The sequence below is a fragment of the Phascolarctos cinereus genome, unplaced genomic scaffold, assembly GCF_003287225.1.
Source record: "Phascolarctos cinereus isolate Bilbo 61053 unplaced genomic scaffold, phaCin_HiC Scaffold_2;HRSCAF=192, whole genome shotgun sequence".
In the NCBI taxonomy this organism is placed as follows: Eukaryota; Metazoa; Chordata; class Mammalia; order Diprotodontia; family Phascolarctidae; genus Phascolarctos; species Phascolarctos cinereus.
In genome coordinates, this window is record NW_027555625.1 from 245007915 (window position 1) to 245080003 (window position 72089).

General features: G+C 37.2%; 1 pseudogene; it reads left to right on the forward strand.

Moving 5' to 3' along the window:
* The first annotated feature begins 7990 nt into the window (after positions 1-7990).
* Positions 7991-50084, forward strand: LOC110205098 (polycomb group RING finger protein 2-like; annotated as a pseudogene).
* Positions 50085-72089: the final 22005 nt, after the last annotated feature.

Below are 72089 nucleotides of genomic sequence, written 5' to 3' on the forward strand. Positions count from 1 at the left end.
ATACAACTTCACCAATAGGGCATCAGTGTTTTAACTCTCCCACATTCCTTCCAACATTTGTCATTTATCACTTTCCTTTTCTGTCATATTAGCCAATCTAACAGATGTGAGGTAGTAGCTCAGAGTTGTTTTGATTTTCATTTTGCTCAACCATGGTGATTCAAAGTATTTTTATATGACTATAGATAGCTTGGATTACTTTGTCTGAAAACTGCCTGTTCATATCCTTTGATCATTTATCAATTGAGGAATGGCTCTTATTTCTATAAGTTTGACTCAGTTTCTATGTGTTTGAGAAACAAAGTCTTTACCAAAGAAACTCACTGTATTTTTTTTCACAGTAATGATTACCAATTAAGTTTTTTCCTCCATACAATTTTCTCCATTTATCCTCTCTCTCTCTCTCTCTTTCTCTCTCTCTCTCTCTCCTTTTATCCTGTCCATTCTCAAAAATGTTTTGCTTCTGCTTTTCACCTTCCCCAAACTGTCCTCCCTTCTATCAGCTTCCCCACCCTTCTTTTATTTTCTCCCCTTCCTACTTTCCTGTATATCCAATTCTAACTTTTAAGGAATTATTTTCTTCAGTGAGCTTTTGCATGTCCTTTTCCATTTGGCCAATTCAACTTTATTCAACTTTTTAAAGAGTTCTTCTCTTCAGTGAATTTTTATATGTCTTTTTTTTTTTCCATTTGGCCAATTGTTCTTTTCAAGGCATTCTCCTCTTCATTGGATTTTTGTACCTCTTTTACCATTTGGCCTATTCTGTTATTTAAGGTATTATTTTCTTCAGTATTTTTTGTTCCTCCTTTACCAAGATGTTGACCTTTTTTTCATGATTTTCTCACATCACTCTCATTTCTCTTTCCAATTTTCCCTCTACCTCTCTTACTTGATTTTCAAAATTCTTTTTGAGCTCCTCCATGGCCTGAGACCAATACATGTTTTTCTCTGAGGCTTTGGATGCAATAATTTTGACTTTGATATCTTCTTCTAAGTATATGGTTTGATCTTCCTGGTCACCATAGTAACTTCCTGTGGTTGGATTTTTTTTCTGTTTATTTGCTCATTTTCCATCCTATTTCTTGACTTTTAACTCTATGCTAAAGTGGGGTTCTGCTTCTCAAGTTGAGGGGGAATAATTCCAAACTTCAGGGTTTTTTTTGCAGTTGTTTTTAGAGGTAATTATGGGGACATGTAAGTTTTTGGCTCTCCCAAGGTAGTATGATCTAGGGAGATGTGTGTTTACTACTCTTCTGTTACTGGTTTGTGAGCCACCACATGCTCTCTTTGCAGCCCTGAAATTGTGACCAGGGTCCCCTGCAGATGCAAGCTCTAGTGTGCTAGTGTTCTTCCTTGCACTGGGACTATGACCCAGGACTATAACCCAGATCCAAATATAGGCAATGCAACAGAGTCCTGCCCCTGGTCAAGGGACCCCTGTAAATCTCCTTCTGACCCATTGTATAATCCCCTTACCATCTATGGACTGAGATATCTGGAAACTGCCACTGCTTCCACTGAATCAGTTGCCCCAGGCCTATTCCTCGTTGGCTGAGGCTTAATTTGAGCTAACATGGTCTGTACTCAACCGTGTTCCTGTATCACCCTGGTACAACAGACCTTTCCTGCTGACCTTCCAAGTTGTCTTGGGCTGGAAATTTTTTTTACTCCATCTTTTACTCTATCTGCTGCTCTAGAATTTGTCTAGAGTAATTTTAAAGGTATTTAGAGAAGCTTGGGGGAGAGCTCAGATGAGTTTTTTTTACTCTGAGCCTTTATTCAGACATCTTTCTTCCACCTCCCATAGAATTCTATTGATCATGAAGGGAAGGGAATAAGCATGAATATAATGCCTACTATGTATCAGGCGCTGTGCTAAGAGCTTTACAGATATTATTTCATTTAATCCTTACAACAACCTTACTTAGTAAAGTAGGCGCTGTTATTACCCTCTATTTAACAGTTGAGGAAATTGAGACAGGTAGATATATTAAGTGACTTGCCCATGGTCACACAGCCTGTGAATATCTGAGACTGGTTTTAAATTCAGGTCCTCCTGAATCCAAGTTTATATACTGTATGCCACCAGTTGTCTTTGATCAATTAGGTTAGAGCCCTATCAGAAAAGGAAATAAGGTTACTCTGGCATAACTAATTCTTCATTCAATGCAATAACCTTTAATTTTTAGGAAGGGCTGTGTGAAGAAACTGCATGTTAAAAAATACATGCAAGTTCATAATGACCACTTTTTTCCATTTCTAAGAGTCATGCACTGTCCCCTTAATAATCCATACAACATTTTGCCAGGAATTGCCATCTAACTGACAAGTTTATCATGCTATATATTCCCCCTTTTGTCTCTTTAGGAAATTTAATACATATTTGTTTTTCCCAGTGCTGTGACACATCTCCCCATCTTGCCCCATTTCCTCAAAAATTACTAAATAACCACTAGTTCTTTTAACCCTGGGTGCACTGAACTCATTGAAGCAGATTGGTGCTGTCTTTCACACCGTTCATTTATCATGCCATTAAATTCCCTAATAAATATTTCTAATGGAAATATTGACTTGCAATTACATAAAGAAAAGATGCACAAAGCACTTACATATATCATCTCATTTGGAGGGCATAAGAACTTTGTGAAATCAGTGTAGTACAGATGACAAATTGAGAATGGAAGAGGGTAGGTGATTGGTCCATAGGCACATAAGATATAAATGTCTAAGGTATGATTTGAACCCAGATCTCCTCAAGTCCAACATTCTATCCATTATGCCATGCTGCTATCTCTCCCAACATGAAGACAGAATTACAAATTCTCAGATTTGGAAGGCACTTCAAAATTCTTGAAGTCCAACAACTACCTCATCCTCAATTTTATCTACAATAACTCCAACAAATAATCATCCTAAGTCATTTAAATATCTTTAACAGATAAACTCCTACTTCCAAGAGTAGGTTATTCTACTTTGGAATAACTCCAATTTCTTATGAAGCATTTATTTTAAGTTATTTGAAGCTAAAATAAGCTGACATTATGGAACTGCTACCCACTGAACCTAATTTTTTCCCCTGGGGCCGAACAAAAGAAGTGTAATTTCTCTTTTACCAAGCAGCCTTTCAAATATTTGAAGACAGAGATTATGGGTCCTCTCAGTTCTTTTTTTCTTTTTTAGGCTAAATAGCACTTGAACCTTAACTGATCATGGTGTCTACTCTCTCACCATTAAGGTCTCAGACAGCAAGGATTGTTTCATTTTTGTCTTTGTATCTTTAGTGTTTGACATGGCACGTGGAAACTCTTAGGCATTCAATAATGATTGTTTATTGATGGATTGATGAACCATCCTGGTCGCTTCTTCTGGACCTGTTCCACTTTGTCAACGTCCTCCCTAAATTGTGGTATTCAAAATGGAGCGCAACACTTCAAATGTGGAAAAATACTGATATCAATGGTGTATCAGTTGTCATTCTGAAAATATGTAGCCCCAAACAATCAGGCATCTATTCTATTGTCTGCTAAGATGAAGCCTTTTTCGAGTCTTAATGCCACAAATTAATCTGTCTGTTTAGGTTCTCACTTTCTGTAGCATTCCCCTTGATAAAAGATGAATGACATTCGTAATAGAGCAACAGGCCTCTAGGCAGAAGAGAAAAGCTGACTTTGATATTCCCTTTGTCTTCCTGTACACAATTGCTTCTAGCACTGTGTTTTCAGTGATTATTTCACCTGAAACAGAAATTTCTGAGGAAGTGTGTGCAAGTATTTGTTTGCCCTCCTTTGTACCCAAGTAGAAAAATCAATACCAAGGAGCTTGCTTCCTTGTTAGTGTTGCCACTCCTAAAGATGAGGATCTCAATGTTGCAGAGAAAGTGACCTAGTAGTGTTGACACCTACAATAGTAGATCTTGGCTATTTTTTTTAAATGTTTAAAGCCAGTTGAACTCAAACCACTTTTTAATTCATTTACATAAATATATTTAATTCCATGGAGAATCTGCCCCTTTATATTCCCAACTACATACTTTGGAGATCATTGAATGATATGTAAGACATCCACTTTTGCCTAATGATACCTACAATCCATGTGCCAATTACCCATTTAATAAAGTAGAAGTAAAGCTGGAAGAATAAAGCAAACAACTGGCAAATACTAATTATGCTTATGTGTCAGGCATTGTGCTGGGAATACAAAGTATGAAACAATTCCTAGTTGCAACAAGCTTACATTGTAATGTGGAAGACAAGAAATACATGCCTAAGTACATGCAGCTGAAGTATAAAAAATAAATAAATAGATAGATAGATAATGAAATAGGAGACAAGACATTAAAGTTTTTGGGTAGAGGGGAATCAGGAAAGAAGGTGGTGCTTTAGCTGCATCATGTAGGAAGAGAGGGACTCTAAGAGGCAAAGGTAAGGAAAGAGTATCTTGTAGGCATGGGGAATGGTCAATGTAAAGGCAATGCAAATGGATCACATATTGAGGAAAAAGGGAGAGTAATGTCCACTGAGGCTAGAAAGATAGATTGAGACTAGATTGTGAAGGGCTTTAAAAGTATGATAGAAAAGTTTATTTTTGTCCTAGACTAAAAGATCCTAAAACTTTAGACTATTTAAAACAGAAGCTGGCAACCTAATGCAAGTGCGTCATATACTGTTCACCACTTGTATTTATACATCCCAAAGCTAAGAATGAGTTTTACATTTTAAAATTTGTCCCGTGGGCCATAGTTTATGGACCCAAGATCTAGAGCAATAGTGTAGTTTGACCAAAGAGGAGATGGAGGCATTGAATTCACATCTATCTTCCTTTTGACTGTACTACATCATCTCACTTTTATTGCTCATTCTTCCAATCTGCTTCTGGAATTCATACTTTATATTAGGGCTAAGTTCTGCACACTTCTGGAGGAACGGTTTGGTCTAGTACTGCAGTTGCTGGGGGTGGGGGAGGGGTGTTACTGATTCTTTAGTTTTTCCAAATTTTCTAGGTTCTTAGGGTGAGCTGAGGCTAGGTATATACAAGCTTTCAGTGCTCCCAAAGTGGTCAGAGTCTGATTGTTGTCCATCTTGTCTGAGCTCTGAAAATTCCTGACTTCTGTTTAAGGAACAGTTGACTGCCATTAGGCTCAGCCACTGTTAGCTAGCTGGGAAACTCTGCTGGATCAGGGTGAGAGATGTAGGTTTCCCTTTGGTCTGTAATTCCTACCTGATTATTCCTTTGTAAGCTGCAGACTGACCTAGAAATGAACTGGGACCAGACTCTGCTGCTGGGATCTGTTCCACCATGTCTGATCTGCTTCTTCTCAACTTGCTCCTTTCTCAGTACACAGCCCAGGGTCTATTGTACTTTTGAGCCTGGATTGTTACCCTCAGGCACAGTGACCATTAAGCCCTGGATCTGTGACCTGGATCTGGGAAGTAGGCAACAAATCTGCCAGTTTTTTCCTGTTCCTGTCCCACTATCCATATTTGGGTCTGTGAGAGCCCAAGTCTGGGAAAAAGGTCTGGGACCTCCTCTTGCCTAAGAGCACAGCCTTTCCCTCAATGCTGGAGCAAGACTAATTCAATATAGTCCCCAGTGTCTTCATACTTAATGGCCTCCAATAAAAAACCTGGGCCAGAGAAATGACCCTTAATTCATTTTTCCCCTTGGTTTTCCCCACTAGAATTTGTTCTGGTGCATTGCCTAGATCTGTTTGTCAAGGTTGGGGGACAAATTGGGCTTTATTGCTTTCTTCTAATTCTACACCATGGCTCTGCCTCCAGACTGCCTTGCATTTAAATTGTTTCCTCCCTCTGCTTCATGCTCCCACTTTTTTTCCTGTCTATTTGTTTTAAATCACACAGATCAAGACTGGTAAATACATACACAAAAATTTACTAAGGCAAAGAATGAACTCCTTTTGGACTCTTGTTTTCTTTTATCCAGCCCACTTAAATTTCATATGACTGTCAGAAGTCTTTTTTTTGTTCATATCCATCACTCCTGAGGGCCTGCTACAATACCTTGGGCATAGTAGGAGTTTAATAAATGTGCATGGAATTTAAAGGAGTAAATATTTGAGAAGTCAGGAGGAATACTTGAGAAAATGCAAGAAATTAATGAAGATGTCTCACTAATGTGTCACTGAGCTAATCAATCAAGCAGGTTCATCTATGCAGAGATCCACAGAAATGTATGTTTCTATTTACAGATATCAATACAACGATATATATCAACAAGTACTTATTATGTGCCAGGCACAGTGCTAAGTATTGGGATTACCAAAATCAAAACAAGCAAAACAGTCTCTGTATTCAAGGAGCTGCAATTCTAACAGAGGTAATGGCATGAGCATAAATGAAAAGCATAGTAGAGTGGAGAGAACCCTAGATTTGGGGGTCTCCAGAAATGGTTTTAAATCCTGTCTACTTCCAGGATAGGTGACAATGAACAGTGAGGAAACTGAGGCCCAGGGAGATCATATGTCTTGTCCAAGGTTATACAGCTGGTGAGTGTCATGATGCTATATTTAGTAATCAATCTTCAAGTATGCTACATAGTTGAAATTGCCTGGGTCTCATGAAGTTTCTTCATCTATGAAATCAGGTGGCTGAATTAAATGATCAATCAGCAACTAAATGACACATATTATTGGTCCAGGAGTCAAGAAGAGAAGACCTGAGTTCAAATCTGGCCTCATTCTCCCAAGTATAGAATGAACATCAAGATAGTACTTACTTCACAGAATTCTTGGGTGGGTGAGATAATTACTACAAAGTGCTCAGCATAGTGTCTGGTACAGAGTAGACACTTCATAAATACCTGTTCATTTCTTTTTGCAATTCTAAATTCTGTGATTCAGTGATCCTTTGATTTGCCCCAGGTGATATAACTTCTAAGTTGCTGTACAGAAACCTGAATCCAGCTATTCTCTGTGAACCTAGTGTCAAATGCCTTGATTATTGTTATATTGCAAAGTGCTAATGTGTATAAGTATGCTTTCTTATTTCATTTCATAATTACTATTTCGTATAGTCTTTTTCTGATCTTTTAGCTACAATAAATCTGGAATGGAAAAAGGGAAGAAAGCCTGCACCCAGGGGAAGACTGAAGCTGAAGTGGGTCTACTGAGGTGTGAGTAAAGAAGAGATATGGAGGATAACTGATGCAGCAATTTGAACAACATTGCAATTTTCTCTTTGCAAGGCAAAGGGGAAACTAAGGATGAAGAGTTGGAGTTGGGCTAGTTCAAGAGGGAATGACAAAAGGTATAGATTGTTCTGATTGATGATTGCATGTTGAAGTATTCCTATTTACCATCCCTCCAGCCAGATGAGAGTGGTACCTATTTGTAAGCAGGTTCCTTTATTCCATGATGAATTGTGTTTCAAAAAATTAATTTTATTCTTCATAAAGTCCAGTGACCAAGTAATGTATCTATGTTTCTTTGTGTCTATTAATTTGAATTATGAATGTGCAGAGTATCTATGGGTGTGTCTTTCTGTCTCTGTCTCTCAGTCTCTCTGTCTCTCTGTCTCTCTCTCTCTCTCTCTCTCTCTCTCTCTCTCTCTCTCTCTCTTTTCCACCCTCACTAGGGTCACAATCATGAGTCATTCATGTATTTCAAAACTAAAATCACAAAGGCAGAATTAATATGAATCTGGCCCTTTCACTTTCAGCCTGGTCCATCAGATTATGGGGACAACCTGTTATTTTGTCACGTAACTCAGTTACCTGACTAAAGAGCAAGGAGACCCTGATGCTCCATAGTAATGCCTAAAGTTACACAATTATGTTATAGATGGCCCTGGAGCCCCCTCCTAACTGTGAAATTCTATTATTCTAAGATTTTATGTATATGAGTGAAGTAGTGGAAATGACAAGCTCCACCCTTTAATTTGTCCAGTTTCTCATGCCCAGGATGTACTTATTAGCCCAACTCCTGACAATACTAGGGGTGGAGATTCTTTGATTTCAATCTTGGGAGAAAGAAAGCATGAAGTGTGCCCAAGAGAATGATGAAGTAGCCTCTGTGGTGATCTTGGTACCCAGAGATAAAGAATCATCAACATTCAAGTTACTGTGGCTTTTGAATAATTTGTACTTTACTGGCAGTGTGACAGTAAATGAGAGACTCAACAGGCCTGAAGACTGTTTATCTTATGCTTATACAAGTGATATAATCATTATTATTCTTCAAAGGATATGTGTTGAAATTGTATCTTATTGTGGTTGATATCCCCAATAACTCACCAGTTAGTATTCTAAGTAGGTATTCAAGTAGCCAGTGTAAGGTAACAATAAATAGGAATTAGGTGTGTAGGAGAACACAGAAGCCACTTGTGAAAAACAAAAACAAACAAACAAAAAAAACCACTGCCTAATAAATTAATTAAGGCCACATCCAAAGACTACATGTTAAATTAGCAGAAGGAAGCTAGGCCCCAATATAACAGCCTCTTGGTGCCAATAATGACCCCTCAGTCTACCAATAAGTTTCAAATGTGTGGTAAAGCCAGAGAAATGTTGTACAAATTAAGGAACCCTATACGAGTGCTGATATTTATATGTTGTTAACGAGTGACCCCCAAGATGGTACGGATAAGAGTTAGTTCCCCTCTCATCAGAAGCCTATGAGAAGGGGAACCCAAAACCCTATCCCTCAAGCACTCCTCCACCTCCAGGGAGGTACCCAAGTGTTCTCAGCTCCAATTCATAGTGACATAAGTGACTCTGTTTCCCTTTACCCCTCACCCCATCTCTTCCCCATGCCGTCTACTTCCCCTTCCCACCTCATTCCCCTCACTGTCCTTGTGCCACCTGCTTCTGTATTCCCTGTACCTTATTAAAATGTTATAGGTGCATAACTCCCTGATTGCTGCCAATGTGATATTTCCTGGGGAGTATCCAAAGAACTGGGCTTGTTTGTTCTGACCCAACTGGGTCCTTTTATGTAGGGCCTTTGTGTGGTGTGGTGTGTGTGTGTGTGTGTGTGTGTTTTATTTAGGCATAAAACACCACCCAGACTGGACAATTCATTCACAGAAACACCTCCAGTTAGAGAGAAGAGTGCTGTGAGCCCATGGAGAAAAAGCAAGGTTGGACAAAGCAATGCTGTGGCCCTCAGGGACCTTCCCTCACAGTTTGTAATACCTTAAAAACTGTCCAAGTATTTAGTTCTTTTTTATTTGCATAAACATAAACATATTTTGTATAGGCAAAAGCACATAAATAAATTTATATTTTGAATAAACATAAGCATACAAGGATAGAGACATTTTGTGTTTGTTTTTTGTTTGTTTGTGTTATGGATTTGTTTTGATTTTTCCTTTATTTTCTCTTCAGGGTCTGGGGGACAAAAAAAAAGAATCTTTTGAGCTCCAAAATTAATATTTGCCACCAACTATTTAGGGTACTTGAAGATTGATTACTGAAATGTAGCATCATGGCACCCACTAGCTGTATAACCTTGGACAAGCCACACAATTTCCCTAGGCCTCAGTTTCCTCATCTGTAAAATGTAGTGGTTAGACTAGATTCCCTGCGATCCCTTCTACCTCTACAGCTATGACTCTATAGTGTAATGTTGCAGAATGTTGAAAACTCTATACTGCTAAAAATCTGTGGCAATATTCTTGTGTGTATTGCCCCGAACAGGATGTTTATTCCATGAAAGCATGTCCTAATATGCATATATGGATGCATCTTTGAAAACACACATCTATCACTTTTCTCTTAAGTATCATTTTTATTGTCGTATTATTGTAAGAGATTTCAATGCCTTCCTCTGCCAGCGGCACTTTTTTACAATGCCTCCATTTTGAAATCAGCCTGAGTGGGTAATAAAGAATTATATGTAGGGTGCTTCCACTGGCATCATCCTCCAATATCTCCTTGTGGTATGAAGTTGACCTTGGATTTTCAAAAGCACAAGTTGTATCTAGAAGGTCCTGTTAAGCTAGAGAGTCTTTGGAAACAAGGCCAGTGATGTACTGAGTCTGTGTTATTGAATTCCTCTAGGCTCTTTTCCTGATATTGTCTTCTGGTAGTGGTTTCTCTCCCACTGCCTCCCAGTGTCAGAAACTCATTAAGAACATCTATGAAGGTGGGAAGGGATTGGACTCTGCATCATCAAAAAGAGCATCCACCCTGATAGATTCATAAATCCTTGGAAAATGTGAGTTGACTTCCCATTATGCCAAGTGAAATTCAATATCTTAGATGAATTTTCAATAAATACCTTCCAGGTGCCAATCATTATTCTTGGTTTGCTGGGGGACAATTTTTTTTAAAAAAGTACATGGCATGGTACTTGCTGTCTAGATTCACTAAGGAGACAAACCTGTATGTAATATGAATCGATAAGCGGCACTGTAGAAGGTATTTCATTAGGGTCTGCCACAATCAGCTTGCACTGGCTCTTTAGAGTAGATTGTTCAATTTACATGAGCATTTACACCTCAGGAAATGAACAAATATTTTTAAGTGAGGGCTTGCTTTATTGTTCTGTGGATTGTGTAGTCTTAAGAAAGTGATAGAGAAGATGTTACTAATAAAAAATAAACTTGAAGTTATATTATGCATGCATTTTTGAAAAGTTTTTGGAAAGCCAATGTTTAAACATTTACCAGCATACTTCTATACTTGATGCTTTCTGCTGTCTTCCCTCCTGAAAGGGGGACAATTAAATCTCATCTAGGCTTTATCTATCTCACTTAGGCCCCTATTGCTTCCACTTTTGTCCTTTTCTTTTCTGATATCAGAGGCTCTCCATTTAATTAGCCAAACTCCTGTTACTACAGATAGTTTACCTTTAGGCCAAGGGCAACATGATGTCCTTCAGGGACATTAGGTCATTTTCACTGCTATTCTAGTGAGTTTATATAAGATGGCTAGTTATGAGTCCCACCACAATAACTTAAAAACCCTACTTAGGAAATCCTTATTATTCAGACAGAGGTTTGGCTCTCTGTACTAATTTGAAGTTCATCTATCTCTAGAAAACCTGTTCTGTATATGTCTATGTCAAAATCAGGAAACAGGAAACATCTAGATAAAAGAAGTGATGAGAGCATATTAATGGACAATAATAATGAGAGGAAAATGGAGAAAAATTAGATCTTTTGAGGGAAACTTACCTCAGTCTTTGAATAAGTGAATATAAACAATAGTGTCAGCCTGCATCTTCTCTTTTAAAGGCTTGGAGAGCTCACTTTGATCTTCCCCTTCTCTGCTATAGCTCAATTCTTTTTATTTCCAGTTTCTACTTTTAATGGTTCCCCTTATACTTTTAACTCTTTTGGAAAAATCTTGTTTATTCCAGATTAGGGTTGGAGACAGTATCCTCATCACTGCTGCAGCTGCTCCTGTACAACTTTGGTAATTTCTGCTCTTCCTTCTAGCTTGTCTTCCACAGGAAATGTCCCTTTAAGAATTTCTGGATGTGACTTTTCTGTTTTCTGAATCAAAGATCTTCATCATTCCAAAGAACTCTCAGGGCTAAGAGAAATGAAGTAGTCTGTCTAAACAACAAATCACAGGATGTCATTTTTAAAGCTCATATTACAAAAAGAACAACAAAAAAATTTATCTGGAAACCTGACCTCTCCCTTCCATTTGCTAGGTAATGCCTTTATGTGCATTCCATTTTATGAGATCTCCAGATTTTTGCAAAGTGTAGGTATCAAGGGGGAATTTAGGTGTTAAGACAGGCAGCATGGAAAGAACAGCTGGGCTAGGGGTCCAAGAATCTGGTATTCAGATTTTATCTTGGTACTTACTGGTTATCTGATGTTAAGCAATTCATTTCACTAAGTCAAGGCTGAGTTTCTTCAACTTTTAAATAAACGTGATGATACATGAGAAACAGCCATATCATGCCTAATTAAAAGATGAAGAAATGAAGGAATCATCCACTCAAGTCAGACAAAGCTTTCACTACCCACTGAACATATCAGTCTTTTTTACGGACACTACACTTTTAGTCACAGTGGTCTCATCCCTACCCTACTCCTCCCTGGAATGATTTTTCTCCTTTCTTCTGCTTATCCAAACTGTCATCCAATGTAAGCTTCTTGAGGGAAGGGACTACTTTTCATAAAGTTTTTTTTCAATTCAGACTAGTTAAGTATCATCTGAGAATTTATTAGAAGACATTAATTGGCTTCTTAAACCTTCATAAGATAGCTTTGGCCTTTGGTGTTAATTTCTTCCATATTTACGCACAACCAATTGTTCTTTCTTAGCACATTTTTTTTTAATTGGAAGAGTAGACTATATAAATAACTTGGGGAAAAGAGAAAGTTTGTGAAGATGTGAGTGAAATACACAAATGTTTACTAGAAGAGGCAAATTGTCTGGGTTGGCTTCCGATTAGCCACACTGCTGAATTTGTCATAGCTTGATGCAAGGCCCATAAGCCAAAGCCTGGCTCCTTTTGGCCAAGGAACAAAGGGATACAAACTTAAAAGTAAGGTAAGGACCAGAAAGAATCCAAATGTAAACAGCAGATAAAGGGACTCAGAGAAAAATGAGAGGTGACATTTAAGATGTATAATTTATTTTTGCGATGGTTTGCTTTGAGTTCTAATCTGTAAAGTTTTCTTCAGTTCCCTAGTAAGAATGTCAGCTCTATGAGAACAAAAAGCATGTCTCATTTACCTTGAGTTCCCTCAAAGAATCTAGCATGGAGCCTTGTTCCAGATAGATGCTCATCAAATATTGAATGAATAAATTATTGCAAAGTGGATTAACAATAAAAATCACATATTCTAACTCAAATTCTAATTCCTAGCATGATGTAGTATTAATCTATTACTGACAGCATTGAGGTTGCCTAAGTATGCTAACTGAAATTAGGATGATTTGGCATTTTGATTATTGTTGGTATTTGTATTTTATTTTTGAAGAGGACTAATGACATCACAGGTGATATCTCGACTTGGTTGTGAATTGGATTTGAGTAAGACAGAGTTGGGCAGAGTCATCAGCCTCATTTTATCTTCCAGAGTCATTGAAGTCTAGGGGCAAGACAAAAGTAAAGATGACTGGTGGTGGTCCAGCATGCAGGGTATGACCTTGGTGTCTTCCATGTCTGAACAAGCTCTGAGCTCTCCACAACACCTGCTTCAGCTGCCTACTTGGCCATTGAAGCAAATTGTTCTCATCAGCCCATTCTGCTGGGGAAGTCTTCACATACTTGGAGTGGACATACCCCTAAGTCACTAATAGGTGTGAAGCCTGTTCGGTTACCCTCAACCTGGTTTATCAGAGTATGGCCACTGCACATGCTACAGCTTCTTAGGGCCACAGGTCAGAGTTGAGTGATGGGTAGACACCAAAGGTGGATGAGCATCCCTGAAAAGGGCTCAACAAACCCTCCTACCAGAAGTTCTAGTCCTCCCTGAGCAGCTCATAAACCCTTCCTACTATTTTCTCAAAATGAAAGAGCAATAAGAGACCAATTCACACAGGATAAGAGTAATATGGACTAGCTACATAAAGTAGTTCTAATGACAACTTATTATAATACTAATTTCCGAGATAGTCTCTACAATAAGGGTGTTGACCTCAATAACCTCTGAAATTACTTTCACCTCTACATCTACGATCTTAGGATATTGTAATCTCAGTGTTAATTCCTAAAAATGTCACTATCTTAAGTATAAGGTCAAATTGTCTTCCTGTAAAGGTAGCATCAGTCCTTTCCACTGTAAGATACTAGAGATTTATTAAAAATGGGATTTAAAGCAAAGTAGAAATAACGAACTTTACAGCAAAAGAATTGAGTGTAACTTGTTCTTAACCATAGTTGACAATAGCTTTTACTTCTTTTAATATTAGACTAATAGGTAACTTCCTATTTTATGGTTTTCAAAGCTCTTCATATTCATTTCTTTTGCTCCTCACAACTCTGCGAGGTTAATAATATAGGTATTATTATATTTTCATTTTACAGAAAAGGAAACTGAGGTCAGTGATTGCATGACTTCCTCTTGGTTACACAGCTAGTAAGTATAAGAGACTGTATTTGAATGCAGATCTTTCCTGATTTCAAATACAACATTTTTTATGGTACATCACATTGCCTCCACCTTTCTCCTAGAGCTAAACATGGTATAATGGCAAGAATACTGGATCTAGAGTCAGGAGGAACTGGGTTCAAATATTGCCTTTCAAACTTATGAGTAATTTATCTTTAGCTAAGATTTCTATGACTCTTGGTTTCCTCATCTGTAAAATGGAGATGACAATAGCACTTTTCTCATAGGGATGTTCTAAGATAACATGTAAAGAAATTTACAAATCTTAAAGCTCTATAAAAATGTGAGCAATTATTAATCCTTCAAATTAGTTTTGACTATGAGAAGAAGAATGAGAAAGAAAGACATTATTCATGCTGAAAATCCAGTACTGTTAAAGAGAATTAGGATGATGGAATTCACTCTATGGAATGGCTAAGAAAGCCTGTATGCTTCAAGGGAAAAAAAAGTTTCCTTAGAAAAGGAGATGGATGATAAGGAAGGTTGTAAAGTCTGCCCTTAGGCTAAGTACTAGTGTTAAAAAGATGAAGAGGACATAAAGTTTCCTCCATGGAGTAATTTGAAAATATCTGTTTCATTTCTGGGAGGAAGATTGTTTACAGTATTCCCAAACCATCTTCACAATGTTTCTCTGCCTCTCCCTTTCAATAAATCTTGAATCTGGTCCCAGTCCCTCTCAATATTCAGCTAAGGAATCAGGGAGACAGACACCACAATTAGGAACAATCTTTGAAAAGGTGTTAATACAAACTCATGAAGTTATAAATGAGGACCACAGCTTATTAATGTAAGGGAAAAAAAATATCTACTGGAAAAGCGGTGCTCCTCTCACTTGTTTTGTGTCTAACCAGAAGCCTTCTTTTTGTATTAGCACACCAAAAAGCACTTGCATCTATTCCATTAGGGATGCTTTTAAATGCATATACTGTCATCATGTTTTTCTTTGCAAACAAATTTAGCTTTTATTTTCAATATATTCTCATTTGAGAAGAGTATGAAACTTCATACCCAAAGACTGAAAATCAGGAGCTAACCATATTCAATAACAGAAGGAGAGGATGGGGGGAGCCCACCAAGTCTTATATTCCATATTGAGGATTGAGAAGACACAGGTCACTGTGAAGGTACAAGTTCTCGAATTGAGAAAATGCATTATCATTCATGTGCTGTATCCTTTGACTTCTAAAATGATGACCTTCTAAACCTTCAGAATCAGAAAGCAACACTGTGAATATACAACTAAATATACAAACTGGCCACCACTTTGGAGCATCTTTTTGGTACAGCCATGAACAAACTTTCCTTCCCAAAAAACTGTCGAATCCTTGCCTTGTTTTGAAAGATAGCACTCCATGAATAAAGTGGCCTGCAGCATTTAGAAGAGAGAAGGCAAAGCTAAGCAAATGAAGGAAGCATTACTATAGAAAAGTTACTTGGATGAAGTTAGACTGAGCTGTACCTTTTTAGATGAAATGTGGGGGAAAAAATAGACTATCATCATGGGGGATGGGTGGGAGGATCGGTTTATATATTTTAGAACCTTTGGATGAATACACATACACCCACAGGGTATGTGTGTATATGTGTCTGTATATTTGTGTATTCTTTATTGACATAGCTGTTGTCGTATCTTGGGATGTGGGATGTTACCATATTTCGTGCCTGGAATGGTCTCCCATCTCATCTCTGCCTGTTGGCTTCTCCAGCTTTCTTTAAGTCCCAACTAAAACTTCATCTTCTAGAGGGTAAAACATATGACCAGGAATACTCCTGAGGGCATTCTAATAAGATTAAAATGTAATTGGGAAATATGTAATAGCATAAAATACAGTAAAACATAGATATTATTATTTTAAAACTAACATGCAGCCTGCAGGGATCCTTATGTACTTGGCAGAGGCCCTCTCTCATTTCTGTTTGAGTTTGACATCATTGCTCTACAGCAGACCTGCACAACTTGATAGTAGGTAGGGGCCAAAATTAAAACAGGCCACAGATAGGTTAGACTAGAGACAGACTGACGATTGTTAGTTGCTACTGGTTATGTGACAAATAGAACAGTGCATGGTGGCAGCCCTACATTTTTATCAGGCTGCCTGAAATCCTCTGGCGGGCAGCAAGTGGTTGAGGGCCATATGTTGTGCAGGCCTGCTCTACAGGAAGCCTTTCCCAACCCCTCTTAATTCTAGTGCCTTCTCTCTCATATCTTGTATGTAGTTCACTTGTATATAGTTCACTTGTATATATGTATTTATTTGTTGCCTCCTCCTCCATTAGATTGTGATTTCCATGAGTACAGGGACTCTTTTGCCTCTTGGTATCTCCATCATTTTTTTATGGTACCCAGCAAATAGTAGGTACTTAAAAATCATTTATCGATTAGCTGAATGACTGTTGTTACCACATAGTGTCTAAGTAAATGCAGTGCCATTTACTGGGTTAAAGGGAAGATTTATGAACTAACCAGATCTTTTATTATCTGATTTTGGATGTACAAAACCCTTTAGGATTCCCAAAGCTAGGAATACTTTTTTTTTGGGGGGGGGGTTATTAGGTCTATGATTAACATAGGCAGTTCCTACTGAATCAGCTTCCTCTTAGAAACTTATAGTCTTAGAGAGTTATCTCGAGACTCCAAAAAGACAAATGACCCAGGAAGTACGTGTCTAAGGAAGAACTTGAATTCAGGTCTTCCTGATTCCAAAACCAGCTTATTACCTACTATAACATAGTTATGTATTAGATATCATTTATGGAATTTAGAATGTCTAACTTTTTTAAAACTGGCAATGAAATTAATTTTCTTAAGTTTTCAGTCCAAGAAAAAGTTGAGAGCCAGGAAGAGAAATTTGGGTAGAACTAATACTGTCACTTAATTTGGAAGGAACTATATTTTACATACCTAGACATGTAATCAGAAATCAGTTATTCTCAAGGAAGAACTGCGAAACTTGACAATTCTCTGGATCTGAGATAGTTAGGTGATATTTTTATAGACAAAGTATCTAAAGGCAAGAAGTAGTTTGAATAGTGAACTATTCATCTCAGAAGATCAAGTTTATTTCTTCTGACTTTTCACCAAGGTGTCACCGAAATATGATTTACCAGACTGTCAGTTTTGTTATTTCTGGAAGGCATTTCAAAACATCCTATAAGGGTCTGAATTAATTTTGTAATAATGAGATCACATCACAATACAGATCTGAAAATTTAGACAACACTGCCTGATGGTTTTGGTTATGTAGTCAATTTTCACTGGATATTAGCATGCATTAGTGAGATCATAATGTCAGTATGTTTTCACAGACACGTAGATTCATGGTACCAATCTTCCAGCTTGGAATAATTTTCATCTCAGTGGGATATTGGCCATGATTTTGATTCTAAAACAAGTAGTAAAATTGAAGGCTATTTCTCTCCGTTTTCCCCTTCCTTTCTTTTTTGCCTGGTGGAAAGCCTGCTTAAATCTTTTCTCGAACCATTTTTTCCCCATGAGATCTCATTTACTACTAAGAAAATTTAACTTCACATCAGAACTGAGGAAAATGTCGACACAAGCAAGATTTTAATGATTACCTGGTTACATTGTGCAACCACAAAAATTCTCTTGTTTGGGCAACTCATAATAATTGAAAATATAGGGTTTTTAAATTATGTATGGACTGTTGATGTGGCACACAATGAGGCTAAAATAACATTCACTGAAAAGGCTTTTGTTTTGAAAATAAGACTCAGAGATTCTTGTATTTTATGGAAAATCATAGAATACTTAGGTAGTTTATATTTTACATGCAGTGTAAGATGCCTACTCCAGCTTATAATGTTGTATACTGTGTGCTACGTGTAGGTTTTTTTTTCTTTTCCTTCTTTTAGCAGGAAACGAAGATCAGATCTGTAATTTAAATTGTATACTAGAGTTCTTTCAGTGAAGAACTTCTTCTATCAATGCAGTTTACCACTACTCCCTGAAGTTTATAGCCTGAAAGAATTGCCTAGGGCTTTTAAAGGCTCAGTGACTTAGCTAAGGTCAAAGTCAAATAGACTGCACATGGTAGAGGTCAAACTTGAACCCAAGTCTTCCAGATTCCAAGGTCAGGTCTCTGTCCAGTGTGCCACACTGACTCTCTACGTGTAGTTAGGATATTAATTATATGTGCAAATGACAAGATCACTTCTAAAGCTTAATTTTCTATATCTTCAAGAGAATGCACATCCTCAAAAAAAATTACTCATCTTCATTAACAGTTGAATAACATACTCTGCCTGAGAGGTAGCCTGTCATAGTAGATAGAGTAATGGCCTTGGAATCACAAAGTCCTGTCTCTAAAACGTATGTGTTGAGCTATCCTGGGCAAGTATTTATGTTGCCAACTCTCTAAAAGTATGTTACAGATAAGTTGTCTATCTACATTGATAGAGGGAGCTTCTCACCCAGGAATTCTCTGAAAAAAAAAAAAAAGAAAAGAAAGAAATATTCATTCTCCAATTCCATCCACCCACCACCACAAAAGAAAAATACTGTAATGAGGGAATGAGGGATGGACAGAAAGTCAAGACTTTTTGTCAACTTGTAAAAATTGCTTAAACTATTTGAGTTTCAGTTTGCTTATCTGCAAAATGAGAGTAAATATAATTGCACCACCTACCTCACTGGGTTTTCCCAGGAGAGCAAACCCTAAAGCACTGAAATGTGAGTTGTTATTACTAAAGTAATTCTCATAAGATCACTTAAAATTCAAAAGAAATGGAATCTAGCACATGTAAGGGTACTATGCAAATGGCCATTTGAGGCCATCTCTACATGTGACAGAACTGCTCCAATGATAACTTTCAGGCAGACAAACTTTCAGCCCTGTTTTGTAACTTCTAGTCAGTCTGATCAGTGTGATCTGTGGAGGTAGAAAGAATTATTCTCTGAATCATTTTGCCCTCAAGTGGGTAGAAACAAACATGGTTTAGTTAAGAAAAGCTTAATGTAGGAGAATTTTTAAAAAATAGGAAGATCAATGTGAAATCAGAATTGAAGAATGCTTTTAAAAATGCTTAGTTTTGGGTTACCATTATGGCTCATAAGAGGAATGTTGCATTGGATGTTATCAAAGAAATGTATAAATACACACACAAGGGCATGCACACACACATACACATACACAAACAAGCTGTTCATTTAGCTTGAGTAAGAGGTAACCCATGTATACTGATTTTAAGAGAATAGGAAGACCCTCAGCATATTGAATGCCCAGCCGATGGTGAACTAATTGGAGGACATTGATTGGATTCAGAGAGGATAGGCAGGAATGAGTCACCTGTAATCTGTATCATTGGATGGAATACCCACATTAATGGGATCAGAGACCCATTATAGCATTGGAGTATGCAATTATCTAAGTTTCGAGTACATACATAAAAAAATGTTACCAAAAAGCTTCAAATAAAGGATGTGGTGTTTTTGGACTGCTGTAAAGAATGGACTGATTTGTAAAGCACAACAATCTATATGACAGCCAACGTGCTGAAGCCAGCTGTAAGTAGATCATGAAAAACAATTATTAAATTTTGTGTGAATGTTTACATCTCAGCAATCAGCAAATATTACAAATCAGGACTTGATTTATTATTTTGTTGATTGTCTTGACTTAAGAAAGTGATGGATGAAATGTTAATAATACAGATTAATCTTAAAAGCATGTCATGCCTTCATTTCCCCCCAGAGAGCCAGTTGTTAAATATTTACCAGAACATCACTGATTTTTAATAACCATTTGCAACACAGAACTTATATAATAACAATTATAGCTCTTTAAGTATGTTTTTTACCTCTCAGACAGGTTACATGTCTCCCGTCACTGCAATCCAAAACTTTGATTTTCTTCACACAAGAACTATTTTTATAAATTGTGATAATTTAGACGGGATGAAACTGAAATGTCCACTTCTTCCAAATGGGTGAAATTTCCCCCAAAAGTGGACATAGTATTTTAGGAAAAGCCTTGGCATCATGATGAAGTGGCTAGATGGCCAACCTCAGAATAAGGAACAGCTGGTTTCAAGCTCTTTCTCTTATACATACTAGCTCTGTGACTATGTATAAGTCACTTAAACTCTCAGTGTGCTAGAAAGATAAATCTCTAAAACCATAAATTGTGGAAAAATTGTGTTGGCAGATGGTAGAAGGAGTTTCTTCACCAGCAAAAAGACAAATAGGAGAAATTTAAATGCTTCCCGGGGAGGACTAACGGGATGATGAAGTGATTGGAGACTATGACGTATGAAGAATGTATGAAGGAACTAGGAATGTTTAGCACAGAGAAGAGAAGTCTTAGGGAGCATCAGAAAAATTTATTTTGAGTCTTTGAAAAGTAGGTGTATTGAAGTGAGATTAGACTTGTTGTATTTACCCCCAAAGTACAGAAACTAGGCAATTGCTACAAGTTTCAAGGTCCAATTTTGACTGAATATAGAAGAAAATCTAATGATGAGAACTGTTTAAAAATGTGATGGTCTGCCTCTGGAGGCTTTTCTAGTCTGCCCCCTCTGGAGGTCTTCAAGAAAAGACTGAATGGCCAATTTTCAGGGATGCTACTGAGAGGATTCCTGTTCAGGTTCAGGTTGGACCTCTAAACTCCCTTAAAAATCTCAGCTTCCATGATTCTATAAATTAATTAGGCTTCACTCTATTTTATTCATTTATGGTTATTTTATTCTTTAGCTCTCCCTTTCCTTCTCACAAAAATTCCTGGAGACTCTTCTTTCAATTTGCTAATATATATTTTAATGCCCTGGAGATCTTCAGTCACTCTCAGAAAAGAATGAACTTAATCTCAACTCTAACTATTTTTGTGACATACCTCTTTAATGTATCATGATAAGATCCACCATTAAACCTGATATACTGCCATCAAACCTTCATGTTCAAATACTTCCTGTACAGAATATTACACCTGTTCTGGGACAAGTAAGGATAAGATTATAAGGTGAATACCATCAAGGAATAAACACAACATTTTACCCCTAGGTAATACACTTTTTTGTTGTACAAAATAATTTCCCTTGTTTGGGCTCCTGGCATTTCTTGTAGCATATCACCTTTGTTATATAGACTCCACCTCTTCCTACTCTCTTTCACCCCACCCTGACTTTTTTTTTCATAAATTATTTGAAATATCCATCCTAAAATCATCCTTGATCTGGGTAGGAGGGGTTGGTGTACAGGTAGGGGGAAGGGGTCACTACTCAATTGTGGAATTGACCTTCCTGGTACAAGAGAGAGGCCAAACCAGTCAAGCAGAATGAGACCTCTCCTCTCCCTTTAAAATTCCTGGGTGTTGTCTATTTTGTTGTTACCCAAAGTGTTGGGGTAAGCTGTCAAAGTGTGTAGAAAGTCTGGGTATAGAAAAAGCATGAGTACACTACCCCAATTTTAGCAGTATTAGCTCCCAGTGCTGCCCTGGAGACAACACAGTAGCTGCCTCCCAAACAAATGAAGAGTGACCAGAGACCTGAAGATGACAGCTCAAAGAGCCTGAGGAATTTGATCTCTTTAAACCCTTTTACTCCCTTTGAACTCTTTTGCTCTCATCACAGCCCAAGGAACATCATGCCTGAGGGCCAGTGACTGTTCTGTTTCTGTCTTCTGCTATTTTCCTCTTCACACTTTGTGCTCTCACCCTTATGGGTCTCCTGAAGTTTCAAGCCTTCCCTTGAGTGAGTTAAAAGGTCTGTACAGTTAAAACCCCTTAGATTTAGCATCTCCGGCTAGTCTGACTCTTTTGTAAAAACTTTTATATCCTAAAATAACTGTAGGGATTGGGACAGTCTCAGAAAGTCTAAATTCTTCAGACTGTATTTTAAGAGTTCTCCATTTTGTTATCAACCTACATTTCCAATCTTAGCTTCCATGATTTCCCTACATAAACATTCTGTCCCAACTAGAATACTGAATGTATGAAAGAATGAATGAAGGAGAAATCTTTGGGAATACTGATTAGACCAAATAGTTATTGAGTATCTGTTATGAGTAAGGTACTATGAAGAACACAAAGACTGCTTCTAACCCTTAAGGCAATTCCAATCCAGTAGGATAAATAAGACACACACACACACACACACACACACACACACACACACACACACATATATGATTCATGGCAATGGGTACTAAAGTACTACTAGCACCCAGAAGAAATCATTTCTGGTTGGGAGGGAATGAGAAAACGTGATGAAGATCTTAGCCTCTGAGGTGAGTTTTGAAGTTTGGGTGGTATTTCAATAAGTGATAATAAGTAGAAAAAGGAATTCCCAGGGGTGTGGGGGATGGCAGGGGAGAATGACAAGCAAGAAGACATGCACCCAGGAAAGAGCAATGTGTATGTTTGGGGAATGATGACCAGTAGAGATTAATCTATTAATGTGGATAAGATGTATCAAAGAATAAGAGACTAACAAGGATGGGAAACTTGTGATCTTGAGGCCTGGACTAGAGCCCGGAAGGTATGTTAGGAGGTCCTCATGATTACCTACTTTAGAGATAATGTGGCCCTGAATTAATAGGTTGACAGTGGAGATGAAAAGGAAATATACTGGTCTTTATTCATTAACATTCCCCTCACCTGAAATGTTTTTCCCTGGGAATATAGGCCTCGTGAAAGAATGTTGCACTATTTTCAGTAAGAAAGGCCTATTTAACAAATCAGTCCAGAAATAAACATGGTAGATTTGTAGCTTGCCACAAAATCATTTATATTCATTGTCATAAAGACAGATTTCTGTTCAGTCCATCACACTCTTTGTGCCCTAAGGCCTATTTATTAAAATACTCTATTAAAGCTGACTTAGTTTTGATGTGGTGGCTTTCATCCGTTTCCTAACACTGCCTTGCCTGGAGTGCACTGACTGCAGAGTTCATACCTGAAGAGAGCCCAGACTTTCCCAGAGCTGCTGACCAGTTACCCTTTCTGAGGCCAAGGGTTAATTGGCTTGTGGCACTAGAACCACTTAATGGGTTTCAATTGGTCATCTACTAATGCTAGTTAAAATAATGCTAATAGTAGAGAGATGCTAGTCATGCTAATACAAACCCTCTAGCTTGAATTGAGGATGAAGCCTGACAGCACAAATCAGGACCCCTCTTTGCTTTCAGCATCTGAAGTGTCTTAGGTACACTAGAAGCTCCTCTTGACTGCTTGGTTCTGAGTTTCTTTATCAGTCCTGATGATAAAGCATGTTGCTAAAGGGTAAGAATGTTCCAGTTTAATTTTTCATGAAGGCACACATAAAAAATTCAAACCAATGCAACCCGATGTGAAGGCCTGAACACAGCTCCAGCCTTGACAATCTGCCTCTCAAAACAAACATTATTCTATAAATTCACCCCCTACCCCAAAACAGCTCCATTCGTAATTGAAGATGAGTCTTGTTTCACTTCCTTGATTGGTGGAAATCAGGGTGAGTGACAGATGTGCCCCCAGCATGGGGGCTGGCAGGCCTCAGCATTTGTTTATCAGGAGGTCACTCCTAATAGATTTAATTTAAATTTTTTATGTTTACCTTCATGAAAAATTAAAGCATTTTGTATTAGGGGCAACATTATAAGAAACACAGGAGATTAAAAAAAGACTTCATTTGGCCCTCATTGCCTGCCTCCTTTCTAGGGTATATGTCGCAACACAACTGTTAATATATACATGCTATTATTGACATGGAATACATATATATATACATACACATATATGTATATATATACATATATATAACATATATATATACATATATATGTAATATATGTTATTTTTCTCTATTAATAATCTTACAAAGATGCTTGGATGGCAAACTCAATATCCATCTGTTTTGAATTCTGTAGACTCTTGTATTACTTTTTTTTTCACAAATCTTGCAGAACTGAATTATTTCTAATTTTACATTTCACAAAGCGCCTGGGTTTATGTGCTGCAACATAATGCAAGTCTTCTAGCTAGCAGAGACACAGAGCATGCTGTTTTGGGAAGCCTGCTGGGCTACTCACTTGGGATCCAAGATCGCTGTGCAGAGTTCTCAAGTCCAGTCAACTCCTGGTTCCACATGACACAGCAAACCTGACAACAACTAAATGGGGTTTGAATAGGCTGTGTTATATTACACATGACAGTAGGGAGGGAAAGCATGGAAACAAGACCTTTAAATAAGGGCCACCTGTCATTACAAACAAAGGTGAGTCTCTCCCAGTCCTCAGTCACCCATGAAGGAGGGAATGAAAAGCAACAGATGTAATGTTGAGATTTCAGGAGCTCCCTAAAATTACTTCATAAAACTTGATGTATCATCAGCTAGTGAATAGTAGTCAGTTCTCTATCTTCTTGACTCTTCAGTTAAAATTTAAAAAAAACCACACAATTGGGAATTTCAGGTTGGCTTAAGATGAGTATTTAACATTTGGTTGAAGAAATACAGGTGGGGATAGGAAATCATGAATAATCACAGAACCAAAGATCTGTAGCGTTGGAAAGAATCTTAGCAGCTTATAGTTCAAATCATTCTGGAAAATACATCCCTGTAATAATAATAATAGCAACAAAAACAATAGCCCCAGCAACAGCAACAGCAACAGTAGTAGCCATAGTATCTTTGTAAAATTGTTGATATTGTAGTTATTATCATCATAATTACTGCTAACATTTCCATATAAAGTATGGATTTTCAGAGAACTTTATATGCATTATCCTATTTATCAAAGAATGATCAACTAACCTTGAGGGAAATCCATTGCCTCCCAAGGCAAGAGTGACTCATTCCATTTTTGGATAGTTTTAATTATCAGGATTATTTTTCCCTACATCAAATCTAAATTTTTTCTTTGAAATTTTCATTACTGCTTCTTCCATTTGAAGCTACATGAGAATGATGATGATGATGTTATTCAGCATTTATGTAGCATTTTAAGGTTTGCCTAGTAATATATATATATAAAATATATAATATATATACACACATCTATAATATGTATGTATAATATGTGTACATATAAACATATAATATATAATACGTGTGTGTGCATGGGTGTGTGGTGTGTGTGTGTATGTGTGTGTGTGTGTAGGATATATGAGGTTCATTTGATCTTTATTTCTGTAAGGTAGGTACTCTTATTACTCTCATTGTACATGACATAACTGAGGGAGAGAAAGGCAGATACCTTCACTAAATATCACAATGAGTGCATGAAGCTGGATTTAAACTCAGGGCTTCTTAACTGTAAGTAATGAACAAATCTGATTTTCCTTCTTTGGAAAAGATCTCCAAATACTTTATGACAGTTATCAACAGATCCTTTCATGCTTTCTCCTCAAGTCTTATTGTGCTCACTTTCTTCAATTGATCCTCACATGGCTTGAATCAAAGGCCCTTCGCCATTATGATTATCTTCCTCTGGCTTCCTTTGACCTTATCAGCATCCTTTCTAAACTGTGGTTTAGATCTGATTAATGTTCTAGATAAGGAATGACCTGAGCAACACTATCATCTATATCTTTCTTGATGCAACTTAACATCTTATTAGCTTTTTTTTGGCTACCACCATATTCCTGATTCATAATGAGTGAGCTTGCAATCCACTAGAAACCCCACATCTTTTTTAGACAAGAGATTTATAACCATATCTTCCCTCTTTTGGACATGTGCACACCAACCTATTGCTTTATAAAGTTAGCACCATTTTTTTTTGTGCCAAGATTGTTAGACATGAGTGTGGGCTTATTGGGAACTGATGTCCTTATACCGACATACAAGTATGTCAGTATTTTTGCAAAACCTTAAAGTTTTTAGGTGGTCAACTTCTGAAACAATTCATATGCAATTAACACCTAGGGATAAAAAAAAGAGAGAGAGAGAGACCATTGAATTCATCCTAATCACATCAGTATATGCAAATACCTTGAAGGGTCTTTTATATTAATATTTTTGGTCTGGATTTTCCTCATTATCACCTAGATCAAGAATCTGGGTAATGCTGATAAAGAGCTAGCAACTAAGATGAGCTATCACTAAATAAACCAAGTAACGGTGTTCAGCACCTATAAGAACTCTTTTTGCTTTTTGGCTACTTGAATTTTGCTTTTAGATTAGTGGTGCTGTTCAGCTGAGAAGATATACCCTACTCATTCTGTGATGCTTATCCCAATTCCTGCAGGAGGATGAATGTCAGCATAGAGACTGGAAATTCCTTCTCAACAAATCTATAGGAAATCATAGCAGTCCAAGCCCTGGAGCTAAATGAGCCACGTTGGGGCAGATCTATGTGTTCTGATGCTGAAGGGAGCATAACTTATTTATTTTCAGATGTGTATGAAGGAGGAAAAATGAGATGAACAGGAGGCAAGATTCATGACTTTCAAGGACAGCCCCTTTGGGGAGAAGGGAGTTGAGGTTAGGGACAATATGCAAACTAACTGGTACCTAAGTAACTACTACTTTTATACTCAGTGGGAAATTTGTAGAACTTTATCTTCACATGGAGAAGTTACAAAGTGAAGCAGACATTCTAGAGTAGAAATTTCATTCAATTTCATAAACATTTATTAAGCCTCTAGTATATACAAGGCACTGTGCTAGGAGATGGGGATGTAAATACAAACTCAAAATAATCCCTGCCCTCAGCAAACTTAAATTCCCTTGGGGAGGGAGGAGATGACACTGGATCATAGATATAGAGCTGGAAGGGGAGTCAGAAGCTGTCTAGTTCAAGCAACTCATTTTATTGAGTCCTAGGGAGCTTAAGTGAGATGCTCAACATTATATAGGTAGTAAGGAAGAAGTAAGGAAAAGAAATTTCAGAATGTAGACACCCTTAACAACTGGGGAATCAAGGAAAGCTGCATATAGGAGTTAGCACCTGAGCTGTGCTTACAAAGTAGTAAGAGATTCTTGGAATTATATATAAGGGGAATGTATTCCAATTTTGAGAGGTGGGGGTGGAACCACCTATGTAAAAGCATGGAGATAGGAGATGAAAAATGTCATTCATGGGGACTCCTAGAAGACCAGATTAATTAAATTATTTTTAACATTCTTTTTTTTATTTTAAGTTTTGAATTCTCTGCTTCCCTTCCAACCCTCTCCCAGCCACTGAGAAGGCAAGAAATGTGACATCAATTATATATGTGAAATCATGCTAAATACATTTCCATTATTAGCCATGTTGAAAAAAAAAGCAAGAAAAATAAACTGAAAAAAATTCTCCAATTTGTACTGAATCCATCACTTCTTTCTCTGGAGGAGGGTAGCATTTTTCATCATAAGTTCTTCAGAATTATCTTGGATCATTTTATTTCTAAGAATAAATGAGTCATTCTCAGTCGATCATCATAGAATATTGTCTTACTGTATACAATATTTCCTTGGTTCTGCTCACTTCATTTTGCATCAGTTCATATGAGTCTTCCCAGGTTTTTCTGAAGTCATCCTGCTCATTGTTTCTTATAATACAATAGTATTGTCTCATAATCTTATATTACAATCATATACCACGACTTGTTCAGCCGTTCCCCAATTGATGGGCATCCCTTTCAGCACCACAAAAAAATTCTGTTATGAGTATTTTGTACATATAGACCCTTTTTCTTTTATCTCTTGGATACAGGCTTAGTAGTGGCATTTCTGGATCAAAGTGTATATATACAGTTTGATAGTCATTTGGGCATAGTTCCAAATTGCTTTCCAGAATGGTTGAACTAGGTCACAACTCCATCAGCAATGCAGTGTCCCAATTTTCCCACATCCCCTCCAACATTTACCATTTTCCTTTTATGTAATATTATCCATTCTGATATAATTCATATAAATCTTGCTCTCTATATTGGAGCAATAAGGTTGTTTTTTTTTTTCAGGGAAACTTATGGTAAACTTCCTCCCCCTACCCTGCACTTCAGTGCCCCACTTTGCTTTTAATTTTGACTACATTGGTTTTGTTTGTTCAAAATCTTTAAAATTTAATACAATTGAAATTATCCATCTTATTTCCAGTAATTCTATCTCTTGTTTGATGAGAAATTCTTCCTTTATCCATAAGTCTTACAAGTAAATTTTTTCCATGATTCCATAATTTTTTTTATATCTCTCATACTAGAGGATCAATAAATCATTTTTTATGTCTAAATCATGCACCCATTTTGACATTATCTTGATATACAGTATGAGATGTTGATCTAAGCCTAGTTTCTGAAAAGCTGCTTCCCTATTTTCCTAGCAATTTTTTTTGGTCAAATAATGAGTTCTTGTCCCAAAAGCTTGAATCTTTGCATTTATCAAACCCTAGATTACTACTGTAGTTATTTACTATTGTTTATTGTGTACCTAATCTATTTCAGTGATCTACCACTCATTTCTTAGCCAGTTCCAGATTGTTTTTAATGATTACCATTTTGTAATACAGTTTGAGATCTGGTACAGCTAGGCCACCTTCCTTCACATGTTTTTGCATTGATCTTCTTGATATTCTTGACCTTATATTCTTCTAGATGAATTTTATTATTTTTTTCTAGCTCTAAAAAATAATTTTGGTAGTTTGATCAGTATAGCACTGAATAAGTAAATTTATTTAGGGAGAAATGTAATTTTTATTATATTGCCTCAGTCTACCAAATAGCAATTAATATTTCACCAATTGTTTAGCTCTGTCTTTAGCATTTAGAGATACAAATATTCCCCGAAATACTAGCTTGGCTGCATCCAATACATTTTGGTATGTTGTTTCATTATTGTCATTCTTTTTAATTAAATTATTGATTGTTTCTATTATTTGCTCTTTGATCCACTTATTCTTTGGATTAAAATATTTAGTTTACAATTAATTTTAATATGTGTTTCCACAGCCTTTTATTGATTGGGATTTTGTTGCATTATCATCTGAAAAGGATGCATTTAATATTTCTGCCTTTCTGCATTTGACTGTGAGGGTTTTATGCCCTAATACATGGTCACCTTTTCTGAAGGTGCTATGTACAGTTGAGAAAAGATAGAATCCCTTTTATTTACAATGAATTTCTCCAGATGTCTATCATATCTAACTTTTCTACAATTCTTTTCATTCCCTTCACTTCTTTCTTATTTATTTCATAATTAGATTTATCTAGCTCTGACAGGGGAAAGTTGAAGTCTCCTACTAATATAGTTTTAATGTCTGTTTCCTCCTGTAATTCATTTAAGTTTTCCTTCAATGATTTGGATGCTATGCCATTTCATGCATATATATTAAACACTGATAATACTTCATTGGCCATGATACCTTTTAGCTAAATGTAGTTTCCCTGCTTATCTCTTTTAAATAAGACTATATTTTCTTTTTCTTCATCTGAGATCGTGATTGCTACACCTGCCTTTTTTTTAACCTCCATTGAAGCATGACAGATTCTGCTCTAGCCCATTATTTTTGCCCTGTTTGTGTCTCTGTTTCAAGTGTATTTCTTGTAAACAACATATTGGATTCTGTTTTCTAATCCATTCTGCTATTCATTTCCATTTCATGGGTGAGTTCATCCCATTCATATTCACACTCATGATTACTAACTGTACTTCCCTCTGTCCTATTTTTCCCCTCTTCACCCTCATTCTCTCTCTCTCTCTCTCTCTCTCTCTCTCTCTCTCTCTCTCTCTCTCTCTCTCTCTCTCTCTCTCTCCTTCCTCCTGAAAAGTTTGTTTTTCTTCTGACCACTGCCTCCCTCCCTTAATCTGCACCCCTCTTCTATCAGGTCCCTCTCCTTCTCTTATTCCCTTCCCTTCCTACTTCTCTCTTCCGTAAGATTGATTTCTATATCCAACTAAGTGTATATGCTATTCCGTATTTGAAACAATTCAGATAAGAGTGAGATTAGAGCATTGCCCACCATCACCCCCCCATTTTCTCCTTCACATCAAAAGCTCTTCCTTGTGCATCTGTTTTATGTGAGATAATTGTCCTTGTTCTTCATCATCTTCCCCCCTGCTCCAAATAGATTCCTCTTTCTCACCCCTTAATGTTTTTTTTACCTCATTCCATCATAGTCAACTATCACCTGTGCCCTCTGTCTATGTATACTTCTTCTAACTGCCCCATTAATGATAAACTTTTTAGGAGTTACCAATGGTCTTCCTGTATAAGAATGTAATAGGCTAACCTTATTGATTTTCTTATAATTATTTACCTTCTTATATTTCTCATATCTTATGCTTGAATGTCAAATTTTGTATTCAACTCATCTTTTCATCAGAAATAGTTAAAAGTCCTCTATTTCATGAAATATCCATTTTCCCTCATGAAGGATTATACTAGTTTGTTGAGTAAGTCATTTTTGGTTGTAATCCTATCTCCTTTGCCTTCCAGAATATCATATTCCAAGTGGCCTGATCCTGTAATGTAGCAGTTGCTAATCCTTGTGTACTCCTGATTTGTGTACCTTACTCTATAGCTGCAAGTGCTAGCTTTCTTTTCAGCCTTGGAAATGAGAACAGAAATCTTACTTCCTTGTGGGTCACCACAAGCACTCTTCTCTGCCCTGGAACTGTGACCAGGACCCCTGCTTCTCTGAGGTCAGAAGCACTAGTGTTCCTCTTCATCCTGTAACTGTGACCCAGAACAAGTTCCTATACACAGTGCGAGCAAGCAGTCCCCTGTGATCTCTAACTGACCCTCTTATTATCTCTGGGCTGAGAGTTTCTGAAGCTTCCTCTGTTGTGGTTGCCTCCAAGACCTGCTGCTCATGTTGCCATGGTGTGTATTATGCTCTGGGCCAATCCCCCATCCCAATGTCACTAGACCTCTCCTGCCAATCTCCTAAGTTGTCTTGGGCTGGAAAAAAATATTTCACTCTTACCTTTTGTTGGCTCTGCTGCTCCAGAATTCAATTTGAGGTGTTAATTTAACGTTGCTTGGAGGGGAATATCAGATGAGTTCAGCTGACTTGCTGCCTGTACTCTACCACCTTGCTAGCATTCCTTCTCCAAGTAGTCCAGTTGCCTGGAACAGAGAATGTATACAGAAGAATGATATGAAATAAGACTGGAAACATAGACAGGAATCATACTTTTAGGGATTGCAAGTGCCAGGCTGATTTTTCTTTTATACTAAAGGTATTAGGAAACCATAGAAAAAAATTTATTAGGGAGCTGACCTGGTCAGACCTGTTTTAAGAATATGGATGAAACTTCTTTTTAAGTAATTCTCCTTCTACTTTCCTTCCAAACTCTGCCCTCTTTGACCTAATTCCATCATACTGCCCCTTAGCAGAAAGCCTACTCCTATGGGCCATCACCCTGACCTATTGTCCCTAGGTAGCTCTCTACGTCTCCTCCCAGCCATCCAGAGTTTTTAATAAATTCAATTCAGCAGGAATGGGAGGGACCCTAAATGAGCCAGAAAAGAGGTAGGGGGGAGGAAGAAGGAAAAGAGAAAGAGTTAGCAAAATTATAGCTCTTTTACCTTGTCCCCCTCAGAGGCAGTCAATATGACATTCAATCAGAAAAATGAATCTATATTAGTAATGGGAATGAGTTGAAAGAAGAAGCAGTCCAGGATCTTCCATCCTCTCCTACATAATCCATAAACACTTAACAGTAATATTTTGTCATCAACAACTCAAATTGTGTGTAAGCCAGAGTAGTGATTAATGGCAGGGAGGGGAGCATTAAATGCCCTACCTGATCTTATTTGCTGGTATCTATAAAGTCAATCACTGTGCATCTACTGCTGGCCTGGTTTCAACTCCTTGGAAAAAGATGCCCCTCCAAGATTGAGCTTATCACTTCTAATCACATCATCAAGCTGTTAACTCAAACCTTGACTTGACTTCCCTCAGCCTCTGATTAGAGAGCTGGAGGGTGGAATACCAATCTCCTCTTAACTCCTTCCTTTATAGAGGGCAGTAACTGAACTTTTGGACTCATTTCAGTTTGCATCTGCTACTCTTAGTGGTTTCAACTACACAGAACAAGATGTCCTTACCTCAAGTATCCCCTGTTGTCCTCTCCCTTTCCTGCTTCCTTTCACATATTGTCTTCCTCCTTTAGCCTATAAGCTCCTTGAGAGAAGGGATTGTCTTTCTTTCTAGTCATCTCTCCCCAGTACTTAGCACAGTGCCTCACACTTAGTAGGCACTTAATAAATTTTATTGGGTATTAGATTGGTATGGCCCTCTTCCTAACCTTCCTATCCCCCCAAAATTCAATTTAATTCCACAACTAAAGGGTACCTACTGTGCACAGGAAATTGTACTAAGTGATGAAGAAGTTATAAAGTTCAAATAAGGTTCAGCTTTTTGTCTTCATGAGAGCAACCTACATAGATGACTACAATTCAAAATAAGAGGATCAGAGAACTACAACACAAAGTGCCTTTTGAGGTTTCAGTTTCTTACTACTGTAAAAGGTCATGGAAAGCTTCATTGAGGTGGTGGCATTTTTTGGGCTTTCAAGATAGAGAGGAAACAGTGAGTTGATTTCTGGTCTAGAATGGTCTACTCCACAAAAGACATCTCTAGAAAGATTAACTTGGAGCTCCTTTCTTTGTCTCTCTGAAAGCTAGGCAAAAAACAAGATAAAGAAAGCTGGCATAAGAAAGGCTGCCAAAAAATAGCACAAAATGACTTTTCTACCAGTACCACAGTGGATGAAGTTTTAGACCTGGTGCTTATTTTCCTGTGTTCAAATCTGGCCTCAGACATTTACTAGCTGAGTAACTCTGGGCAAGTCACTTAACACCTTTTGCCTGAGTTTCCTCATCCTTAAAATGAGCTGGAGAGGGAAATGACAAACCTCTCCAGTATCTTGGCTAAGAAAAACCCCAAATGGGGTCATGAAAAATCAGACATGACTAAAAATGACTGAACAACAACAACAACAGCAAAGTCTTTTCTACCAATTATTTGTTAAATGCCAACAGTCTCTACGCTTTTCAATCTGCCCTACTTACAAAGGTCAAAATAATACTTCTGATGCACAGGTCTAACCCTTTCATTGCTTAACTCAAAAGCCTCCAGTGGCCGCCTGTTAGCTGTAGGATAAAATGAAAAATCACAAGATTGGCATTTAAGTGCCTCTGCAATCTCCCTCCATTCTATATTCTAGTCGTATTTCATATAAGTTCCTTTGATGTACTCTGTGCTCCAGCTAAAGTAGATTTACTAACCCTTATCCAAACATCAGGTACCATTTCCTTCATCCCCTCAACCATCCAGTTCACCATTTCTATCTGGAATGTAGAATCTTCCTTTACTTTGCCTATCCACATGATTTCTTTTTCATGAAGACTTGGTTCTGATTCCCTAATTGATGAATGTTCAAAGTGTATGAGCAGACATTTTTCAAAGGAAAAAATCCAAACTATGAATAGCTTAAATTAAAGAAAAGCTCCAGATCACTGATAATTAGGGAAGTGCAAATTAAAGCAACTCTGTAGTTCTACCTCATACTCATCAAATTAGCAAAATTAACAATGAAAATTACAAATTTTGGAAGGACTATGAGAAAAGAGATACTAATGAACTGGTTGTTGTTGGTGGTGTTGTGGATTGGTCCAGCTATTCTGAAAAGCAATATTGAACTATGCTCCCAAAGTTACTGAACTTTTAATACCCATTGATCTAGTAGTGCCACTACTAGAACTACACCCCAAAGAGATCAAACAAAAAGGAAAAAGATCCATTGAACAAAAAAAAAGCAGTTTTTATTATTGTTGTTGTTATGTCAAAGAACCAGAAACTAAGAGGTTGCTAATCAGTTGAGAGATGGCTGAATAAATTATGGAATATGAATGTTAGAGAATATAACTGTGTTGTAAGAAAAATTAAAAAGACGGTTTTAGAGAAATCTATGAATATTTGTACAAACTGATGCACAGTAAAGTGAGTAGAACAAGGTGTATGATTTTTTTTCTATAACAACATTCTAAAGATGATTTTTAAAGACTTAAGGATGTCTGATCAATGAACAAAAATTCCAGAGGAGTGATGATGAAGCTTGTTATACATCTCCTTACAGAGAGATGACAAACTGAGAGTGAAGTGTGGGCCATTTTTTTTTGGGGGGGGGAACATGTTCTATGCAAGAATTTGTTTAGCTTGATTATAGATATATATTACATGAGTTTTGTTTTTCTTTTCTACCTAAAGGAGGTGGAGAAAAAACACTTTTTCCTTTAAAAAAATGGCTCTGGCACCACAATCTCTACAAAACCTTCCTGGCTTTTCTCTCTAGTCTCTAGTGTTTTTTCCCTCCTCAACTTAACATAAGGTACTTTGTCAATATATCTGCTCTGCCCCTATCGCACCCTATCTCGTGCAAAACCTATCTTTGGCAGCTAAGCAGCTCAGTGAATAGAGCACTAGGACTGGTGTCAGGAAGACCTGAGTTCCAATTTGGCCTCAGACATTTACTAACTGTGTGACTTTGGACAAGTCATTCAATTCTATTTGCCTTAGTTCCTTCATCTGTAAAATGATCTAGAGAAGGAAATGGCAAACAACTCCAGCATAAAGCTTTGCCAAGAAAACTCCACACTGTGACACAAAGAGTTGGACACGACTAAAGCAACTGAACAAATACTTAGCTATGTGTATTTGAAATCTCCCTTAATAAAACATTAATCATTTGAGGGAAGGGGTTCTGCCATTTTTTAAAATCTTTTTATCCTCAAGACCCAGCACATTGCCTGGCACGTTATCAAGTATTAATATGTGTTAGTAATCAAAGGATGTTACTGATTCTATGCATTCTGACAGTATAATTTTAAATCCTGTTTTCCTTTCATTTATTGTAATGAAGTCTATATTTGACTTCTAATGATCTTGGAAACATTCAATGTTAATTCATAACATATTTTCTCTGACTTAATTTCAGTCTCTGCTTATAAGAATGCTGATGCTAGAGAGTGTGGAACTGGAATGACTAGCCCTCATAAAAGACATATTGGAGAAAAAAACATTATCCACTGATGTTTTGTCCCATTTCATCCACAGTGCCTTTCCTGATTTTTTAATGTAGAACAATCTTCCTCCTTTTGAACCATTTATAGTCATAAAGATTTTGTCTTGCTCCCTAAAGGGAGCACATTTATTTTTGAAAGAGCATAGTATTTTATTTTTCCCCCTTACATGTCAAGAAATATGTTGCATTCATTTTCACAAGATTTTGAATTCCAAATTTTTCTGTCCCTACCTCCACTCCCCTATTCTGAAAATGGTAGGCAGTTTGATAATGGTTTATATATGTGCGATCATGTAAAAATATCTCAATATTAGTCACAGTTGTGAAAGAAGAAACAGATCAAAAGGAAAAAAAAACATGATAAAGAATGAGGTAAGTGAAAAAAACATGCTTCAATTTGCATTCAGAGACCATCAGTTCTTTATCCGGATATGGATAGCATTTTCCTTCATGAGTCCTTTGTACTTGTCTTGGATCAATGTATCGCTGAGAAGAGCTGAGTCATTCATAGTTGATCATCATACAATGTGGCTGATAACATGTGCAATGTTTTCCTGTTTCTGTTCATACAAGTCTTTCCAGGTTTTTCTGAAATCTCCATGTTCATAATTTCTCATTGAACAGTAGTGTTCCATTACATTCATATACCACAGCCTGTGCAGCAATTCCCCAATTGATAGAAATCCCCTCAATTTCCAATATTTTGCCACCATGAAAAGGGCTGCTGTAAACATTTTTGTACATGTAGGTCCTTTTTCCTTTTTAATGATCCCTTTGGGATATAAAACTGGTAATGATATTGCTGGATCAAAGGGTATGCACAGTTTGGTTGCCGTTTGGACATAGTTCCAAATTGCTCTCCAGAATGGTTAGATCAGTTCACAACTCCACCAACAATGCGTCAGTGTCCCAATTTTTCCCATATCCTCAACAACATTTATCATTTTCCTTGGCCTTTTGTTTTTCAAGATGAATTTTGCTATTTTTTTCTAGCTCTATTTCCCACTCAGTTTTCTCCAAAGGTCTCTCATATCTAACTTTTCTATTATTCTATTTACCTCCTTAGTTTCTTTCTTGTTTATTTTTTGGTTAGACTTATCAAGTTCTGAGAGGGGATAATTGAGATCCCCCACTAGTATAATTTTGCTGTCTATTTCTTCCTGTAACTTCTTTAACTTCTTTAAAAAATCTGGATGTCATACCACTTGCTGCATATATGCTTAGTATTGATATTGCTTCATTGTCTCTGTATCCTTTAACAAGGTATAGTTCCCTTCCATATCTCTTTAATTAGGTCTATTTTTGCTTTTACTTTGTCTAAGATCAGGGCTACTATCCCCATTTTTTTTTACTTCAACTAAAGTATAATAGATTCTGCTTCTGTCCCTTACCTTTATTCTGTGTGTGTCTCTCTGCTTCAAGTGTATTTCTTGTAAACAACATATTGTAGGATTCTGGTTTTTGATCCACTTTGTTGTTCAATTCTGTTTTATGGGAGAGTTCATCCCATTCACAATTATGATTACTACCTGTGCATTTCCCTCCATCTTATTCTTCCTCCTGTTTTTCTTCTCTCCTTTAATCCTTTCCCCCTCACCAGAGTTTTGCTTATGTCTACTATCTCCCCTGATCTGTCCTCCCCTCCGTCAGTCCCTTTCCACTTTACTTGATCTCTTCCCCTCCTACTTCCCTGTCAGATGAGATAAATTTATATATTCAACTGATTGTGTATATTATTCCCTCTTTGAGCCAAGCAATGGCCATCACCCACACTCCCATCTTCCTCTCCAGCAAATTCATTTTTGAATTAACTATGTTATTTGGTTTGTTTCACGGCATTATTTGGACCCCTTGGGAACTGGTTCTCTTTCAAACCTGTTAAATGCCATTAATCAACAATTTACATTAATCCCACCCTCACGAGTTTTGGGGAGCCATAATTCCTATATCTCTTTGATCTTAATCAAACTAATTCTGCAGAGCATGTCAAAGATCAAATTTACCATAACTTTCTATCTTTCTCTAATTTTTTTTTTTATAGAATACTACTAAGACAGGCAAGCATCGTGTCATGGATAGAGAGCAGTTCTCAAACCCAGGAAGATCTGTGCTCAAATCTCACCTCTCATACGTACTGGCTGGGTGATGATTGGCAAGTCACTCAACTACCCAGTGTTTTAGGCAACGCCTTAAAACTATCATTTTCAGAGAAGATGCAGTTCTAGGTTGGTAGATGTGCCCTTGCCTAAGAGTCCCAGGAATGAAATCCTACATCTAGATCCTATCCAGAGAATACTGAAAGGTATGCTAAATCAGAAAGTTTCAGAGCTGCAAAATCACCTTGGTTCCCAAATGGAATCTCAGACATCAGATCACCCATGTATCATGCTAAATTGAGAAGAGATTATCACAGGCCTACAAATATTTAAACACAAATTCTATCCCTGGTTGCTTTTTGTTCCCTACTGCAACCCCCTAATAATTCCCATACTTGTGCACTACAGGCATGTTTTCAGCCCTGGACCATTTGCCCTAACAACCTATGATTTTCTTTACTATTCCTCCTCTCCCCCACAGTCAGGACGAAGGGATTACTGTTGGGTGGAAGATGGTAATCTTGACTTGCAAATGTTTATCTTGAACTCAATAGTTGAAACTTCAGTGACAATTTTCAACTTAACTGCTAAACTAGGGGAGAAAAAGAACATAATCTTTTGAGAGATAGTATAGGAGACACAGCTGGCTGCCTGTGTGGTTTGTTCCCAAACTGAATTTTTATGTAATGCTTGGTGATTATTTTATCCTTCAGATCCCATAGTTGCTTAGTGACTCAGTGAGCTTGGACTTGGATAGAACTCTACACTCGGATGGTTCCTAACACAATCCTGAGAACCTAGTATGGGTCATGAATTTCCATGAAAAGCTTTACTCATGGCATGTATAAGCAACCTAAAGCACAAAACTTTTCATCCTTTATTTGCAAGAAGTGCCAGTGGCCATTTTTTGCCCATGCATAGCAGTGTGGGAAAGCTTTCCCACCTCTCTCTCTACTTTATTTCCCTGCTCCCATTTTCTGAAGCAGTGAGGCATACACAAATCAATGCTGGTTTAGCCCATGCCTGGCTTCTGAACAAAACTCTGGGTATATCCAGAATATTAGTTACACAGCAGTCGGAGCTTATACAGGGTGAATGTTACAGGACCATGAACCAGGGTAAGCATTATGAAAAGTTGGAGTAAATAGATGCCGATGTAGTGATATTCACGTGATATTGACAGACAATCTGTGATTTAAGATGTCACCCCAAACATTGTTCTATGGTAGTTGAAAGCAGCAGCATTTATATCCTCCTACAGATTAAGGCATTCTATTTCCAAAAGAGCCCTTAAAATATGTCAATATATTACAAGAAGTGATGTACTAATCCAATACAATCCACTAATACACAGTATAGCCTTGGGAAAGTCACTTAACCACTGTAATCCTCAGTGTTTTCATCTGTAAAATGAAGATGGAGTGAACTAGACTGTCTTTAAGGTCCCTTCCTTCTCTATCTCTATGATTCTGTGAACCATTTATTTGTTTTTTTCCTTTCTTCAAATAAGTTAACAATAAATTGAAAAGCAAAGAGCAAGGTTTTGAGAACATGGGGATAAGAGTGATAGTATGTTGAAAATGGAGTTGGGAAGCCTGAAAACTTGAGGCTGCATGCTTACCTGTCTTTTCACAGGGAAAAGGTCTAGGGCCATTAGTCAGGAAGTATTGGCAATGTGTATATGAAGTGGGTAGGATGGGAAGATTCACTCTGAAAAGAAAATCAACCAGTTTAGAACTCTAGAATTGCAAGAGAGCTTAGAGGTCATCTGGTCCAACCTCTCATCTAGTACAGGCACCCTAACACTTATGGGTGGCTATTCAGCTTCCACTTGAATAGTTACAGTAGCAGAATGTTCACTATCTGAAAAAATATTCTATTCCACTGTTGTATGGTTATAATTGTTAGAAAGTTCTTTCCCTTGCTTTGGTTAAACATGTCTCTCTACAACTTGCAGGCATCTGCCCTGGTTCTGCTTTCTGGAGGCACAAACACATGCAAAATTTAATACTCTTTAACATGAAACCCTTCAGATATTTGAAGACAGTATTCTTCTCTAAAACTTTCGCTTGAGCCCATCACAAAAAAAAACAAGCAAAACAAACAAAAAAAACCCAAAACAAAAACCCTTTTTGCAGTCATTGCTCCCACTTCCACTTCTCACATTCACTTCTCGGTCCCTCAAAATCTGCCTTCTAACGTCACCACTCACCTGAAATTGCTCTCTCCAAAGTTATCCATGACCTTTTAGTTGCTAAATCTAATGGCCTTTTCTCGTTTCTCTTCTCCTTTCTACAGAATGTGACACTGCTAACCATCTTCTTTTCTAGATACACTTTTTTTTAACCTTGCATTCTCTTGGTTTTCTTCCTATATATCTAGCTGCTCCTTCTCAGTTTCCCTTTGCCTGATCATGAGGCATGTCTTGACTCCTTACTGTAATTATACCTCTAGGCCCTATCTTGGTTTCTCTTCTCTTTTAATATCCTTTCAGTAATCCCATCAGTTACCATGGCTTCAATGATTATCTCTGTGCAAATGATTTCTAAATCTAGTTATCCAGCCATAGTCTTTCCCCTGAAGTCTAATACTGTATCTTTAACTACTTATTAGGCATATCCAACTGCATGTTCCATAGGCCCCCACCAACTCAATAGATCCAAAAAGAGATCTCTTTACTTTAGCCCACAACTGGCTCCTTTTCCTAAATCCCCTGTTTGTGTAAAAGGCATACTACTATCTTTCCAGAAATCTATGTTCACCTCAGAAACACCTTTAATTCTTTATTCTACCCTTCCTCCCCCTACTGCCCATGCATAATCAGTTGCCAAAACTTCTCAATTCTACCTCCCTCACATATATCCCTTTATCTGTACTCATACTTCTTTAATTCAGGTTCTCATCCTCTATCTTTTGAATTGTTACAAGTCTCCTAACTGAGCTCCCTGTATCTGCCCAATACCCTTTCCAATCCTTGCCCAACACCCACTACCAAAGTGATATTCCTAAAATTCTCATCTGCTCATAAAAGTCTTAGGGGCTCCTATGGCCCCTAAGATGAAATACAGACTATTTGGTTTAACATGTAAAACCTTTCACAATTTGGCTCCAACCTACCTTTTCAAATTTGTTTTATATTACCCCCTTCACACATTCTATGTTCCAGGTGCACAGTGTTGCATGTCTGAGTTGCTGTTTCTCTCACCCCCACCTATTAGAATCCCTGGCTTCCTTCAAAGCTCAGCTCAAATGTCACCTTCTACATGAGACCTTTCCTGATCCTCTAGGTACTGGCTTATATTTCCTTTGTATATATTTTATATCTCTTTGTATGTGTCTGTTTCCCCTGTCTAATAGAAGCCACATGAGGGAAAAAAACTTTTTAAAAATTTGTTTCTCTAATCCCTAGTATAATGTCTGATACGTGCATTTATATAGAGGTACAGATATAGAAACATACCCACGTTCTTTAATTTTTCTTCATATGGAATTATTATGAATTCTCTCATCTTCCCTCTCATTCTCCTCTAGAGACACTTCATCTTGACTACGTCCTGATGGAAATATGACAACCAAGATAGATCATAGTATTCTAAAAGTGGTCTGACCAGTTTTTGTCATTGTTCTTCAGTTGTTTTTTAGTTATATCTGATGCTTATGACCCCATCTGGGGATTTCTCAGCAAAAAATATTGAAGTGGTTTGCCATTTTCCTCTCCAGCTCATTTTACAGATGAGGAACTGAGCCAAAAAGTGTTAAGTGACTTGCCAGGGTCACAAGTTAGTAAGTGTCTGAGGCCAGATTTGAATTCAGGTCTTCCTGACTCCAGGCCCAGCACTCTATCCAGTGCACCACCTACTTGCCCTTGGTCTCACCAGTTAAGAGTATATTATCAGCCATCATCACCTTAATCTGTATAGTTGCATTCATACAAAGAGTACAAGATTACATATATTGTTTCCCTAGGCACATTACACTACCCATGTGTTAAATGTGCTGTGCAATAATTTCCCCACCTCTTTACTATATCACTTAATGGTAAGTCAGCCCCCTGACCATAACTCCTACTGAGGAAGGGAATTTTTGAACTTCAGTATTCTACTTTACCTTTATGTCTCCTAAATCTCATTTTGTTATAATAAAAAAAAATGTAAAAATCCAATACGTGGAAAAATGGGTAGTGCTTATCATACAAGGTCTTAACTATCTGCCCCAAGTAGGGAACAAGCATTTATTAAGTGACTACTATTGCCAGCCACTCTGTTAAGCTCTTTACAAATATTATTTCATCTGTAAATGTTCTAAATATTCTGTGCCTTCATCCAAATCACTTTTAAAAGTTTGACTGAGGTCAGAGGCCTGTGTTATGCCCTAGAAACCTTCTTCCAGGTTGTTATCAATCTCTTCATCTGCATCTCCTCTTTCCTCCCATTTCTGCATGAGTTTTACCCTGATTTCATGATGAATGAGATAGCAGGATGCTTCACCTAGCTTAGGTAGCACTTCTTTATCCCGAGCAAAGTGAGCAAAACAGATTGCCCAGTACAGGACACATAACGTTGAATCATGAGAGTAGAGCTCCAGAGAATGACAGGAACTATGGGTTTATGTGTGTCAAGGGTGGGGAGGAGGTTGGGGTAGAGTAAGAGAACTCTCCTTCCTTTCCCCCACAGCAGCTAGTTCTCTCCATAAGAGGAGACCCTAGCCAGCATGATTTAAGCAGTCAGGAGCATCATAGTTTCTGCTATCAAGGATGTTTCCTGAGCTCTTCAGGCAGGCTTTAATTCAATCCAGATAAAAACCAAGACAAACCAACAGAGACAGTCTGGGGAAAGGTGAATGTTGGTTTGGATAATTTATATGACACCACAAATAGAAAGACAGGAAAACTACTAAGCTACCTTCCTCCTTTCCATTATCTCTGATTGAAGTAGAAAGCACTGTCTGATGGAATTTGTTGTTTTTTGTTTTTGTTTTTACCAATGCATTTAAAACTTTGTTTTGTACTTATAAATGCAGATATCTATGACATGCATATATATGTGGGCTATATATGTGTGTGTGCATGTGTGTAAGTATGTGTGTCTATGCGTCAAGCTGGAGGTGGATGGTGTTATTAATTTATTTGCTTATTTCTTTCTTTATCAGTAATCTTGTTAATACTCAAGATTTCAATAGAAGGGGGGCTTGCTACTCTTCAGAACATTAACTAACATTCTTTCTGGCTGTTTTCTTCAGTAGTGGGGATGGTTTTGCATCGATCTCTCCCCACTACATTCTAACGATCACTTTGGGATAAAGTTACACTTTGGTGAGATACCTGGATTTAGTTGAATATTAACTCTGGAGCTTAGTGAAGTGGATTGTTCTATAGAGGTATTAAATCCATAATTATGGATTTAAGTACTAGGACTGGTATAATATATGTTAATATAGAATATAAACATGTGCAAATATGTCTCTATATGTAAGTTGATATGTAGATATAAATCTGGACCTGTGATTTTATTAGTGTGGGGAACTCTTGATGTGGAAATTCCATCTACCAAAGCAGAATGGCTGTAGGCCTACAACTCATAGTCTTAAGAAAGTTGACTATAGCACAGAAAGGTTAAGTGTCTTGCCCACAGTCAAAGAGCAAGTGTTTAGACCCAGGTCTTCCTGACTCCAAGGTTTAACCTCTATCTGCTATGTAATACTGCCTCTCTCTGGGTGGATTATATCATAAAAATATTTTAATCTGTCAGTAAATCCAGGCTCCAATTGGTGGGGTACTCTCTTCACTAATGCAGGTCAGAATCTTTCTTTGCCTTTACAAGAGACTGATAAATAACTTGTGGATATCAGAGCAATACTAGAATTGTCCATCTGCTTAATTTTGCTACTTGAAATACTCAGATAGGTGGCATGGTAGATAAAATTCTGGGCCGGGAGTCAGGAAGACCTGAGTTCAAATCTGGCCTCAGAAACTTACTAGTTATGTGACCCTGGGCAAGTCACTTAACCTACAATTGCTTCAGTTTCCCCAATTGTAAAGGGATAATAGCACTTCACAGGACTGTTGTGAGAATCAAATAAAACAATATTTGTAAAGTGCTTAGCCCAGTGCCTGGCACAAAGGACGTACAATATAAATATTTCCTCCCTTCCCTTCCCCATCCTTAATGGTGTCTACTTTATTCTGCAAATAAAGGCATATCTTGTTACAGGGTATTTGTACACATGAGGTTTCTTTCTGTTGTTGTTTCAGCCCCTGGTAATTGTTGATCCTTCTAAAACCCTGACCTTCCACAATTTTTTTTTTTGATGAGGCAATTAAAGTTAAGTGACTTGCCCAGGATCACACAGCTGGTAAGTGCCATGTATCTGAGACTGGATTTGAACTCATGTCCTCCTGACTCCAAGGCCAGAGCTCTACCACTGTGCCACCTAACTGCCCCTGACCTTTCAGAAGTTTTAGCGCTATATTATCATCAGGAGAAAACTCCAATTTAAAAAATCTATAATCAACTACAAAATACATTCCATTCATTTTCTGAGACAGATTTTCCACCTACATATCACCCTTCCATAGTTTTAGCTGAGTTGGATACTCCACTCTGGGAAAGCAGATGAACAAAAGAGAAGCTGGGCCACAGTTTTTATTTCTTCTATAGTTTTAGTTTTTAGGGGTAAAACAAATTATATTGCCATAGGAATTTCATTTTCCATATATTTTCAGGAAGTTTCTCAGTAGATGTAAAAACTATAACCAAGATAAGATCAGACATAGAAGCACAATTTAAACTGAATCAAATATAATCTGATTTATAATACTGATCCTATAGACCGCAGCATTTATTAATAAACTGTCTTGGAGGGAAACCAAAGTTAACATTTCAAAACTTATCCCAGTGTGTATCTTTAGTCATATATCTTAGGACATTAAAAATTCCCTACAGCACCTGGAACTGCAAATTTACTTTGCAGAACCTTGGATAATATCAAGTCTGCTGGTGCCTTTCTGTATGAGTAAAGCTGTGGAGCCCACATATAGTCTCAGAGAAAGGGGGAGAAAAAAAATGAAATTGGTAAGAAATATACTTGGGGCTTCCCTGTGCATGTTGGCTCCAAAATGGCAGGGGTTATCTTCCCACATCATCAAAGTAGTTAGAACCAGTGGCAGCAAAGATAGATGGACTTTCGTTAAAATGCATCTCCATAACATTCTTGTGTGTGGCCTGGAACAACCATTTTGGAGAAAATACTTTGCTGCAAATAGTTATGATATACTCTGTAATCTGTGTAATTCTTCACTGCTATCATTTATAGAGATTTAATCTATTTTTAAAACAGCTCAGTTAGACAGTGACATTAAGAGCAATGTTCAATTCTGAAAAATTGTGCAATTGATTTTAACATATTTAGTAATTGATTCATCACCATACAACATAACATAATTTTCCAATCTTGCTTACTTCAGTTGAGGTAGCTTAGAAATGCTTCACTGCAAAAGCAAGAACAAGAGTGAGGGGGAAGACACTCTTTGTTCCTACTTAAATACTTCCTTCTCTAACTCCTTATTTATTATTTTTCCCCACTTAATAGTATTTTATTTTTTCCAATAACATGTAAAGATAGTTTTTAACATTCTCTTTTATAAGATTTTGAGTTCAAGTAACCTGAGGATTCTGAGCATACATCTCACCCAGCTTCCTATCATGAGGGAAAGGAATATCTAATCCAGCCATAACAGATGGTAATTCAAAATCTTCCCTTGATAGCTCATTCCAATAGTCTATCCCTTCATGGTCAAAAACATCCCTAGAAGGATATTGGTATTAAAAGAGAATCATGGGATATAGAGTCTCCAAAGAATTGATGAAGAGGATTGTCCAAAAGTCAATGGAGAGGCCTATTCTGGACATGAGCAGGCTGTCATACATTGCAAGTGAGGAATTACATAGAAAGAGTGGTAGTGGTAAAGGAAGTTATTAGAAAAATGCAAGACTAGGGAAAATGTGTTATCATATAATGTTGTTTGTCTTTTGTTTTCAAGGAGGAACATAATATCAGGGAGGTGATGCCATGACATGCAAGTAAATTGAGTTTAAGTGAGGGATGCAAAGTCGTTAGTCTCACTTTCTACTCTAGAGCCATCTGGCAAGATATAGATCAGGACAACTGGAGATGTCCCTGGATGCAATGGGAGACCTTGGCCTTTTTAAGCTAAGATCTTTAACATGTCTCACTTTAGCTGAGGCAATGCCCATTCAGTGATTAAAGGTAGCTAAAAAATAAGGCAGAGAATGAAGCAAGGTGTAATGCCACCAAAAACAACACTATACCAATGATGGATGATATTTTATATGTATCGTCATTCTTATTCTACCTATGTACACAAGTGAGACTCAGGAAGTCTAACTGATTGTCTGTGATCATATAGCTATTAATTGACAGAGGTCAGATTTCAACCCAGGTCTTTCTGACACCGAGTCCAATGTTCACTATGCTATAGGCAGTAGATGGCTTGTGTACTACATTGGTACCTATGCAATGGCAGGAGACCCTGAAGAAGATGCCAAAATATTAAATGACCTCTTTATTGACCTCCCTGTGCAGAACTTATGAGAGTCCATAGATAAGATTCACAAAAGACAACAGGGCTAGGATAAATTATGAACTGATTCAGTTAAATTTAATTCTATTAAAGGAAATGCCCACATTAATGCGATCACAGATCCACTGAAGTATCAGAGCAGGATCAATAACACATGCTCATACTGTGTATATAGGTTCTGTCCTACATCCCAACCATTTTGGATTTGACATTTGGACTGAGCTTTTTCATTGTTGTAGAATCCTAAACAAGGGAGTCCAGTTATCTCATATACTGATAACATCATCACAATATGTTTGTAAATCAGTTCTACATCTTTCATACCATATGCATTATAATTAGTTTTGGCATTAATTGGTCAGCTTATTTATGCATATATGCATGGCTCACACTAAGTTGCACAATCATTTAATCGTGTCATAGTCAAGTCTTTTGTAAGATTTTATATAATTAAATATATTCAACTCATGGAATTGTAGAGTATCAAGTTTGGTGGGAGTACAAAAATACATATAACTCTTACTTAATGCAATAATCCTCCCTACAACATCCTGGAAAAATAGGTATCAAAGTTCTTTTGGACAGCTCTCATCACCAGGACATTTTTTCCTCTGATTTTGAACTAAAATTCACCTCTTGGCATCTTTCATCCACAAATCACCATTCTAATCTCTGGGGCTAAGTAGAATAAGTCTACTCCCTCTGCATGATGACTTTTTTAAATTCATGGAAGGTATTAAACCACCCTTCTCCACACCCCCATCCCTCATCTTCACATGTCTTCTGTTTTCTTCTTCAAGCTAAACATCCCCATTTCTTTTAATCTTAGTATGATATAGGTAACTAGGTGGCACAGTGGGGACTTGGATTTGAGAAGATTTGAGTTTAAGTCCTTTCTCAGACACTTACTACTTATTATGTAAGGACTCTGACTTAACCATGTGTCAATTTCCTCAATTATGAAATAGGGGCACCTACTTCACAGGTTTGTTGTGAGTATAAATGAGATATATTCCAAATATTTTGCAAGCCTTAAAGTGCTATATGAATGCTAGTTTTCAGTAGTAGTAGTAGTAGTGATGCCATTTAGGGGTTCAGGCATCCTGGGACTCAAAAAACACAACACGCAGGTCCAAGCCTTCTTTCAGCCAAAGACAAGATTTATTAGAACATCCATCTTACTGGGCAGACTTTTAAGGAGTTTGAACATTAGTAAACTATTGGCTAGATTATAAGAACCTGACCAGTGGCTAGATTTTAGGAATCTAAACAGTGGCTAGATTATAAGAATCTAAGCCTGTTAATGGTGGCAAGATGGACCTTATATACAGAAAGTCTGTGTGAGGGATCTAGGAGTGGCCAAGTAGTTTGGGGTGACAACAGGAGGGGCCTAAGGAGATCTGGACGGGAGTGGCCAGTAAGCTGGGGTGAATAAAACTCCTGGGACCTGGACAATGGAGCCTAGCTAAGATTAAGTGTGGGAAATGGCCAGAGGCCATAGGGAGGTAAGACAATGGAGGGGAGATTGGGTGTAGCCACAATGAAAGGACAGTTGGTGGGATTATAGCCTTAGGTAAACTCCACAGATTTGGCCTCCTGGGAAAGTACAGGGTTTTTCCTTTCTGGGGCCCAGATCCAAATGCCACCAGTAGCAGTAATAGTGTTCTCATTGATCTCTCACACCCCCCATGCCCCTTCTCCAGATGTACTCCAGTTTGTTAATGTCCTTTCTAAATTGTGTGTGCTAAAAATAGAACATGCTATTCCAAACGGTTCTGACCAATGTTGAGTGCCAGAAGACCATCAACTCCCATGAACTCAATCCTATGCTTCTCTAAATATACTCTAAGAAAGCATTAGTCAATCTGTTCAGCACCTACAGTTGTCTTTCACATTCATTCATACCAAGTTAGGTACTAAAACAAATACTCAGATCTGATTTATAACTATTTTTTTCATGTAAAGTTAAATTTGATGTGAGCTTATGACAAAGAGCAGGCTTTTCATACTCCAGGGAGTCAGAATCTGAATTAGGGTCATTTCTATTAGACCTAAATGAGGCCCTAAAGGAAAACTGAATTTGTATCCTGAAACACTACTGTGTTCAGCACTGTCTGAACCCCGTCATTTGAGTGGAGAAAAAAACAGTGTGGTGCCTTTAAAATAAGGCTTTCTTGTCCCCCGGTAAGGTAACAGATTCCTTAACCTGAATATTGTTAAGAAAACATGTTGCCCATGACTTCGTAAATGTCACATGTTCATCAAAAGCATAGTAAATGGTTCATGTAGCTTTGAAATAATTTTCCACCTGAAAAATTTTGGAATCACCTATAGAACAGTGGAAAGAGCAGTGAATTTGGAAGCTGAAGGCCTGGGTTTGATTCTTGAATGAGGTACTTTCTAACTCTGGGATGTTGGGTGAGATATTCAATTCCTACTGGGCCTCAGGTTTTTTTTGTTTGCTTTTTTAATCTGTAAAAGGAGGAGGTTGGCCTAGATAATTTTCAAGCTTCTTGCCTGGGTTCAATCCTATGATTTTCTAGATTTCTCATAACTTCAGGATCTGTCTTTGTTAGGGAAATTTAATTCATAGTCATTCTATTATCTATCATGTCTAGTACTGGAGGCCCTCTTGTGCCTTCCAGACATAGACTCATCTTTGCCCAGAAAACAGAAGTTCAGAAACTTGTCCTTCAAAAGTAGAAATCAGCTGAGCTTTCTCATCATCTCTCTCTAATACTGATAGGGTGAGGAGGATTGGTGGGGTGAGAGTAGGACCAAGACACAGCTCTGCCAAAAACTCACAGGTATACCAAGCTCCCACATACCTGCTGATACTATTGAGCCTAGCCTTCACACATACTGCTTCTTTACTCCTGTTGCACATGTCCTCCAAAATCCAGAAACTCCCTCATTCTGCCTTCTCCCATACTAAGATTTGCTCCTGTTATTCTAAACAAAACAAACAAACAAACAAAAATTCAGGGACTTCCAAGATTTCATGGCTTCCCCACATGAACTGATTAGATGATTTAAACTTTCTTTTTCCTTCTCTTCCTCCCTCTCCCTCCTTCTCCATCCCTCTCACTCTCACTGTCATCTCTCTTTGTTCTCACTCTCTCTTCAAAATGAAGAATGCGAAATGCAACACAATTCAAGCACTCAGACTGCATTGTTAGCTCTCGATCAACTTTGTTCCAGTTACCAAACCCAGGAGCCATTTTCTACTATGCTTCAAGGAGAGTGTGTCCTAAAACTTCTTAAACAGGCCCTAGAGCTCTGAGCAGCTATATGACACTGCAACCTAGGATGCACAGCTATTCTTCATTTTCTAGTATGCCATACCATGTCAGTCTTTGTGTCTGGGGTGCCTAACAAGGGTCAGTCCAATTTCCAATCCAGCCAATAGTTGTTATTTTTTTGTTTTTGTTTTTGTTTCAAGATTGGTTTGTGGTCTCCCCTCTAGCAGCCCGAAGGGGAGGCTTGGCTGAGGACTTCTTCTACATCTCCTCCCTCTAACTCCCATTTTCCCAGGGCTCAATGTAGAATGTCTGCATTCCTTCTGTAAAACCTGCCTCATCTGACACCTGGAGACCAAGGAGTACTGTCCATGGAACAAATCCACTGCTTAGCATCAGGTCAGACAAAACCCTTCAAGACATCGTATATAAACTAATTCCTGACTTTTTAAAGATGAGATGAAATGCCGGTGAGATTTCTACACAGACTATCCTCTCACCAAAATCCCCAATGGCTCCAATGAACTCAGGGGTGAGGTCCCAAAAGGGAAGGGGGCCCTGAGTGATGAGAAAATTGTCAGCCTCTCCATTGAATTTTATGAGGCTGCCAGGGACAGGCAAGAGAAAAAGGGCTCCTTGGAGAATGGGGATGGGGACAAGGCAAAAACAGGGGTACGGATTTTGCAATGCCCAGCAGCCATGACGGTCATGAATCTTGACAAATTTCTCTGTAACAAGATGGATGTGCTCAGCCAGTGTGAAGTGGAGGTTTTGTATGAGGAAGAACCTCTGAAGGAGTACTATACACTCATGGGCATTGCCTACGTTTACTCTTGCAGAGAGAATGGCCCTTTTCCCCTCAAGTACCCTTGTCTAACCGGCCTGTAAGCGGCTCGCTGCCTACTGTACCCACTCCTTCAGAAGGCACCAACACCAGGGGGGCATCCAAATGTGAGCCGGTCAGCGACAAGGCCCCTCCACCCTGCCTGCCACCTCCTCCTCCCTGCCCAGCCCTGTGACTCCCTCTCATGGCTCCCCCAGCTCCCGTGGGCTTTCCCCCTGCCCCACATCTGCACTGGAGGGCACCACAACCAATGGACACCTCGAACTGCCTGCAGACACTGCAGGAGGCAGAAGATTGTCAATGGTGCCCCATTCCCGTCTCCTCCCTTAACCTGAGGACTAGGTTTTCCTCACTTCTCACTTCTCTACCCTCTCACTCTTTTTCTTGACTTTGCCTCTTCTCTCCTTGACCCAAGCTTTCTCTACCCCACGGCTGAGATGTGTGTGTTGTGGGGGGGGGAGGGGGTGTTGGGTTTTATAAACAAATAAAAGAATGAATGAATGTGTTGTACCGAGAAATCAGCGAGCGAGACCCAGACGTAATTTAAAATGTGGATTTATGATGCCAAGGGTATGTACATCCAAATCAAGCAGCCCCGATCAGGGGTCGAGCTGGGGCTTATATGGAAAAGAGCATGGGAGAGAAATGCCAGGAACACTGATGAGGTAATCCAAAGGTGCTGGTGTCTTTGGGGGCTATGGATGGGAAAGTACAGGGAGTTATACCGGACAGGGAGGGGGATGGATCTTTGCAGTCTGGCAGGAGGAAGAGTCCTTGGGCTGGCCAAGAACACCCCTTTCCCTCTGTCTTGATGAAAGAATGCTCTGCAACAAGTGAAAGCTTTCTCACAACACAGGAACTTACTGAGGAATTGGGAGGCTTCCAGAGACATGATCTGAGGGCTGGGGTCTGAGCAGCCCAGCTCTGTGTATCTGTACCAGGGAGAGAGATAAGGGTCATGCTGAGGCCCATGCATGAATAACTGCTAGGCACAGCATCCTTGGGCTGGGGAGTGGTTGTTAGAGACAGTGTTTCTGAGACGAGGGAGAAATTGGGGCACAAGTACAAGCACAAGCACCCGAGCACCCCATTATTACGGGTCAGAGATCACACAAACCAGACCAGGTGTCCTGGTCTCTGGTATAAACATAATTATCTAAAGCAATTATATTGCAAGCTTTCTTATCCGTTTGCATTGGAGGTACAGGCTATGCTGAGCTATGTAAGAGTACATTTCACTATTGTTTAGATTTAGGAGGAAAGAGGTCTGGGGCAAGATTAAGCACCAACTTTTTCTTTCCATGGCTTAAAGGGCCCTACTACCTAAATGGCAAAATAATGTTCTGCTTTACAAATGAAAACAAAATATATATATATAGATATATACATATATATATATATATGTATATATGCATATACATATATATATATGTATATATCTATATATATATATACATATATATATATATGTATATATACATATACTTATTTGCTATGGACCAAAAAGATTAACTTAAAAGCTGCAGGAAACAGAGATCTTACATATATGCGTGTGGGTGTGGATTATATGTTTGGGTTTTCTTCATTTTTATGGGAACTACATGACTTACTCGGGCTCCTTCCCCTTTTGGATTAAACATTTAAGTGGGAAGGGGAGGAGAAGCAGAGTCTCTGGGGTTGAATCTGCCCCATCTTTATGCTCTCCCCTCTCCTCCAGGAACAGGTGGACATATGGATCAGATTACCTCTGTTTCATTTGGGGTTTCCTTCCTCCAAGACCCAAATGTTTTGGGGTAGCCTTAGGTCCTTCTAGGACAGAACACCTGTGGTAGCAGAAGCTGCCTTTGCTCTTATAGGAAGTTTTTGAAGATGAAATGTGATCATTAAGGAAAGGAGGGAGTGGAATGGAAGATGGGGAGAGCCTGCTGCTTCTCCACTCCTCCTTCCTTTATTGCTTTCACCCACCCCCATGCTTAATAGAGAGCATATCTCAGGCAGTGCCTCTTCCAAATGCGGTTTGTCCTTCTGTTCTGAAGGGGGAGATCTGGAGGCTTGGATGGCAGTAGTGCTCAAACTCTTCCCTTGCATCCTTTTCCCCAGTCTTGCAGCTTCTATGGATAGATTAGATTACTTTTCCTTTTCTTGGAGCCATTTTGGCATTAATCTTGCTGAAGGAGACAACTTGGGGGGGGGCGAGGGTGAAAGGAGGCATCAGAAAATCAGAAGCTTCTGAACTCATGTGGAAGCTTTCCAAATGTGGACACTCTCTTCCGCTCCCCCCCCCCACTCCTATTCCCCTTTTGCCAGGGATTAACTAAGGCCTCAAGTGAAGTCTACGTTTGGGACTTTCTGGGGAGAGGGCATTTGAAATCTCACACAAACACACTGACTCCAAACTTGGGAAAAGTCCCTGGGAGGGTCAGCAGTTCCATTACTCCTTCTGCCACACAAGGGCCCCAAGTTCAGGACAGTTCAGGGGGATCTCAAAGCAAAACACAAAGGTAGGATTACCAGGGTCCCTCTTTCCCCAGGACCGTTGCCTGCAGATTGAACAGACACCTAAGTTTGTGGTGGGGTGGGGACAGGCCTGGGTTGGGCTCCTCCCAAGATCTTTGCTCCTCCTCAAGCAATTCCAGATTGGTCCTGTCACTCCTATAGTGTAAATAGTGAGAAGGTAAGATGGGGTAAGGAGACATGGCACCAATCCCTGCCTCCTCTATAGGGGTATAATCCACCAAATGGCTTTGTCTGTGCATCATGTCCTCCTTGTTGTGGGTCTTGTGATCTGTGTGTGTGTGTGTCCCCATCAAATTTATACAACTAGTCAGCTTTGCAACAAATGCTGCAGATTCTAAAAATAAAAGAAAAAATAAAGAATGGTTTGTGTAGGTACCTCCTTACATATCAGTTGAACTGACATATGCTACTTTTTCACGAATATGTGTTGTGAACTAACTGGTCATGTATGAAAGTTGGCAAGTATACAATTAGAGAACCTGAGTTGAAAGACAACTCAAAGGCCATATAGAGCAACCTTCTCATATCATGAACAAGTAAACTGAAACCCATATTGATACCTGAAGAAGTTTCCCCTCTATACCTTTGTCTACAAGTAGTAATTCATACTCTACTGGCTAACTTTTACCGAGGAGAGGTCTATTCACTCAGAAAACATTCCATTCAACTTTGGGACAATTTTAATTGTGATGGAAATTTTTCTTTACATCAAGAAGAAATCATGATCAAAATATTCTGTTCATTTAGCCAGAAGGACAGACAAACAATGGTATTTTCATTCATCATTCCAGGTTCTGCCTTCAAGGAGCAGAAAAAGTTTAATCTCTCATCCACTTGACAGCCTGAAAAACACTTGCAGACAATTATTATGCTCTCCTTTTCCTTTCCCTTCCCTTCCCTCCAACCTTGTCTTCTCTTGGCTAAGGACCACTAGGTTTGATTTGTTTTTGTTTTTGTTTTCAATTTTTTGATATTATATGGACTCCAGTCTCCTCATTTCCTTGGGGAAAACTTCTTTAAAATCACTTTAGACCACCCTCTCTTCCTGCTTTTTTTTCTTTCCTGAATTTTCATGGCAGTTTTCTCTTCTTGTTCTCCTCCCTCTTTGACTATTCCCTCTCAGTCTCTTTTGCTACCTCACCATCTATATCACACCCTCCAGTTACGAGTATTCCCTAATGTCTGTCATGGATCCTCCTTATCTTGGCATTATAAAATCCCTCACTTCTTTCAAGATGCTGCACTAGCACTACCTGTTACATGAGGCCTTTCCTGATTTTGCAGGGCCTTCCTTCCTCTACTATCTTATTTTATTGACATCATACTGAATTTGCATTTATTCTATATTAACATATTTATAGATATTTATTGATATACACGTGCATACATGTAATAACTGAGGCAGAAGGAAGTTATGATTTGCTCAGGATCACATGACTAGTAAGTATTTGAGTCTGGATTTGAGTTCAGGTCATCCTGATTCGAGGTCCAGTGATCTGCCCATTGCAAAATGTTCATTACTAAGCTGAAATGATTTCTAAATGATGAAATGGTGGTGGTAGTAACAATAGTAGCAATAGTAGTAATAATGACTGGTGTTTATGTACAATGCTTTAGGATTTGCAAAGCACTTTGTATGCATTTTAAAATTTATTCTCATACTAGCCTTATGATATAGGTTTTATTATTAAAAACCTGTTTTGTAGATGAAGAAAATTGGGGTCTGGCGACTTTCCCATGGCCACACAGCTTTATGAAGACTGATGTCTACTTGACTTTAAGCCCCAACATTCAATTAACATCATAAATCTAGTCAATAAATATTTATTAAAGACTTAATATGCATCAGGCATCATGCTATCCAGTATACGAGTATTTTTCAAGAGTGTAGTAGCCTAAATTTTGTATTTAATCCTGGAAAAAAGGTAGGTTCTAATTCTGACTGTAGAATTTATCAAGTATATGATCATGATCAAGTCAATAAAATATCCTAATCCTCTATAAAATGGGTAAAATAATATTTGTACTGCCCAATGCATTGTATTGCTGTACAGAAAATGCTACAGAAAAAAATAAAGGATTATAGAGATAACACTACTAAATTTCCTCATTTAATTGATGAAGTTTCTACATCCCAGGAAAGGAAAAGAAATTGCCTCTGTTCCATCTGGGATATTAGAGCTGCAACACAAACTTAGGTCTCCAAATTTGAAGTTGAGTGTTTTATCCATGACATCATTGCAAACACTATGTGTAAATGAAATCAGAAGATATAGGGTGGAGTTACTTTTATTTCAGATGGCTTGATATAATCTGCATGAACAGATAACTAAAAGCTGTTGAAGAAGGCTCCTAATGAAACATTGTCAAGGAAAATTAGCTAGAATTGGACTCACTATAGTTATTTTGTTAGGAAATGGAGTTATTCTCCACTTGAGTGCCTCTATTGAAAAAATAGAAGATATGGAATAGCTTAGAGGACATTATAGTAATCAATATGAATATCTCAGCCTGCATTATTTGTATGTGCTTTTCCTTTATGGTCCATGAATTATTTGGGAGGTGTTTTTTTTTTAATGCAATGGAATAGGTTTTCTCATGTTAGATGTACTTGCTCTATAATAAAAGTCAACATAAGTGTGGCTATGCTTTAAAGATAGTGTAAGAGAAGAAACACAAGAGAGTAAGAGAGAAATACAGACCACACCAAGCACAAATAGGATGTATTTTCACCTGAACTCAAGATAGCAACTGCATAAGCAATTATTTTGGGATACAATAAGTAATTGAAGGGCCACTGGGTGGCGCAGTTGATAGAGCACTTGCCCTGAAGTCAGGAGGACCTGAGTTCAAATCTGATCTCAGACCAAACACTTGACATTTACTAGCCATGTGACCCTGGGCAAGTCACTTAACCACAATTACCTAAACAAACAAACAAAAAAAAGCAAAACAAATAAGTAATTAAAAATTTAAAAATTTCAAAAACGTGAATATCAAGGAATACAATTAAAAATGTAGGTGATATAAAAATAAAATATATCAATTCAATATTAAAACAGAGTCATAACATAAACAGAATAAAAGGTTGTAGTCACTATATATCTCCTACAAGTTTTTAATTAATTTACATGTAATGTATGTAGAAGAAACTTTATCAAACTTCAGGTTCTTTTTCCTAGTATAGTAATTTTCTAGGACACACAAAACTCAGTGTTTAAAATAAAAATTACATACTATTAAAAGTTTGGTGAATCATTGTGATTAGGAAATAAGCCTATCATTGGTGTCAGAAGTCATGGGTTCAAATTCTATTTCTGTTACCTATGGAAATATGAAAGGATTATTTCCTCTCAACAGGCCAATGTTTCTTCATCTATAAAAAAATGATGGAGTTCCCCCTTTACTGTTGATAGTCTATGTTTTATCTTCTAAAGTCATTTTCAATTCAAAAATCCTATAATCCACTAAGATCTCAAGGAGGCTGTTTGACCGACTTTTCTTTGAATGCTTTGGTCATTCCAGAGACAAATAGTGTATGTGTATATCACTAAAAAATCCTCCAAATCATGTTTATTAACAAATCTACTATTGTTACAGTCAGTAAAAAACAAAGTGGTGGACAGAGTAATAAAGAACAAATTTTACAGGGTCTGAGTATGCAAAAAAAAAAAAAGAAAAAAATCTCTCCCAATTAGTATAAACATGCTTTTCCCAGAACGCTGTGAGAGCAATTAGCAAATTAGGAGACTACCTAAGCAGGTTAGCTTCTATCCCCATTACTGAAAACATAAATATTCATTAAAACAGGCACAAAAACAATTCACATTACTTAGGGGCAAAAACAACAGTAATGCCTATGTAGAATGGGACAAACTATATGCCTATAATATTTTTTCAATGTGATTGACCATTGTTGTTAATAGGATTTAAATGCACTTAAGAAGGTAACAGCTCTCCAGTGGTAACAGCAAAATTCATTAAAATCACATTTTATCTGGAAATCTTTGACCAGGCTCTGGGCTCCCAGCACAAGAAGCTTGGGTCAGTGCCCCCTGCTCCCCCAGCAGAATAGCTCAATCTTTTTAAAGGCCAGGAAATAAGTAAACACCATGCGGGAAAAGAAATGTGCCATAGATTCTTATTATGGGAACAGTGAAGATCAAGAAAGAAATTCTGAAGAGGACAACATTGTCAACAAACCCACATCTGGAACCTCAAAAGGGAATATGAACTGGTCTGAAGCCCAAAAAACTTTCTTGGAAGAGCTCAAGAAGGATTTAAAAGTGAAATAAGAGAGGTAGAAAAAAAATTGGGAAAAATTAATGAGAGGTATGCAAGGGAAAGCCAATAGCTTAGAAAAGGAAGGACAAAAATTCACTGAAGAAAACATCTCCTTAAAAAGCATAATTGGCCAAATGGAAAAGGAGACACAAAAACTCACTGGGAAAAATTCCTTAAAAAATAAAATGTTCGTATACCAAAATAAAGTCAAAATGGGTTCATGATTTAGATATAAAAGCTGATACTATAAGCAAACTGGAACAGCAAGGAATAGTTTTTCTATTGGATTTATGGAGAATAGAAGAATTCATGACCAAACAGGAGATAGAGAACACAACAAAAAGCAAAATGGATAACTTTGATTACATTAAATTAAGAAGTTTTTGCACAAACAAAGCCAATGCAACCAAGATTAGAAGGAAGGTAGAAAATTAGGAAAGAATTTTTACAACCAGTCTCTCTGATAAGGGCCTTATTTCTAAAATACATAGAGAATTAAGTGTAATTTATAAGAATACAAGTCATTCCCCAATTGATAAATGGCCAAAGGATATAACAGGCAGTTTTCAGATGAAGTTAAAGTTATCTACAATCATATTTAAAAAATGCTCTATATCACTATTGATTAGAGAAATGCAAATCAAAACAACTCTGAGGAACCACATCACACCTATCAGATTGGCCAACATGATAAAACAAGAAAATGATAAATGTTGGAAAAAATGTGGGAAAAATTATAAGACTAATGCATTGTTGGTGTAGTTGTGAAATGATCCAACCATTTTGAAGAGAAATTTGGAACTATGCCCAAAGGGCTATAAAAATGCACATACCCTTTGACTCAGCAATAGCTCTTCTAGGGCTGTATCCCACAGAGATCATACAATTGGGAAAATGATCCACATTTTAAAAAATATTTATAGCAGCTCCCTTTGTGGTGGCAAAGAATTGGAAACTGAGAGGATGCCCATCAATTGGGGTATGGCTGAACAAGTTATGGTATATGAATGTAATGAAATATTATTGTGCTATAAGAAATGATGAGCAGGTGGACTTCAGAAAAACCTCAAAAGACTTGTATGGACTGATGCTGAGTGAAGTGAGCAGAACCAGGAGAATGTTGTACACAGTAACAGTCATGTTGTGTGATGACTAATATTGATAGACTTAACCCTTCTCAGTAATACAAGGATCTAAGACATCTCCAAAGGTCTCATGATGGAAAATGCTATCCATATCCAAAGAAAGAACCATGGAATTTGAATGTAGATTGAAGTATACTATTTGCTATTTTTTCCTTTTGTTTTGTTTCCTCTTTCAGGTGGTTCCTCCTGTTGGTTCTAATTCTTCCTTACAACATGACTAATGTGAAAATATGTTTAATAGGAATGTATATGTATAGACTACTTCAGATTGTACACTGTCTTGGGAAGGGAGGAGGGAGGGAGGGAGAGGGAGAAAAATTTAAAACTCAAAAGCTTATGGAAGTGATTGCTGATGAATTAAAATGAATTAATAAAAAATAGGCAACCCACTTTCTCTGTAATTTATTCAATGTTTTTTGCACATATATTTATTTATCCATGAACAACATGGTATTTATTGATTGATAGACTTTGCCTGACCTACTTGTTTAAAAAAAGGGGGGTGGGTGGGATAAAATTAGTGCAACATGAAGTCTTGTTAGCTTCTACATGTGTTTGTGTGTATTTTTTATCACAGATCCTATTAATAAATGTTTGTTAAGAATCTATTCTTCCTTCAATGACCTACGATTTCACTGGTGTGAATGTTCCCTCCACTGATGGAGTATTCCCTCCATTGACAATTCTTTTGTGATCTAAAGTACATGTACCAGTTAGACTATGTTCCTTGTTCAGGAAACTTTGATAGTCCCCTATTGCTTCTAGGGTGAAATAAAACTCCCCTAGCTGACATTTAAAGTCTTCTATAGTGTCCAACCTATGTCTTCAGACTGATTTAATTTTTTTCCACCCCCCACACCCCATCTCCGCTGCCATATAATCTACATTCAAGCCAAATTTACTCCCTGTGCACAACAAACCTTCAAGCTTCATATGGCTTTCCACCATGCTAAGAATGCTCTTGATCCTCATCTTCACATCCCTAGGTACCTTCAAAGCTCTTCTCATCTCATCTTATCCTTAGCATAATTGTCTTTTCTATGCATACCTACATTATAGATGTTAACATCTTTTCTTTGCCTCAAATTATTTTCTAGAATATATACTTACACACACATGCCTTATGATATGTACTTATCTGTGTACAAGTTGTACATGGTATGAATTTAGGTTATTGTTTAGTTGAATAAAAAAACTAATTAATAACTTAAAAACATCAGTCTCTCTGTGAGGATATGTAGAAATTCCATAGTACTGGGGAGGGCAAATGCTCTGATTTTAAAGAAAAGGAAAAGTATACAGTCTCCAAACAATGAACCACTAAGTTTAACTTTGATTCCTGATAAATATCGTATTAAATAGAATATCCTATTAAATAGATTCTTAACAAACATTTATTAATAGGATCTGTGATAAAAAATACACACAAACACATGTAAAAGCTAACAAGACTTCATGTTGCACTAATTTTATCCCACCCACCCCCCTTTTTTTTTTAACAAATAGGTCAGGCAAAGGCTATCAATCAATAAATAGCATTTACTAAGCAATGACTATGTGTCAGGTATCGTGCTATTAGGCACTAAGGATACAAAGACCAATTGCTGACCTCTAGGAACTTACATTCTAATGACAGAGATGTGATGTGCACTAATACATACATGCATACATATATTATACATAATAAATTAAAAGTAATATTCTCAAGGAGAATCAGTAAAGCTCTTATTCAGAATGCAGCATTTGAGCTGATCTTTGAAGTACTCTACTGATTATCAAAGATAGAGGTGAAGAGAGAATACATTCCAGGCATGAAAGACAGTCTTTGCAAAGGTATTGAGATGGAAGATGGAATGTTGTCATATGTGAGGAAAAGCAAGGACAGTTTGACTATAATGCTGTATGTATAATGGGTACTAATGTGTAATAGACCTGGGAAGATAGGTTAAAGGCAAGTTATGAAGGCCTTAAAGGCCAACATAAGGGTCTATATTTAAGTCTATAAGTCATAGGGAGTTACTGGAACTTATTAATCAGGTGTATAGCTTACCTAGATTTCAACAAATAATTCAACATAGTCTCTCATGCTATAATTTGTCACAAAATGGAGGAATCTAGCCTGGATTGTTGAATAGTCCAGTATATTTAAAATTGAAAGATTAGTTCCAAAAAGTATTCATTAAGGAGTAAATGTGACTTTGAAAGTATATCTCTAGTGAAATGCCCCAGAAGTTTGTCTTGAGGCCTGCACAATTTAGTATTTTTACATTAATGTTTCAACAACTTCTAACAATTTAACATTAGTGATTTGGCATGGCTTATCACTTTGCAGATGATGTAAAGGTAGGAAAGGTAGCAAACACATTGAATGGCAGAGTTAGAAAAAGTCTCATCAGGCTAGAGCAAGGGTGGGGAACCTGAGGCCTCGAGGCCCCATTTGGCCCTTTAAGTCCTCAGGTGTGGCCCTTTGACTGCATACCAACTTTACTGAACAAATCCCCTTAATACAACAATTTGTTCTATAAAACTAGCTGCTAGAATAATGAGTTAAATACAGTAAGATAAAATTTGTCAAGGTTAAATGTAAATTTATACACTCAGGTTAAGAAATACCAACCTGCAAAACTGTTTGTATCCTTTGAATCAGCAGTCACACTACTGTGGGACTATAAAGCAAATAGCCTTTATAGCTCAAAGAGATAAAGCAAGGTCTCATATATATTAAAGTGTAGTTTGAAAGACTTTTTCTCATGGAAAGAAAGGAAGGTAGGTGCCCATAAATTGGGGAATGGTTAAAAGAAGAACAAACAAACAAAAAACCACTGTGGCATATGGTCATAATTAAATTTTATTGAACTATAATAATGATTACTATGAAGAATTGGTGAGATAATACAGGGAAAAGTAAGCAAATCAACAGAATAAGGATTATATAATGACTGTAATGTAATTGAAAACAACCCTAAATGATAGTCAAATTGATTATTTGTAATGATCAGTCTTGAATGGTTGTAAATCATACCTCCTCTCTTCTCAAGTGAATTTGTAAAATACTGCTTTTAATGTTGTATAAATTATCAAATGTGGTCATTGTGAATGTTTGGTTTTGCTTGATTTTTTTTTAAATCAGGGAAGGTTTTTTTTATAATATTTTATTTTTCCCAATTATATTTAACAAAAATTTAAACGTTCTTTTTTTTTACTTTTGAGTTCCAAATTATCTCTCTCTCTGTCTCCCCTCTATGAGACAATAAACAATTTTATATAGGTTATGCACATGCAATTATACGAAACATATTTCCATATTAGTCATGTTGTAAAAGAAGTCACAGATTAAACAAAAGTGAAAAATAGTATGCTTAAAACTGCATTCAGACTCCATCAATTCTTTCTCTAGATGTTGATTGTGTTTTTCACCAGTAGTCCTTTGGAATTGTTTTGGGTTGTATTGCTGAGGAGAGCTAACACATTCATAGTTAATCACCATACATTATTGCTGTTATTGTATGCAATGTTCTTCTTGTTCTGCTCACTTCACTTTGCATCAATTCATGTCATTCTGTCCAGGTTTTTCTTAAATCAGCCTCCTTGTCATTTCTTATAGCACAATAATATTCCATTACAGTTGTATACCACAACTTGTTCAGCCATTCCTCAATTGATTGACTTCCCCTCAATTTCTGATTGTTTGCCACCACAAAAAGAGCTGCTATAAATATTTTTGTACAAATATATCTTTTCCCCTTTTTTTGATCTCTTTGGGATACAGACCCAGTAGCGGTATTGCTGGATCAAAGGGTATGCCCAGTTTTATAGCTCTTTGGCCATAGTTCTGAATTGCTCTCCAGATTGATTGGATCAGTTCACAACTCCACCAATAGTGCATTAGTGTGCTAATTTTCCCCTAATCTTCTCCAACATGTATCATTTTCCTTTTCTGTCATATTAGCCAATCTTAATCAAAGAAGTTTCAATGAGAATACAGAGTACAGAGAGTACAGAGAGTTTAATAGAAATCACTGATGAAGAACAAAGAACAATAACATTTTTGATCAATCACTGAAAAAATTGACTATATAAAGCAAAATATAAATAAGGTCTAAACAAATAGCAATTGATCTGAAAAAAAATAATTGGGGGGGGAAGTTTAAGATTTAGGAGAAAACAAACTCATATTGTTCAGAAGACAAATTATACTAATGCATCTTAGGCTATTTTGAGAGAGGTATACTATCCAGAATGAGGTAGGTGGTGGGCCCACTGTACTAAAGACAAATAGGTGGTGCAATGGGTAGCAAACTGGCCTGGGAAAGAGGAAGACAAGAGTTCAAATATAGTCTCAGATACTTAGCTGCCTCAGGTAGCTGCCTGACCCTGGACAAGTTACTTGATTTCTGTCTGCCTCAATGTCCTCAAATGTAAAATAAGGATAATAATTGCACCTACCTCACAGGGTTGTTGTAAGGATCACATCAGGTAATATCTGTAAAAAAAGTACTTAGCACAATGTCTAGTACAAAGTAGGTTCTTAATAAAAGTTTATTCCTTTCCCAAGTCAGTATATATCTATAATATTTTGTTCATGTCTAGGCACCAGAATACAAGGAGGGGCTTGATATGCTAGAGAGTACTCATAGAAAGGTGATTAGGATGTGAAAGACTCCATAATCATTCCATGTGAAAACTGTTTGAATTAACGTGGTTTGTTTAACCCATGGAGAAGAGATTACTCACACACACAAAAAAAAAAACAAAGAAGCATCATGAGGAAGAAGAATTAATTATCCTTGTTATATATCTTTCCAAAAGGAAGAACAAGGTAAAAAAATGGCAAGAATTAAAAAGATAGAATTTGTCTTACTGCAATAAAAAAGGAAGGAAGGAAGGAAGGGATGGAGAGAGGAAGGGATGTAAAGATGTGAGGCAAAGCAAAGTGAGATGAGGAAGCCAAGGCAAAACAAAGGAAGGAATTCGAGATGGAAGAGTCTGGGACTTAGCACGATGCCTTTGTCATAGTAGATGCTTAATAAATGTTTTTTGATCTGCTACAAAGTAGTGGATTCCTCTTAAAGGTCTTCAGTATAAAGCTGGACAACTATTTTCTACAGACGTTTCTGAAGGAATTGTTGGTTAGACAAGAGTCAGAATTGAAGACTTTTTAGGTCCTTTCCAAATTTCAGTTCCTTTAATTTTTTTAAGGAGGGAAGAGAATGGAGCAATTTCATTTTTCGTTCAAGTAACTAGCTTCTTCTTCCCCAGGTGAGAAGTAGAGGCCAGGTGGAAGGATTGGGTAGTATAACAAAATCCATCAATTTTAGAAACTCACTTGAGAAAAGGTTCAGTCTCTTTTCCTTAGCTTTTATTCACTCACCCTACCCCCACCAGTGAGTACATGTCTAGGTTCACAGTTTAGTTAGTCTGCTTTTAACTGAAATTAGATGGCATGAAGCAATTTAAAAAACATTTAAATTTGTGCATCTCCGTTTCTTCCTATCCCTCCACCAACTACATATGAGTCTGGATCCTCTTCTATCTATAAAATAACACCAGAATTATTAAGTCTATCTAAAATTAAAAGAATAAAATAGAATTTGATATTAAATATGAAAAAAACCAAGACTGCAGCATTAGAAAAGTGGGAATCTGTCTGCCCTAGGACAAAGGATCTATATAGAGCAATTTATCAAGGACTCCTCTGATTTTCTTTTCCTTAGCAATGACAGCTTAGCAAATGACAACCAAAGACAGATGTTCTTCCCTTTGTCTTCCACGTATCCTATAGATGTTAGCAAAAGGCCTGGATGTTATGGCATGCTCCTCATTGACTTCCTCTCTCCTTGACCTGGTATATACATCACCAGACTGCTCAAAAGTCAACATTTCATTACTGCAAAAACAAACAAAAAACAATCCAGAAAATTCATTTAAGGGCAGTGTTCTCTGGAGCACTCATTAAGTGGCTTGGGGTTGGCATATCATTGTAGAGGAATTTCAGTGACAGTTTGGGTTACCCCCATGATACCCTGAATTTGCTGAGGAACAGCAGGCTACAGGGTAACTTCTTTCATATTTTGCCATTTCTTTCTCTGATATATTGGCTAGGGACTGATGTAGGATGTAACCATATTTTAAATGGTGATAGCAAAGGCATTTCAGAAATTTTGAAGTCTTTTGGGTAATAGCATTAATAACAATGTTTTTGTTTTTGTTTTTAAGTAACAATATGTCTCAGAAGAGTCATTTAGGGCAGTTCTGGGATAGCAGGTTAAATTAGAATTATAAACTTAATACCCCTAAAACATATATTTTTAGAACACCTGGGTAAAGCCAAATCCACAAGATGATTGTTTTCTTTTCTTTTGCAACGTTTGGTCTGGAGTGAGCATTTTAGCTCACTCCAGTGCCAAAAGGACAATAGTTCGCATCATGTCCTAAAAATTAATTGGCAGCCTCAATGGACTGCAAAGCTAAGTAGCTCATGAAGACTAAATGAGTTGCTGACCTTGCAAGCCAGGATTGCCAAGTCCTGTTAAAGGAGTTAAAAAAACTCTTTCAAACAGTAACAAATTGAAGTCTCCAGGAAACTAAATGATAGCTGAGCCAGGTGAGTTAGACGGGTGGAATATTGTCTTGCAAGAGAACATGATAGAAGCCTCAACCACTTTACTAGTACTTTGCCTAATGAATAGCTTGATTTGGCAATGTCATGTAACAGAGTATTAATAAACAAACACTTTGCTACTCATTTTCCCCACTCTGAAATTGCTGCCTGAGGACATGTGACAGGATGACAGGTTTCACATTTGTCTTTTGCCATGTCCTCTCTTCTTCCTCATCTCTGTCACCTGCCTTCTTTCATGTGTAAGTTGAAGTCCCACTTTCTGCAAGAAGCCCTTACATTGCAATCTTCCTTTGTTTTAGTGTCTTCACTGTGAGAGTACTCGTTATTTATCTTTCACATTGCTTGTTTGGACATAGTTCATTGCACGTTAACTCCCCCACTAGAATGTAAGCTCCTTGAGAGCAGGAACTATCTTTTTGCTTTTCTTTGTATCCTTGGTGCTTAGCATAATGCCTGTAGTGTACTAGTACATAGCAGGCATTCAATAAATCCTTATTGACTGATCCTTCTCTGATGTATTAGTTAAGAGTGTGGGGCAAGACTGAAATCATATTTCAAGTGGTGATAGAAAAGGCATTTCTGAAACCATGAAGTCTTTTATTTAATAACAACATTATTTTAAAAAAACGCAACAAAATTACAGAGAAATAATTCTATCTTTCTGGACCTCAGCTTTTTAATAGTAAAATGAAAGTGTTGGACTAGATGACCCCAAAGGTCTCTTTCAGTTCTGTATCTTCTGATATTACTTAGGCTTAAGCTAGCAAGTTGCGGAGTACAGGTTCAGCTCTGAGGATCAGGTTAGCTTTATTAAAATGATTTAACAACTGAAGGCTGTCCATCAGGTTGTAAAGCAATTAGGATCATAGACCAAGAGCTGGAACCTACCTCTTAAGCCATCTAGTCCAACCACTTCACAAGTGAGGAAAGTTGAATCTCAAAGGTGGCAATTAACTTGCCCAAATTAGTCAACCCCCTAATTTTATAGGTGAGGAACCTGAGACCCAAGAAGTTTCAGTAATTTCCCACACTTTACACAAGTAGTGTCAGAGGAAGAGTTTGAATCTAGGTCAAATTGGATCCAGAGCCAATCTTCTTTCTTCTGTGCCACACTGACCCTCTTCTCCAACACACAATCATTAATACTGTCTCCTAAGGTATGGAGGGCTTGTGAGTAGACAATGGTGAAATCATGGAGCTTCTGGAGTATTAATGCATCAACAACTGAGGACAGAGACTTCACAATGCAATGTGAAAACTGATCGTATTATCTTCTGCTGTGTACATGGAAATATTCTTTTTATTCTTTTTTACTTTATATTTAAGCTTAAAATGAATATTTTTAAGTGACATAGTCTCTGCTCTCAAAGAGCTTACATACTTTTGGATGGGAAGTGGGAAAGGGTGATAGGACAATATCCAATGAGAATGGTGAAGGAAAAGATCTAAAAAACATGTTTTAGGAAATTTGTGGAGGAAAAAAACACTTTAAGCTTTGCAAGAAAGTCCTCACGGAGGAGGGATTATTTGAAGGGAGTCTTTGAGGAACTGAATATTAGTAAGCTCATAATTATTATCAAAGAGGAGAACAAGGGTTAGGACAGAGAAAAAGGTTATGGACATTAAGAAATTAGGAGAAGGGACTTAGAGATTATTAGAAGATAATATGATCTAGTTGTGGTGATTTAATTGCTTATTGCGAACTTCAAAAGAAGAAAGTTTCCAAGTTACAATTTCTTAGGAAAAGTCTGAGAGTGGCAGTGGGAAATTAAGGAGTTTATTCATTCCTCTACCTCTACCTTTGGCTCAAGGGGTGAGCAGAAAACAACAAACAATAAAAAGAAAACAAACAACAATAAAAATGTTTTTAAGGTGCATGATATTTTTAGGAAGAAAAAAAGAGGTTTCAAGTGCCACAAGTAAAAAGGAGTGTGAGAGGATATGATAAAAGATGAAGGGGAATTTATTGACAAAAGAGCTTAGAGGGAACTAGGTAGTGCAGTGTATAGAGCACCAGCCCTGGAGTCAGGAAGACCTGAGTTCAAATTTGGCCTCAGACAGTTTACCAGCTGTGTGACCCCTGAGAAAGCCACAGGGCATGAATTCTGTAATGCACAATAGAATTAGGAGTCAGGAGGAAGAGGAAGATATGGTCTAGAGTGGGATTGATCTAAGCTTAATATGGATGGGGAGAATGAAGAGAGATAGTAGATGAAGGTATGTTTTATGTTGGGAGGCAGTAGTTTTGGGTGGTAAAACTCAGAGAACAAAAGTTAAGAATTTACTAGTTTTAGGACTAAAGGATTAGGATTTAGGACTCTCCAAAGAATAATGCATATTTACTAAGTGGACTCCAAGGCTTTAAATTAAATATTTATGTCAAGTTGTTTTTACCCATGGTGTCTACCAGAGGACTCTCCCTTAGCTAATCACAGTAGGGGAGTAGAAAGCTATAGCTCATAGAAGCTGGGGAACACCAGAGGTGTGAGGAAGCCTTCCTAGATCCTGTTTCTTTGGTGGATCATTCTCAGTTGATTGTAGCAGAGGTTGTAATGGAAAACTGAGCCCCAGTTCTTGCAGTACTGACCTCTTAATCTCCGAAAATCTTACCCATTTTTTGCAGACCGCCTCTTCCATACAGCCTTCCCTGAGATCACATACATGTACACTCATATATGTGTGTATGTATATACATATATGTATATATGGGTGTGTGCATTTATGTATGTGTGTATATTCTAGTTTTGATGGAGTGCTTGGGTGCTTGTGTTTGGGTGCTTGTGCTTGGACCCCAATTTCTCCCTAGCCTCAGAAACATTATCCCTGACAGTTTCTACCCACCCAAGGACACTGTGCCTAGCAATTACTCATGAGTGGGCCCCAGCAAGACCCTTATCTTTTTCCTTGGTGCAGTTACAAACAGCACCTGAAGGAATTATTAGTTTAAACTGGCTTTGCACTGGGCCATAAAGATATTCTTACCTACTGGACTATCTATACTACTGTCTTACCTCATTATCTACATCCTGGTTTCCTCATCATCTGTATTCTAGACTTAAGACATATGTATACTCTCTACACCTATCTTGTCAAACAAGACATTGACTGGTGGCAGACTGGACAACTCTCAGTTACTATTGAACTCTAGTTAACTTAGTGAGTTACTGCTGAACTCTAGTCAACTAGTGATGTAGCAGGCCTAAAACCACACCTCCATGTGGCCCCCCTTGAGAGCTTTTCCTAGTGAACTCTGGGTAAAACTCCTGCACAGTAGGTACAAGAAGTGCATGTTCTTTTAAGAACTGACCACTCCTTAACTACTCCCTAATCCCACCCTGAATCACCTAGTTGGTATATTTGGTACATATTTTATTGTATTTTATCCTATATAAACTTTAACTGTACCCATCTAAGATTGCAGGATCCTTAAGAATCCTTGCCACTGAAAAGCATAATAATAAACTTTTTGCCAACTTGACTTAAAGAATGCTTGAGTCTGTGAATTCATTCCAGAGGACCCTGTTGTGTACTTCAGTCTTTGAGGGGTCACAACCTCTCAGACTGCAACAGTTTTTATACTAAATGTTTCTCCCAGTGCCCCTCCATATTCCCAGTAATCCATTCCATATAATAAAGAATACTTTAAAGAAGTAAAGAGAAAAAAGAAATCAGCGAAAGTTATCAATAATTTTTTTTAAAAAGTCTGAAAATCTATGTAATGTTCCATACCTGTGGACCTTCCATTTCAGTAAAGGAGTGGGAATGAAGTATCTTCTCAATTATTTCTTTGGGCCAATACTCAATAAGTATTTAAGTGCTTAATATGGGCCAGGCATTGTACTAAGCACCCAGGTAACAAAGCAAAAGCAAAAGTTGTCCCTGCCCTCAATGAGCTTACTTTATAATTGGGGAGAAAACATAAATAAAGTAGTGCCTCTAAGATAACTCCAGAGGAGGTAGAAGGGTGCCTTAAAAGAAGCTAAGAGTAATTATAGGAATTAAGAAAGACCACTGGCAGAAGGTGGGATTTGATCTAAGTCTTATAGGAAGCCTTACATAATTGTAATCTGTCTCTCCAAAGACTTGATGAAAGCTAGGGATTCTCAGAGTTGGAGATTTGGTGGAAAAGTATTTCAGGCATGAAGTACAGTCATTGTACAAGCACTAGCACACCTATCCTACCATGTATGTTGCACTGAAAAAAATACTCACATTAAAAGATAACCAACAGTATGAAACAGCTAATGTTATTTTCTGGATTGATAGAATGTCTTTGAGGCCAGCTACCCGGTCTCACCCTATTTCTGTTACTCCACAGAATCACATTAGAATTTTAGGGAACTAAGTGTTCATCTAGTCTAAACTATATTATTAAATACTCAATAAGTAGTAATTCAAAATCTTCCCCAATGAGGAAGAACCACTTCACAAGGTATCCCACTTCACTTTGGGATGGCTCTGATTATTAGGAGGTGTTTCAGTATTTCAACTCTAAATTTGCCCCTTCATACCTTCTACTCTTTCCTTGCTCCCAGTTCTGCCCTATCAGACCGACTAGAATGAGTCTAATCTTTTTCTTCCCTAGAAATCTTGAAGACTACTCTCATATCCCTACTGTTTTATCTAAAGTGTTGGACCTGGAGTTGAAATTCAGCCTCAGAAACTTCCTAGCTATGTAACCCCAAGCAATTAATTTAACCTCCTTCTGCCTAAGTTTCCTCAATTAAAGAATGGAGATTAAAACTCTCAGGGTTGTTGTGAGGATTAAATGAGAAGCACTTGCCCAGTGGCTGACACATGTTAGGAGCTACATAAATGTTTATTCCTTCCCTTCCTCTTTCTCACATCCCCAGTTCCTTTCAATGATACTCTTTTGACATAAATTCAAGGCTCTTCAACCATCCCAGTTTCCCTTCTCTGGATATTCTCCTACTAAACGATGTCTAAAAAAAATGATTCCCTGAATGGAATTGATCCCCTCCCCCCACTTCCTGCTTTATAGTAAGGAACCAATGAAGATTCAATGGATAAAATGTTAAAAATTGAATATATTGAAATAAACTTATCTGCTAAAGTGGATCCCTTTGATTATGATAAATAATTCCATGAGGGAAATGAATTGATGGCTGGCTTTACTCTGTTCTGAAAGGTTATTTTTAGCTTAGTAAAACACACACACACACACACACACACACACACATTTTCTTCCCTTTTAATTTCAGGGAAAATATTAAACCCATAAATGGATGTAATTCAATGCCCAATTCTCTAAGAGTCTCAAACATGCTTTCAGCTTACAACCACAGTGCATGCATATTTCACCACTCAAATCAATTGCAGGTAATAACTTGCAACCATAATTGCTCAATAGAAAGTCAAGTGGATATAAGTTACATTTAAACTGAAATGTGAATTGCTTAGTTCTTCATATCTTTCAATTCAATTCAACAATTATATTAATCACCTATTTTGGGCAAAGGTGCTTTGATAGATACTAGAGATTAAAAGGACAAAAAAGACAAAGAAAAGCAGACCCTGCCCTTGAGGATTTTATAGTGTATTTTTTAAAAAAAAAGCTTACCTTCTTTTATTGATTTTGTTTAATTTGACATTTTAAGTTTTCGAATTGCATTTTATTTTTAAATTATATTTATGGATTACCACCACTTAGTGAGAGGTCTCTTGTGACAAAGTAAATGAGTTAAGTAAAACTGATGATACAATGACTTGACATGAAAGTGCATTAGATGTTCCATATCCATAGCACACCCTCCACACACATATATCCTCTCACTTCTCAATTTTTTAAAAAAGTGATAAATCCATTGTCTTTCCATCTCACCTCTTTCCACCATTGTTGTAAAAAAAAAGGAAAGGAAAACAATTTCTTTTTTTCCCCTTATTGCTTGTTCTAGCATTTCTAGTACTCTATCAAATAGAAGTAATAAGAATGTACAAACTTATTTCACCTTTAAATTTATTGGAAAGGATTCTAGTTCATCTCCATTTTAAATAATGGTTTCTCCTGGTTTTAGTTACACTATTTATCATTTTAAGGAATGGTCTGTTTGTTTTCTGGTGTTTTCATAATAGGAGTGGGTGTTGTTTTTTGTCAAGGCTTTTTCCACATACATGGACATAATTATATGATTTTGTCACAAAAATGGTTAATTAAGTTTATAGTTTTTCAAATATTATAATTACTCTGAATTCCTGGTATAAACATAATCTTTCCAAAGTGTATAATCCTTACACGTACTTGTTTTATGCACTTTGCTAACTTTTTTTTTAAACAGTATCTATGTTCATTAGGGATATTTTCCTAGAAATTTATTTGTCTATTTTGATACTCCTGGTTTATATATCAAGATGATATCTGTATCATGGAAGGAATTTGTCAGGATTCCATCTTTTGCTCTTTTTTGGCAAACTATTTATATAATATTGAAATTAATTGTTCTTTGATTCTTTAATAATATGATTCTGTGAATCATTCTGGTCCTGGAGATGTCTCCCACTCCCCTACCTTAGAAGTTTATTTATGGCATGTCCAGATTATCTGAAATTGGATTGTTTCAATTCTCTATTTCTTTTTCTTCTAATTTTGTATTTTATATATTACTTTGTAAATATTTCTTTGTTTCATCTAATTATTGCTGTTGCTGATATATTTGGGCATAATAGTTTTTAATAATATCTATTAAATTTGTGATATTGGACAACTTAGTTTTCCCATTTCTTCTTTTCTTCATAAAATTAGGTAAGAGTTTGCTTATTTTTAGAGCTCCTATTTTATTTATTAACTTTTTTTTGTTTTCTGTTTTACAAAGTACCTTAATTTTGTGCATTGTTACAGTTATAATTGAGTTTTTTAAATTTGTTAATTTCCTTGTACTTTAGTTGCATTTCTAATTTATTGATCTACTCTTTTTCCTTTTTTCTTTCTTTTGTTAATAAAGGTGTTTAGAGATAAATTTTCCCCAAAGGATTGCTTAGGAATATTTTTTCATTGTTATAACTATCTTTCATGAAATTCTCTACTATTTCTATGCTTTGTTCTTAGACTCAGTTCTTCAGTAATTTATCTAGTCTCCATTTGACTTTTAATAATTTTCAATGACTTTTTCTTTAATATGACTTTTATTGCTTTATGGTAATTAGTAAAGAATGTATATAATATTTCTGAATTTTATCTATTTGTTTATGACATCATCCTGTAACATGAACTTTTTTTTAAGATGTTATAGACAGGTGAAGAAAAATGCATATACATATATATGTGTGTGTGTGTGTGTGTGTGTGTGCACGCATGTGAATGTGTGTGTGTGTACATTGATATATACCTATATATTTATACATACATATCTATGTCTGTTTACTCCTTTGTATTTGTGTTCAATAATTGCAAGGTCTAAAATATCTCTTTTTTTTTTCCTGAAACTCTCTAACTCTATTTAGGACTTTAACTTATTCCTTGTTTATTTTGGTTAGATTTATTTCAGGCTGGTAGATGTAAATTGATATCCCTCATCATTATAGTTGTATTGTCTATTTCTCCTTTTAATCTATTTTTTTAAATTATTTAGCAGCTCTGCAATTGGATACATATGTGACAAGTATTAAAATAAATTATTTTTCTATGTTACCTTTCAGCAAGATGTAATTTCCCTCTATTTTTGCTGTTACCTTGTCTGAAATCAGAATTGCTACCCCTAAGTGTCTGTGTGTGTTTGTTCATCTGAGGGAAAATAGAATTTTTTTCAACTT